Source organism: Pseudoliparis swirei, chromosome 21 (assembly GCF_029220125.1).
Source record: "Pseudoliparis swirei isolate HS2019 ecotype Mariana Trench chromosome 21, NWPU_hadal_v1, whole genome shotgun sequence".
NCBI classification, from domain to species: domain Eukaryota; kingdom Metazoa; phylum Chordata; class Actinopteri; order Perciformes; family Liparidae; genus Pseudoliparis; species Pseudoliparis swirei.
This window is the reverse complement of record NC_079408.1, coordinates 15,878,413-15,950,501: the sequence shown is the minus strand read 5'-3', so window position 1 is coordinate 15,950,501 and position 72,089 is coordinate 15,878,413. Positions and strand designations below refer to the sequence as shown.

The following is a 72,089-nucleotide window of genomic DNA, read 5'->3' as shown; positions in this document are numbered from 1 at the left end:
ACAATTTGTTTGCAAAATTTTTCTACTAATATTATTTATGATTAACCTTTGTTGAGTTCAAAAATATTTTGCTGGTTGGCTAACTTTTTAGGAAGGCCACACCAACACTGAAAACCAGATAGATTGATGCAAATGCTCTGCCATATTCCAATTACTATTCATCACAGTTTGTCTTCAAACTATTTTGTTCTGTGCTGTTCTTGAATATCTCTTACTTGGGCACTCCTCCCACAATGCATTGTGATTCCTTTGCAACAACCTGTTGTATGGATAATATGTATTGTACGCAGCGCCGCCGCTCCCATAACGCGCACTACGCGCTGTGCGTAGGGCACCAAGTCCTGAGGGGGCACCAACAAATAATTATAATGCCGATATTATTTCAGTCTAGAAATATAAGGCACCTTTTAGGCATGTCTATCACAAAACAGGCAGAACAAGAGATATATTTAACTGCTACGATGGTTTGTGTTAGTGCTCCATGTGAACGGCTTTTACAGGGAATATGTCCCAAGAGGTTTTTAAAGTCGTCATTGTCAACTGTCGTTTTGTGCTGTTTTTTAAAAAGTATCGGTTCAGGCATCGTTTAGGCACCGGTAACGTTTTAAAAGTACCGGTTTACCACCGGTATCGGAAAACCCCCAAACAATACCCATCGAAATAATAAGTACTTTTCTTCTCACTTCGATAACATCCATGCAAGACCTATACTTGTCATCAAGTATTTTAAAACTGTGGTATTGCTTCTTTTACTTCAGTTAAGGATCTGAATATGAATAACTAGCTTTTGATTATGTTTTTTAAACATGACGAAATACAAAAAAAAGTTTCAGATATGCAGTATATCTGTGTGTATTGACCCCATCTTGGCACCTTCTCATGTCCTTTTTCTCTCCACTAACTGCTTGTCTTTCAGCTGTTATGGACTTAATTGGGGAAGGGGGCTTTGGCAAAGTCTTCAAATGTGTAAATTTAATCACCTCACGGGAATTAGCCATGAAGATCATACAACAGGACTACAGTGAGGTATGTTCATTTCATTCTTTTTGATGATTCTCCTTTTTTGGGACTAATTTTCTAACTCGGATGCAATGAAATCCGCTGCTGTTCCCATGCTGAAAGTTATTGTTCTTCTTTTCGCCACAGATCGAAATACTTAAAAGAGTGAGCGGTCTTTACCCAGTCAAGACCAGGGCTGGATAGGCCATCTGGCATACCGGGCAAATGCCCGCTGGGCCGCGGTAGTTTTGGGCCGAGCCGGCCGGCCGGTCCCAAAAAGAACAAAACTTTTTCTTTTTTTTGTTGGACCGGCCGGCCCGAAAATATCGCGGCCCGGCCGAAAGCTACCATCGAATGGCCCATAAATCGGGGACAGCGGCCCATTGGTCCATTTTCTATACAGACACAGGGCTGGCCCAATCAACAGAGAGAGAGGTTGGGGGGGGGGGGTTTACGCACGAGACCTCTGTCTGACTTTCGGTGCTGCTGAGCCTGGATACTTGAGAGATGGAGGGGAAAAAAAGCACACAAAAACGGAAGGGAGGCTGGGAAAAAATTATAGAGAAAAAGAAAAAGAGACTCGAGGCAGATGCTGCCAAATGTGTCAACATTAGGGACATGTTTGCTGCTGCTGCTCCCACAAGTTTAATGTTAACGTTACCACAGCAGCAACAGGTTGAAGAGGAGGCTGGCAGAGAGGAGCAGGAGCAGCAGGGTACAGATACAGAGGAAGCAGGGCCGAGTCAGCCTCTAACTTTAGTTGATCCGGTAAGGAAAATATAGCTACAGACTAGGTACAGCTGGCTGACGTTACCCCATGGCCACCACCGCCAGTCAAGAGTGAGTGAGTACACTGGTCTATTTGCACTGGTACCATTGCTTACTGCATGTAGTCATCTTTGTAGTGGTTTGGGGGAATACTGTATATATATGACTGTACAGCACGGTATATAAGACGAGTATATAAGGCGAGTATTTTTGTGCTGGTGGGTGTGGTCCGACCGATTGGGGTGGGCCTGTCTGGGCCAAAAATGCCAGGGCCTAATTGTTGTCCCAGTCCAGCCCTGGTCAAGACCAACGTGGTTAAATTCTTTGGTGAAATGAAATACAATGGAAAAACCTGTCTGATGTTTGAGATGCTCGACAGGAATCTTCGTCAACTGTCAGAGGACAGACACAATAAGCCACTGTCTCTCAGTGAGATACGGCCGATGGCACAGCAGGTAAAGCCTTTGTGACTCTGTAATGGCAGAGAGATATTAAAAACAGCATGATGCACATGCTAACATACTGCACTGGAATGTATTTCTCCCGTATAAACGTTTGCATTTTTTCATTTGTCTCTGCAGTTGCTGATTGCCTTAGAAGCACTGAAAGTCATCGGTGTGGTTCACGCCGACCTGAAGAGAGAGAATATAATGCTGGTAGACCACGCCAGTCAGCCCTTCAGGGTGAAAATCGTAGACTTCGGCCTGTCCTTCCTCAAATCCAGTGGGCCAAACTGGAGAAGACATATCCAAATTATTGGTTACAGGGCGCCCGAGGTCAACCTGGGTCTTCACGTCACCGCGGCCATTGGCATGTTTGGTCTCGGCTGTGTGCTCTTGTGCATGTACCTCAGTGAACACTCGTTTAATATAGGCAGCGACTTCCTTGCTGTGAGTACCCACATGTATCAGAATTTAAATGCACAGACTGTTTCATATTATCCCACACACATTTGATGTAGGATACTGATGTGGAGTGATTTCTTATCCTTTGTCCAGTTGAAAGACATTGTCGAGACTACTTCAGTGACGGCACACACACTTACACTTACTTTGACAATGAAAATTATATTTGGAAAGAACCAAGATTTATACTAAGGGTATTTTAAACTATCTTCTACCAATTACACTACATCTCTTTTTAATTGGTAAACACACAGTATTTGACTTTTATATTTTGTTCCTGCAGGAAGTGCCGCAGTTACCCTTGTATGGCTCTGACAATCCATCTTCGCATCTAAAACATATGAGGCGCCGTCCTTTTGAGAGCCTGGATGAGCTGATCACAGTTAGTGCTTAATTTCATGAGGAAATCATTCATTACCTTCGCATTGAAAATGTGGAAGTTTATGTTTTGATTGCCGCGTATTTATTTGTATGCGTGTTATTCGCCTAACTCAAAAAGTATTAAACCGAATCGCATGAAATTTGGTGGGATGATTGGTTATTATCCGGGGACCATTTGATTAGATTTTGGGATCGATCGGGTCAAAGGTCAAAGGTCAAGGTCATGAAAAAGGTCAAAATCTTCTTGAATCGCATGGAATTTGGTGGGATGATTGGTTATTATCCGGGGACCATTTGATTAGATTTTGGGATTGATCGAGTCAAAGGTCAAGGTCAAGGTCATGAAAAGGTACAAATCTTCTTGAATCGCATGCAATTTGGTGGGATGTTTGGTTATTATCCGGAGACCATTTGATTAGATTTTGGGATCAATCGGGTCAAAGGTCAAGGTCATGGAAAGGTCAAAATATTCTTTTTACCATAGCACGGTCAATTCTTATCCAATTGGCATGCAACTAATGCCAAAATGTTCATAATGCAATGCCCAATCTTGTGATATGCGAAGGTATGCGCTCTACCGAGTGCCCGTTCTAGTTAATAATATTTTGTGTCTCTAAGAGTAAACATATACACAGAATACTTTGTTTCAAATCCAGCTAGATGCAGAGACGGAGAAAACCATTGAGCTGGAGGACCAAAGAGAGTTTGTGAGATTCCTGAAATCCCTTCTCCAAACGAACCATAACCACAGGATCATTCCTGAGCAGGCTCTCCAGATGCCCTTCGTTACAATGACCCACTTGAAGGTGGACACCAGCTTGTAGTAAGTCACTGTGTCCTGTAGTTACGTGGTTGGATAGATGTGCACTCTGTAGGACGGATTCATATCCATGCGTATACGAAGCGGCACATTTGCCCTGCGCTCCGCAAAAAACATACTTTCAACAGAAAATCCGCGTTTATTGTACCACAGCCTTGTCCATCCGCACCTATTGTATTGTAATATGCTCTGGGGATCCGCAGCTAAAACTCAGGTTAAATGTATAGAGATTTTACAAAAACGAGCTGTGCGGATCATCTGCAATGTAAAGTATAACGAACACACTGAGCCGCTTTTTAAGCGATTGGGCATTCTGAGATTTAACGATCTACATTTGTGTCAGACGGGAATTTTTATGTACAAATTTATGAACAATAATCTGCCCCACAATCTGATACGTTTGTTCACAAGGAACACAAATGTTCACAATCATAACACGCGCCTGCATGGTGGCATACATATTGAGAAACATATCGTTGACATTGTATTTAAAAGCTTTATTCATAGAGGTCCAAAGTTCAGGAGCCAAATTCCTTATGATGTCAAATCAGCATCCACCACCAAGGCATTTGGTTCATGCCTTAAACGGCATCTCACTTCACTTTAAAAGTTATTATTATTGATATACAGCCTGGCGGCACAGTACACTAAAGGAAAGACATTTAAATTAAATTATACAGTGGTGGGCCGTCAGGGCCAGCAAGGCCTTCTCTGCTGGCTGAAACATCATCAGAATATAAATTTTTTAAAAATATATTTTCCCACAAATATGTATTCAATTATTCCCCAGAGTAAGTTATTCTCTTAATTTCATAGTGTTCCTCTTGGTTGCACTGCTTCCAGCCCCAGCTTGAGATTTGGAGGGCTGGTCTTTATGTTAGATCTTTTATCCAATCATATTCAGCCATCGTGTGTTGCCAGGGGTCTAAAATCTGCCCTCAGGCCTTCAGAATCAACATTGCGGGCGCTGGTAGCTTTAAGTGAATGGAAATGAAAATTGTGTGTCAATTCAATCAGCTTTAGAGTTGGCTCCTGTAGGACTGCTAGCTGGCCCCGGAACCGGCACAGGAGCCAGCTAGCAGGCATAGTGCGTGCACGTCTTTTGATTGGATTACCAATATTGAGAGGCGGGGCCTATGGGCAGGTATATGCAGAACCTCAGAACGGAAACTGAATTTGATAAACAAATTAATTTGCGTCCTACGAAGCTGTTTTTTCAACCCACAATGGCGGAAGGAGGAGAAGATATCGATTTGGTCAAGGATATAATTATAACGCCATTCTCAAGACTAACTTTAAGACCGACGCCGACGCTACAAAGCCCGACACAGGCGGGGAAGAGGTTCGTTCGCCACTTTCAAAGTTCCAACTCCGAGCGCTACCAATGGCTCACAGGCTCCGAGAAGCTCTGCACACAGGACTGCTGGGAATGCCTATTATTTGCAAGTGATCGATTTGGTGTTTGGAGCCACACTGGCTTTGCAAACTTGAGTTGTCTAACCAAGGCAAAAACGAGACACCAAAGTACGGCTCGGCGCGAACAAGCAACGGTGCTTTGAAAACTTCTGGGGACACCCGAGCGGAACTACAGATCAACGAACAAGCGCGCAGGGCAACGGAGCTGCACAATGAAAAGGTGAAGAAAAATAGGGAAATATTGTGTCATGTTTTTGGGTAAACAGGAACTTTCATCTTCATCATCACGGTGAAACTGCTCTGGGTGACAATGCGCTGTTTTGTGAACACACTGTAAAAAAAGTTGGACTTAAAGTTAAAAGTTTATGGACCAGAAATGGATAGAAGAAGAATATTAATATAACTCTGTTGCACTCGACTATGTTCTTGCCTATTAGTTGAACTGTATTGTACTCTTCCCCTGCAATTCTCTGAATAAAAATGTCAATTTCAAGGTGACGCAATGTCTGGTTATACTGCGTCTCTGTCTAACTGTATAGTGTCTGGCATCATAATGATGGTAATAAGAGGTGGATTAATTCGGGTGGGACTGTGTAGGACCTCACTGGGGCGGGGCCGTCTAACTCCTCATCTCAGAGGAGCCTACAGACCTCGGTCTTTGGACGGTCCTCCATTCGTACGTTTTTTTGTCAATGCCTGTCACTATGTATACGTTATGTATGTACCTATGGAAAATGAAATTACTTACTTGCTTACTATCCATTGATTGTCTTTTTTCAGACAGTGTCGACGAGTGCTTTGAAAAAATGCTGTTTTGCTCAACGGAGGAGTCGGGAAATGAACTTGTTTCTGGCAACACGTCTCCAGCCCCCGGTGTCCCGTCGCTGGCTCCAGCCCCCGGTGTCCCGCCCCCGGTGTCCCGCCCCCGGTGTCCCGTCGCCGGCTCATGTTCCCAGTGTCCCTGTCCAGTCTACAGCTCCCGGTGTGTCGGCGCCGGCTCCAGCCCCCGGCTCCAGCCCCCGGTGACAAACATGGGCCCAGCGTGTCCCATGTTTGTCTGCAAGAACAGGTTCACTTCATGCCAGTATGGTGGTCGCTTGGCGGGCAAGGACCATAAGGAAGTTTTTCATGTAACAGCAACCTATGGGTTTTTTCGTCCTTATATGAAAGTGAACCTTTAATATTGCATGATGTATTTGAAATGCTCATTAAAACAGTCCCGCTGGGTTGCTTCATCAAACCATTGTTTTCATAATTGGAGCCCAACATGGGGCTCAACAAATATAAAGCAGAACTAGTGGTTAGTTATTCTGGTGGATGAAGGAGATGATAACGGTCTTTACGGAGACGAGACACGGAGATAAGCCCCGCCCCTCGCGCAGCGTCACGACGCTCATGGCGAGAACACGGTGAATGATCGAGCGAGTAAACTCACGCGTTTTGGGCGACGCGAAAAATAGTTTCGCTTTTGGTGTGAACGCACCTTTACGTGTGTGTGTGCGCGTGCGCGATGGGCGTGGCTTCCGGACTCATCTCCACCCCTCCACACTACGAGAAATAGGGCCCTGTTTGTTCCCTGTTACGACGTTATGATGTTTAAGGACTATGCTGCTCTAGTTCACAACTCTTGCACAGACCCAAACAACATGCTCCACCTAAGAACTCAACACCACATCTTGCACTATATTAAACACCTCTGCAAGTTACTGAACACCAGCTCATCTTTAAACACCAGCCCCGAAAAACTGCAAGAGCGGCAGGAACTCTGGCACGTTTTGACAAAGGGCAGCGAGACGATCGGCTGCCAGTTGTAACGATGCCTGTTACAGTCGTGAACCCACCGCCACCTAGTCAGACCCTCACTAAAGCCTTCATTGAGCAAATTGTGCAAAACAACAGCATCAGCAGCAACAACAACAACCAGTGGCTAAAAAAGAAGCAGACAAAAACGTGCCTTTCCTGTGGTCAGCAAAAGTCCAGGTATGAGAATGATGGTTCCTCCAGAACACTTTGAGGAACTCCTAAATCCGGCCAACATGTCCCCACTAGAGGGGGCAGTGCCTGTAGACTTGGGGGGGGGGGGGTCGCACCAATATCCCTGGCAGAGGCCACTAAGGTTGTTAAAAAGCTCCTTGGTGGCAAGGCGCTGGGGGTGGATGAGATCCGCCCTGAGATGCTGAAGGCGCTGGACATTGTTGGGCTGTCTTGGCTGACACGCCTCTTCAATGTCGCGTGGGGGTCAGGAACAGTGCCCTTGGACTGGCAGACCGGGGTGGTGGTTCCCATTTTCAAAAAGGGGGACCGGAGAGTGTGCTCGAACTATCGTGGGATCACACTTCTCAGCCTCCCTGGGAAAGTTTATGCCAGGGTACTGGAAAGGAGGCTCCGACCGCTGGTCGAACCTCAGATTCAAGACCAGCAGTGCGGATTCCGTCCCGGTCGTGGAACTGTGGACCAGCTCTTCACCCTCGCAAGGGTCCTCGAGGGGTCCTGGGAGTTTGCCCAACCAGTCTTCATGTGCTTTGTAGACTTGGAGAAGGCTTTCGACCGGGTCCCTCGGGAATTGTTGTGGGGGGTGCTGCGGGGGTATGGGGTTCCGGACCCGTTGCTACGGTCTCTGTACGCCTGCAGTAGGAGCTGTGTCCGCATCCTCGGCAGTAAGTCAGACACGTTCCCGGTGGGTGTTGGTCTCCGCCAGGGCTGCCCTTTATCACCGGTCCTGTTTGTGATTTTCATGGACAGGATATCTAGGCGCAGCCTGGGGGTGGAGCAGGTCAGGTTTGGGGGTCTCGGGATCGCCTCTCTTCTGTTTGCAGATGATGTGGTCCTGTTAGCATCCTCAGACCATGACCTCCGGCACTCACTGGGGCGTTTTGCTGCCGAGTGTGAAGCGGCAGGGATGAGAGTCAGCACCGCCAAATCTAAGGCCATGGTGCTCTGCCAGAAACCGGTGGATTGCTCCCTCCAGGTGGGGACAGAGTGCCTGCCCCAAGCGAATGAGTTCAAGTATCTCGGGGTCTTGTTCACGAGTGAGGGTAAGATGGAGCGGGAGATCGACAGGCGGATCGGTGCAGCTGCAGCAGTAAAACAGGCGCTGTACCGGTCCGTCTTGGTGAAGAGAGAGCTGAGCCGGAAGGCGAAGCTCTCAATTTACTGGTCGGTCTTCGTTCCAATCCTCACCTATGGTCACGAACTTTGGGTAATGACCGAAAGAACGAGGTCGCGAATACAAGCGGCCGAAATGAGTTTCCTCCGTAGGGTGGCCGGGCTCAGCCTTAGAGACAGGGTAAGGAGCTCGGACATCAGGAGGGAGCTTGGAGTCGAGCCGCTACTCCTTCGCATCGAAAGGAGTCAGCTGAGGTGGTTCGGGCATCTGATTCGGACGCCTCCTGGACACCTCCCGTTAGAGGTTTTCCAGGCACGTCCTACTGGGAGGAGACCCCGGGGAAGACCCAGGACACGCTGGAGAGACTACATCTCCCGGCTGGCCTGGGAACGCCTCGGGATCCCCCAAAATGAGCTGGAAAGTGTTGCGGGCGAGAGGGAAGTCTGGGTCAACCTGCTGGGTCTGCTGCCCCCGCGACCCGACCCTGGAATAAGTGGATGAAAATGGATGGATGGATGGATGGTTCCTCCATCCACTTCTTTTACCAGCAGGACCCCGTCAGATACTTTTACTGCTCCACTAAAGTGTTTAAAGCTTACGGTGCTGAGGGTCTGACAAACCCAAAAATGCCGTTTAATGACTTTACAGAAACAGTTCTTTCAGCAGGAACTGTCTGCCACGAAGAAAAGGGTGGAGGAGAGAGGCTAGCAGAAGAGGAAGAGGACTGAATCCCAGCACACGAAACCCCAGAACACTGGTCCAAGGTGTCGCTTCTGTGGGATGGGACTGAAGCAGGGCCCAAACAGTCCTCACATTCACACCGGGTTCCCTGGGGTAGCAGGGAAGTACGTTTATTGTCCTGCCAAAGTATTTTCCCTGTACAGAGACCAGTGCATGGAGAAGGAGATGACATGGAGAGAGTTTCAGGCGTCTCCCTTTTATGAGACGGAAAAAAACACATGGGCTGTTGACAAGAGAAAATAAGAGAAATGGGCAGTGTTTTGTCATGTATATATCTTTTCTTATTTTAATAATTACATTCTTTTATTATTTTAATTATATTTGTTTTACTGTTTTTATTGTTTTTATTGTTTGTGTGACCTTGCACTATGGGCTGCGTGTTCAATATTTTCCGTCCCTGTTGTGAATAAATAATAAATATATTTCATGGACTAATGTGAATTATTATAGTGAACAGTAAAGACATATTTAATTTAAGTAATTGAAATTCAAATGTTCATGAGAAGAAAACTGTAATATAATACATATAGGTTATAAATAAAGGGAAAATAGCAAAGTAGGAAACACTTTTCTTGATAAAAAGCTCTTCATCATTGATGTGTGGCTTTGGCCCAACTGAGTCTCGAACCCACATCCAAACGTGGCTTTTGAGGACATTGGACAACGTTGATAATACTGCAATTTCATTGGCTGTCAGTGAGTTCCCACTATCCACGTCTGGCCCCCGGGGAGCAACTGGGGGTTCAGTGACTTGCTCATGGACACTTCGACTTGCAACTAATGGGAAGAGCGGGGATCGAACCAATGACCTTGGGGTTGCAGGACGACCCCCTTACCCGACTGACCTACAGCTGCCCCGAGATGATAAGAGGTGTGCAACTAACCATAGGTATTAGTGCAATGTCCAAACCTGAGCATTGTGAATCAAGCCATGTCCCTTTTCTGTAAATAGCACCACCACAACTCATTAAAGGGAACTTGAATATGGGAGTGTGTGGAGACAGCCCATGCATGTTTTTTTCTAAAATGTAGCAAATATACTCAAGTTAATATGTTTTATAAGAAATGATCAGAGGGTTGATTGTTGGCTTGTGGTGTTCCTCGAGAACCACTCCCGTTCTGGAGTTCGGCAATTTTTACAACCAGAGGAGGCGCCCCCTGGTGGTTAGTAGAGATAATGCACGTTTTAAGAGACTTCCACATCGGCTTCATTTGACAAAACCGGAGGTTGCAGCCTTAATTGTCCTCTAACAATCCTACATGTTGGATTCAAGAGTTCACACAAATATGTTATGGTCTCAATGGAGTAAAATCCCCGTGAATTGCGTCAGGATAAGCTCCAGATTGATTTACCGCAATAGTGCAAATTGTGGTTGTAAAGTTCCCCGGTGCAAACGGGCACACTGCGTCCCGAGAATGTGGCAGGGGCCTGCGGTCAAGGGAGGGAGGTTAGGCAGAGCCTCACCTGTCATCATGAGTAAAAAAAGTAAAAATTAAAATAAAAAAATAAATAATGATAACATCAAATATATATTAATATTTGTCCACCGATCTTTATGTATGACTAATTTCGAACATTTTATAGTCAAAATCGATGAATTTGCCTATTTCCTGTTCAAACACAGGATGAAACGAGAGTTGAGGAGTCGAGCCTCACCTCTGATTGCGCAATCCATCACAAACTGGGTTGATGCGATTGGCCCGTGCGGGTTGCCGTATCTCTGCATGTCGCCAATATAATGTTTGCAGATATGTTTATTTGCCCTGATTTCCCACAGTCTGGCTAAGGTCTTTAACCATTACAGTTTAATGTTTGTAAGTGACATATTTAGTTTTGCTGATGGGAAATAAAACCGCAGTGAAAAGGCGCAGGGTGAGGCAGATAATACTCTGCCGCCCTGCAGGGGGCGCTAGTGAGCCAACGGGTACTTGTTGCTGCTTCTTCTACGCAGAGGCGCCAGGCGAGTCAAGTCCATTTGTTTTTGTATTTTGCTACGTCAGACTGCCAACATGGAAGAGGATTATATATCTAAGCTTAAAAATGTATCAAAACTGGACTTTCAGTCAAAAGTGGACGTGATTAACACAGGTAGACCAACGCCGGAGCTAAAAGGTTTGCTTCAAACATTCTCTTACCTTTACGTATCTGTAATATGTACTGTGTGCGTGTGTGCGCGTGTGTGTTGTGTGGAGAATGTTGATGAGACACGAAATAACCAGTAGCCAATTGAATAAGCTACCCTTTTGGGTTTATATATTTGTACATCTGACACTAAAGGAGTCAGTGCCTCACCAACCATGAACCTCACCGCACGTCACTGGAATGTGGATATGTTTTATAAATACATTATGAATATCCGACCCTCCTGCAAGTACACAAATGTGAATAGAACCAATGTAAACTGGATAGAGGACAAGACAAAACAAACATCATGTTGCATTATGCAAACGACAGACACAAAACAAACAACATGTTGCATTATGCAAACGACAGACACAAAACAAACATCATGTTGCATTATGCAAACGACAGACACAAAACAAACATCATGTTGCATTATGCAAATGACAGGCATCTTTGTAAGTTTATAGTAATTACACTATTATTTGTGATCTGTCAAACAACCAACACACTCCTGCCAGGTCTTGCACCTGGAATCTTCCACCCAATGGATGGATGTGTTGCTCTTACACCACAAGAGTTGTTTTTTATTGTTTTTTTAGAACACAAATACAACGATAAAACACCTCATTATATTAGCCTAAAAAACATACAGAACTATTTACAGATGGAGTTTAAAGGCTTCATGTAACAGGGTGTTACAGGGGGGCAGCTAAATCACTTAAAGCTGCCACAGTTTGAACAATGTTGTGACATTATTTTTTCCAATAAAAAAATAAGCATTTGATGAGAAAAAGCAGCCAGATTTGAATTTAGGGAGTATAGTTGAGTCCAGGGTTTTTCTGTCAATGCTACCATTTATGCAAATCTGCCACCTCGTTCAACCGCTCATTTTGAAAGAAGTCTGTTGTGCAGAAGGCAACACATTGCAACACAGACATAAGGCAGGACCTGATTGGTCTTATACCTTGACCAATTGCAGCTTCCATTGTGCTGGTCGAAGTTTCAAAGTAGCGTTGTTGGAGTTTGGACAGCGACACACCACCTGGACGGTACTCACTGGAAGAAAACAGCAGTAGACTTTTACGTTACATTTATTAGCGTTTTATTCAAAAATCAGGATACAAGTAGACATCATGCATGGACCCCCCTCCGGCTGGTACCTAGAGTATTCAGACCAGAGAGAGGCGCCTTAGCAGAGGGCGCAACGGTTTAAATAATCATCATGACCAGTTCTGATTGGTTCAGCGAAGAGAGGGCGGTGTCTTCTCATTGGTTCTTCATCTCTCTGCCTCCATCGCTGTCGCTCATTCATTGGTTCTTCGTGGCCCGCCAATGAGAGCACATGTTGTGAAAAGGTGTGGGAATAGAAGAGAGTTCACATATAGCTTCCTTTGTCTGAGCTCGGGAGTTTCCTAAGATAATCTTATCTCTTCCGAGGTGGGATGTGCTGGAGGTCGTTTGTCAAAAGGGGCCCTTCACATGTGTGTGTGTGTGTGGGTCGGAGAAAGGCCATGTGTGGGTGTGGGTCAGTGAGTGGCCATTGAGGGCCCCAAGTGTCTAAAGGAGAATAATGCCCACATCTGGACCCTTCCTTATCTATAGGCCCGGTGAGGTAAATGCCTTCCCCTGCTCTGAGAGTATAGAGAGCTCTTTGTATGTGATCACCTCCGGAATGTGTGGATGCGGAGGAGGGGGGCTCACAAAACCTCACCAAGTGTCACTGTTATCTTTCTTTAGATCAGTCAGGCGCCAGAGTGCTCTGCTGGAGATTTTAACTTCCATTCAGTGTTTTCCATCTTACACATAATATTTATGCAAACAATACTAGGCTGTGCTAAGCTAAAATATATATTCTTTACAAATCCCTCTTTTCACATCCGCTGGATGTGAACCCTTACTCCGGGAATATTTATTTCCCTCTTTATGCCAGATCTTGTCATGGCCTGGCCTGCCTGAGTGGCTGTGTGTCCTGGTCTCCTCGTCCTGTCTTAGCTCTGCCATTTGACGTGAATGAGTCTCCTGAAATATGATCTCTCGTTGCCTAGATTAAGGTCCCATAAGACCTGTAAGATACCTATTTCTCGGGGAGAGAGTCTCTCTCTGTTAGGGATGGAAATAGGGGCGTGGTTTCTGTCATGTGGTACCCCGATCCACCCTCTTAGATCTTCCATCCTAGGGAAGTCAGTCGGTGTGTGTGCGTTAAATCTGTAATGTGCAGGTGTAGAAGGAGAGAGATGAAATTGAGAGTGGTCAGGCAGGCCTGGGTCTTGCATCCTAGCGGCTGGTGAGTAGCAGGTTGGCATCCTGATAACCAGTTGACAATCCGGTCCCCGCTGCAACTCATCTGCTTCAACCCTGGCTGGGTCAGCGTCATCTGCTTCATCCTGGTACTCGTCTGCGACCTGTGGGTCTGGTCTCCTCTGCAACTCGTCTGCTTCAACCCGGTCTGGGTCTGGTCTCCTCTGTATCGTCCTTCTGGTCCTTCTGGTCCTCTGGTCCTTCTGGTCCTTCTGGTCCTCTGGGTCCTCATCCGGTGGTCTCGAATTTGATTTCGTCTGGATCGTCCTGGTCAGGCTTGTTGTTCTTCTTCCACTGGTGTCGCATGGGCCCTGGATACGACATGACTCCCATGGGCAGCATCGTGGGTGGTAGATCGTGCTCTTCATTGGCTCCCGGCTCCTCTGCTTCCTCAGCCTTCCAGCATCGAGATATCTGTTGATGAGACCCCGCTATCTCTAATCCCCAGAGTCTTAGACTCAAAATCAGCCAATCCTCACTCAAAGGTGAGTCCAGCTTTTAACACCTAGTGATTAGTTCAAAGTTCCGCTAGAACAATGGAGGGGTCAAATGTCACTAACCCACGGTCAAAACATCACTTCCGGTCAAGTCGCTAACCAAGTATTTTCACAATAAGAGTCTCGTCTTTGTTATTGTCCGCATTAAAATCATTTTCACAATAAAAGTCCTGTCCTTGTTATTGTCCGCATTAAAGTCATTTTCATCATAAAAGTCCTGTCTTTGTTATTCTAAGTCACTTCACGTAATTCAACTGGCTTCGTCAATCTATAATACTAACATACAGTCGCTCTCATGCAACATACATTAAAAACAATATTCTCCCTAATCTTTTCTATTATAATGTCTTTTTTTGGCAGGTTCTTCTCTAAACCTCACATGACTAATCCTACGATAATGGCAAGAGTCAGTCCCATGACTATTAGAACAGTTTGTCTGACTTCCAGCTGTTCCTATAGTGGTTTGCGGGGGGACCTTCTAGCGGAGCCATCAGGCTCCCCGCAACACCTACGGAACGACCTCTGTGGCATCAACATCTTTAGATCCGATTGTGTTTCTGTCAATGTCCTTATTGGACAGGTGGCTGGGGCACAATGTGTCAGGTGGTGTCAAGGTGCCTCTGCCTTACCCTTGACCTGGACCGAGTGTGAAGTAACCTCCTTCACTTCGTACAGACCAGTCCACCTAGGCTCAGTCCACTTTTCTTGTGAACGCTGACCCTGACCCAGTCACCTACTTTTATTTTGGTTGCTCTGCTGCCTCCTGATCGATCGTCTGGGCTCGAACAACCTGGTTTGAAAGAGCTTTGGTGAGAGAGAAATTAGAGCTTTTATGTATTCTGACATTTCAATTTTGCAGACATCCAGACATCAATATGACCTCCATCTCTGGGTGGCTCTGACATTCTTCTTCCTGTTAACAACTCACTTGGTGACGTCTTCCCCCCTGGTAATGCTCTCATGGTCATCAGTACCAGTGGAAGCGCCTTCGCACATTATCCTCTTAATAATTTGATTGGCTCTCTCGACCAATCCTTGAGACTGAGGGTGATATATGGACCCAAACTTGTGGGTTATGCCCAGTGCATATCAACTTTCCCCAGCAGTTTGTTGTTAAAATGTGTTCCGTTGTCGGACCTGATGCATCTTGTAACTCTGTACCTTGAGTGTGTGCATGTGTGCACTATATGGGATGTGATCAAACACTAGCAAGTTATGTGTACAGGAGTGGCGGCTCTTCTTCGAATCTGTCGACGTTGAACCCCATCTACTATCACCACAACTATGGAAGGAACACAAATATGATTACATCTTTTCATTTATCAAGCATATTATGATTTCAAAAAATTATTTTTTATGGTTCTCTGGGGGCACTCATTCTAAACCTGCTGCTATCTGATCTATTAGTCTGTACTTGTCTGGCCCTCTTCTTCCTACTCTGTCCTCAACATAGATTGTTGTGTGCTTCTATCCCTCTTTTGAAATAGGATGGAATTCCTAAATCCGTCCTTTTCAATAATAATAATCTTAATAAACAGTCAACCTCTAGAAGAAAAGAGAGAAATAAAATTAAAAATGTTGTTGAATTAGATAATTTACTAAAGCAATATGTAAATTAGGATTTACTAATGTACCATAACTTCATACATGTTGTTATAGAATGTGTGTTATTGTTTAATAATTTACAATATTGTTTAGTGAGTGTCTGTGTATTATTGTTTAATGCATTGCTGTAACACACTGGTGAAGACGAATCTCTTTGTGTTCCAAGAAAACAGATCAGTGGCAGAAAGGAATCCCCTCCCCCTCCCCGGCATGGAAAGAGCCCCTGAAGGAAACCACATTCCTGCAGTGGACCGCATGTCAGAGGGCAAATGGTGGCCGGAGTGATGACGTCATGTGGATATGCAAATCTACCAACAGCCAGACGGCTCGGCCAATGAGCGAATTGGGGAAAGATGTTACCAAGACAATGTATCCAATGAGAAGTGGATATTTCCCCTGGGCGACGCCGGAAATATAAAATGAACTTTCGGAGGCTGCGAGACTTCTTTTAGGTGAAGCAAGAGACAGCTAACTACAAATGGTTTAGCCAGGAGTGGTCTGTGGATTGTGAAGCCTTAGAAGTCCTCGGCCGAGAATTTATACTCTGTATCTGAACAGTTATTAGTTATTATCAACGATTGATAATACTTTTTATTAAATACATTTTATTATAGCTTTTCGACTCCGGACATTTTCTTCGGTTCAGCACCAGGGGATTTCTGAATACTTAACAGTTTGGTGACTGCCCGACGTGATTCCTTGGTGTTTTGGATCGAGGAGGAACCGAGTTGAACATCTGGAAGGATCACTCTCCCCCACTCACACGAGGCCTCACAACAAGGGTAAGCAGAACCCATTGTTTTAAACTGAATTCTGCATAGTTTATCATAGACAACATTAGGTGTGAGTGGAGAAGTGTAAAACTAAGCATAGATCTTGAAATAACTGTTGATGATCGGAGTATAAACTGTTGTATGTTGCATGCTGTGAGTCCTTCTAAAGAGGATCATTTGGATACGGTTACGGGCAGGGCCAAAGAGCCCTGTGCCAAGGAGTTGCGTCGGCGACGGACTCAAGGATTAAACAGGGCCGTTAAGCCCCTGGTTTTGCTGAGCGGGTGTAACATAAAGCTTGGGTAGTCTGTGCGGGGAAGAGTTACGTTTTTTAAGACGACGGTCTGACTTATAGTCTCCTTAGAATCTGCATGGATGAGAACAAGATAAAAACCACAAACCGAAGGAGCTGAGCTAGCATTAGTTGGCAAGACGCTATTGAAGGATCAGAGGAGACAACAGCGCTCCTCGCTGGGAAAGAACATATAGTATTTAAAATTAAAATAAAAAATAAAAATAAAAAAAATGGCGTAAAACAGGAAGTAGGACCGAGCGGTCGAGAGAGTACAGCACCAATAGGAAATAGCGCCCCTGAGTGGTAGGGAGTACGTATTACAACTTACCCCCAGTGGGCTGAGAGAGTACTGCAGGGACTAACCCTCTATAGCACCATCGTGTGTCCACATTTTGAATTACAACTAGAGCGATAATTTGCACCACTGGGTCCAATTTAGGTATTGCAACTTACCAGACTGTACTCAACTGTTTTTGCCATAGCTGACACACACACACACTTTAGCAACTAAACTGATGCTTACATACACCATCACATAAGCAGAGCAAGTTTGTTTGCATAGGCACATTTTAAGGTGCTTCACTTAAAACCATTGAAGGTAGAGAACATTCATTTAAATAGGATTGTAACTTAATAGTTTGAATCATTTTTTATTGTTGAGTTTGAATTGATGGATGATTTTTGATTGAGTTGAATGAATGAATGGAAGCATGTGCATGAATTTGTTTTTGTTTGTTTCATGTGACTATAGTTTTATGTCCTTGTGAGTCGCACGTACTTTGAATGGGGTTACCCTGGTAAAGAGTGTGCTATAGTTTTTTAATGTGTGTTTGTACTTTGTGAATGTCACTAACTGGAAAACTGAAAATGACTGAGAAAAATGGATGGAACTTTTTCCCTCTAAAGCAGGGGATATAATTTTAACAAGGGCTTTTTGAAGAAGCTAAGATAAGAGTGGGGTTTTATGAGAGTGACCAGAAAGGGGAGGTCAGGATACAGCTCTCTCTCCCCCCCCCTTCCCTCTCCCAACCCCCTCGCGGCCCACATGCCACCAAGATTCCTTGACTGATAAGAGTAAGGAAAGAGTGAGAAAGTGGACCCTATGTTTTAGACAAAGGACTCCCAACACTTACTTATACGATGTGGGGGAAGGTCTCAATGACTGTAAGATTCTCTCTCTTCCCACCCCCACCCCCACCCACCGTCTCAACACACACATTGTATGGCGATTATGTACTACGTTTAAGAGCAGGTACGAGTTTGAGATTGAGGAGGATACTGAGAAACAAAGAGGTAACTCCGCTTAACACGCGAAAATACAAGAGCAGAAAGGAGGGGGGACAAGCAGAGAGCTGCTGCGCGTCCCCATGAGGGCACGCCTTCACAGAACAGAGTAGCCCCTTCCCCACATAGCTGCGCGCGCGTTTTACACCCTGCAGGCACACAGAGCGAGAGAATAACAGAACAAGGACGGAAGAATTCCTTTTGAAGATAACTATTAATTAGTAGAGTGTGCGACCATCTTTTACTTTTGAAATGATGCTTTAAAGAAATGCATTGTTTTGCCAAAGTTTTAATTTTTCTTTAAATTAACTGATCAATTGCCCGGCTAGCTCAGTCGGTAGAGAATGAGAATTCTAATTCAAAGGTTGTAGGTTATTCAGTTTTAAATTGATCCCCTTTATTATTTTATATAGTCATCTATTTTATATTCCTCAGTCTCTCTTAAAGATTTGACCCCTTTCAAGCATAACTGAAGTTTTCCAGCCACAAGGCACCTCTCTTAGCAGTTCAGATAAAAATAATAAAAGAAAAACTGAGAAAAAGGTTGATGTTTCTAAGATAATGATGATGCCACCATTGGATGGTGAGGGAGGAGCAGCTTATTTAGGTAGAATCAGAGAGTTGTAGAACGACAACCTAGGGAAAGATTTCCTTGAAGATAGCATGACTGAACAGTTTTTAGGTTATCAATAGAATCATCAGTGACTGTGACCATACAGACCGAACTGAAAGGAGTAGGACTAAAGTACATGAACTTCTATGACTTGGAAGCTCAGGTCAGACGCCAAACAGATAAAAATAAACAGAGCAGAGAAAAGATGACCTGACCAAAGCAGAAGCAAATGGCACAAGCCACAGTGCAGCAGACAGCAGCACAACATGGACCTTAAGTCCCGTATAGTCCGTATCCAGCCCCTCCTCCAAATCCATAAGCACTGATCTATCAACAGCCACAGCAAGCCACGTTTGCACCGCTTCAAGCTTAGTTCCCTCAAACCTTATGTCCCGCAACAGGTGGGTCAGCAGCCCATAAATGGGGCCCAACAACAGAGATAATATGCATAAAAGAAGCCCGTTCAGGAGTAAGAGGAGTAACAACTGGGGCAACGGAGGCTTTAGGCAGTATTAATAAATTTTAATTATAGTCAGGCTGGACATTGGGCTAATTTTGTCCTTATCCACCACAGGGTTAGCAGTCTCAGTCAGAATGGCTTCAGTACTCCCATAATGTCTACCCCGCCATAACAAGCACCCAACACATAGCCACAGCCACAAGGCAACAGTGATCCACGGCACCAGGCCTGGACCAGAGACACAAAATTAGGCGTGCCCAGATCCAACAGCTGACAGCGAACTGTACTCACTGAACAGAAATGTGCCACGCCCACTAGTCACCCAATGATTCAACTGGAGACTAAAGAGACACTGAACAGGAAGCAAAGCGTCCGGTGGGACAGAGTAGATGATGATGACATCACACCTCTGCATGACAACAGCCAGCAGTGGAGACTTTGGTTCAAAGTCCTGCATCCCTACTCGCCACCAGGGGACCAAAGACATTGTGCCCTTAACTCCTCCTTGATACAAGATGAGATCTGAATTCCTGAGGGACTGCCTGCAACACGAGATTGAAGTTCGTGAAGACCCAGCTGAGGAGGCTTGGAGATCGATGCAGAGAAGCAAGGAGTAGCAGCGGCTCGTGAATGAACACCAGAGTTGCAGATTGTATGCAGTCGTTGACACCGCAGCTCCACATCACAGTGTTGGTCCAGAGTGGAGGCAAAGAGAAGAACAATGGTGAAAGCAGAGGTTGAGGCTACGGACTGGGTGCACAAACAAAATGAATACTTGCATTACTCCACATTTGAGAACATGTAAAGAACTGCACACACATCGGAGGTCCAGTTAGTATTAGAGACACATGCTTAGACACATGCTTAGCCGCACACATAGTAGAGAGAACACTGATCATGGGGACACTGACAACATGCGTACCTTATTTCCAGACACTTTTAGGACTAAAGGGTGAACTGATGTGTGACTGATTCCGATAGCTCCCGTAGAGATAGAGTTAAAAACCGCGTACGATTCCAATTTAATCGTCACCAGCATCCCTTAAGGATGGAACAGACTAGATATATTTTTTTAAATCATAGAATGGTTGTTATAGGCAAGTGTACTGGAGAGGACGAGGGCTCCCTGGGATACATTAATTAATTTCCTAAAACCTGGAAAATGGACCTTGATTTGGGGCCAATAAATACATTTGTAACCCGCTCTTTACTAATTAGGCCGACTTATTATGACATTCCTTACCCAAGCACAATGATGACGCTGTGAGTTCAGACAAGACATGGTTCTCCTGCATTGATTTGACAGACGCATGCATTTTTAATTTTATTTCTCTCTTTTCTTGAGAGGTTGACTGTTTATTAAGATTATTATTATTGAAAAGGACGGATTTGGGAATTCCATCCTATTTCAAAGGAGGAGTAGAACTGAGATGCTGATATGCTGTTAAAAGGAGAATCAGATCTGACAATGGCACACATTTTGCAAACCAACACCTACAAGAAGTTGAGAAATATTTCTAGAGAGCACATTCACACGGTGCAGTCTATTGCCCAATCACAGGTGATAGTCGCTGGAGCTAATCAACAATTGAAGCAATTGAGACAATGATGGCTATATTATCCTCAAAGGAGGAGAACATTTCTCCCATGAGTTATTGACATGAAGACCCATGCGGGGTCTACAGAGAGTTAGGAGACAGTCCTAGACTTGACATATTTCAGAGAATATTCTGGGAAAAAATAACTGACCAGATCTAAGTTTTTCTCCAAGTAGGTTGCTGAAGCCCACTAGGAGCCAGCTGATGAGTCATCAGTGGAACCAGGTGACTGGGTAAGACTCGAGGTTCACATGGGAAGTGGACTGAGCCCAGGTGGACAGGGTGTTTTGAAGTCATTGCAAGGACTTCACAGCGCCCTCCAGGTGAGAGGCTTCACCAAGAGAGGAGCACCGTATAACACATTGTACATTTGCAGATCAGCCGGCCGAAGAATCACAACCAGCCGCTGAATAGTTGCCTCATCAGGGTAATTCTGACTAACAGATGTGAGGTCACTTCCACACATTTCTGCCTAGGCGCAGGAGCGAGAGTTAAGACTGCAACACAGAAAGTTGTCGCATACGACATCAACTCTCACTGTTCACTGTGTGAGACTTGCCATTAGCTGCACCACCAGGTGCGACTGTTTGTTTTCCCATGATGCTTTCAAGGGACGAAAGAGAAGATTGACGGACGAATACCTGCCTGCTATCAGATCCTAGTAGGATTTGAATATTTCTATGCCCTAGTCAAGGGCCATAGATAGGATCAATTACATTTATCATAACCAGTAAAGATAAATAAAGTTAGATTGGATTGGATAAGTAATTGAGACTCTGTTGGACGACGGATGGCCATTTAATAGATGATTCCTCCCACACGGGGTGAGAAGCTGTTCCTCCGACTCAGTTAAAGATTGTGAATTCAAGCCTAGAAAGTATTAGATACTTATTAAATATAGAAATTAAAATATAGACAATTTTTCATAGTCAAGTGTCACATTCTGTATAGAGCTGGCCTAGTGGCCGCTGTGTTGTGTTTTCTAATTCTCTTTCACAGCGACCTGCCTCTCCATTACCAACCTCCATCTGTACCTGCTGTGTTGGCCTCACCATCAGATGAGCTCCGCCCACACCGGAACAGGTAGTATGAACAAGATGCCATGCGACTAATAACTTGCTTGCCCTGATGTGTATTTCCAAGATAATTAAGGAACTGGAGACATGGAGGACGAGGACTGAGGAGAAGAACATTTTGGAAAGGAAAAGGACAAAGCAGAGACCGAAGCAGAAACTGGAGAAGGACACACACACACACACACACTGAGTTAATGCAGGACTGAAATCTGTTTTATAACTTGAAAAGTAGAAACATCTACCTCTGAGACTTTAGGATTGGAATTAAAACATTGAATTGAACCACAAAGAGAAAAATACTTCATTGTAATGATAAACAATAATTCACTTCATAAGATGTTTACACTATGGAATAGTGTAAAAGGAGGGATTGTTGAATTAGATAATTTACTAAAGCAATATGTAAATTAGGATTTACTAATGTACCATAACTTCATACATGTTGTTATAGAATGTGTGTTATTGTTTAATAATTTACAATATTGTTTAGTGAGTGTCTGTGTATTATTGTTTAATGCATTGCTGTAACACACTGGTGAAGACGAATCTCTTTGTGTTCCAAGAAAACAGATCAGTGGCAGAAAGGAATCCCCTCCCCCTCCCCGGCATGGAAAGAGCCCCTGAAGGAAACCACATTCCTGCAGTGGACCGCATGTCAGAGGGCAAATGGTGGCCGGAGTGATGACGTCATGTGGATATGCAAATCTACCAACAGCCAGACGGCTCGGCCAATGAGCGAATAGGGGAAAGATGTTACCAAGACAATGTATCCAATGAGAAGTGGATATTTCCCCTGGGGCGGGACGCCCGGGAAATATAAAATGAACTTTCGGAGGCTGCGAGAGACTTCTTTTAGGTGAAGCAAGAGACAGCTAACTACAAATGGTTTAGCCAGGAGTGGTCTGTGGATTGTGAAGCCTTAGAAGTCCTCGGCCGAGAATTTATACTCTGTATCTGAACAGTTATTAGTTATTATCAACGATTGATAATACTTTTTATTAAATACATTTTATTATAGCTTTTCGACTCCGGACATTTTCTTCGGTTCAGCACCAGGGGATTTCTGAATACTTAACAGTTATGCCCAGTGCATATCAACTTTCCCCAGCAGTTTGTTGTTAAAATGTGTTCCGTTGTCGGACCTGATGCATCTTGTAACTCTGTACCTTGAGTGTGTGCATGTGTGCACTATATGGGATGTGATCAAACACTAGCAAGTTATGTGTACAGGAGTGGCGGCTCTTCTTCGAATCTGTCGACGTTGAACCCCATCTACTATCACCACAACTATGGAAGGAACACAAATATGATTACATCTTTTCATTTATCAAGCATATTATGATTTCAAAAAATTATTTTTTATGGTTCTCTGGGGGCACTGATTCTAAACCTGCTGCTATCTGATCTATTAGTCTGTACTTGTCTGGCCCTCTTCTTCCTACTCTGTCCTCAACATAGATTGTTGTGTGCTTCTATCCCTCTTTTGAAATAGGATGGAATTACTAAATCCGTCCTTTTCAATAATAATAATCTTAATAAACAGTCAACCTCTAGAAGAAAAGAGAGAAATAAAATAAAAAATGCATGCGTCTGTCAAATCAATGCAGGAGAACCATGTCTTGTCTGAACTCACAGCGTCATCATTGTGCTTGGGTTAGGAATGTCATAATAAGTCGGCCTAATTAGTAAAGAGCGGGTTACAAATTTATTTATTGGCCCCAAATCAAGGCCCATTTTCCAGGTTTTAGGAAATTAATTAATTAATGTATCCCAGGGAGCCCTCGTCCTCTCCAGTACACCTGCCTATAACAACCATTCTATGATTTAAAAAATATATCTACAGTCTGTTCCATCCTTAAGGGATGCTGGTGACGATTTAATTGGAATCGTACGCGTGTTTAACTCTATCTCTATGGGAGCTATCGGAATCAGTCACACATCAGTTCACCCTTCAGTCCTAAAAGTGTCTGGAAATAAGCTACGCATGTTGTCAGTGTCCCCATGATCAGTGTTCTCTCTACTATGTGTGTGGCTAAGCATGTGTCTCTAATATTAACTGGACCTCCGAAGTGTGTGCAATTCTGTACATGTTCTCAAATGTGGAGTAATGCAAGTGTTAATTTTGTGTGTGCACTCAGTCCGTAGCCTCAACCTCTGCTTTCACCATTGTTCTTCTCTGTGCCTCCACTCTGGACAAACACTGTGATTTGGAGCTGCGGTGTCAACGACTGCATACAATCTGCAGCTCTGGTGTTCATTCAACAGCCGCTGCTACTCCTTGCTTCTCTGCATAGATCTCCAAGCCTCCACAGTTGGGTTTTCATGAACCTCAATCTCGTGTTGCAGGCAGTCCCTCAGGATCTCAGATCTCATCTTGTATCAAGGTGTAGTTCAGGGCACAATGTCTTTGGTCCCCTGGTGGCGAGTCGGGATGCAGGACTTTGAACCAAAGTCTCTACTGCTGGCTGTTGTCATGCAGAGGTGTGATGTCATCATCATCTACTCTGTCCCACCGGACCCTTTGCTTCCTGTTCAGTGTCTCTTTAGTCTCCAGTTGAATCATTGGCTGACTAGTGGGTGTGGCACATTTCTGTTCAGTGAATACAGTTCGCTGTCAGCTGTTGGATCTGGGCACGCCTAATTTTGTGTCTCTGGTCCGGGCCTGGTGCCGTGGATCACTATTGCCTTGTGGCTGTGGCTATGTGTTGGGTGCTTGTTATGGCGGGGTTAGACATTATGGGAGTACTGAAGCGGTCCTGACTGAGACTGCTAACCCTGTGGTGGATAAGGACAAAAATTAGCCCAATGTCCAGCCTGACTATAATACAAAAATTATTAATACTCGTCTAAAGCCTCCGTTGCCCCAGTTGTTACTCCTCTTACTCCTGAACGGGCTTCTTTTATGCATTTTATCTCTCTGTTGTGGGGCCCCATTGCAGGACATAAGGTTTGAGGGAACTAAGCTTGAAGCGCTGCAAACGTGGCGTGCTGTGGCTGTTGATAGATCAGTGCTTATGGATTTGGAGGAGGAGCTGGATACGGACTATACAGGACTTAAGGTCCATGTAGTTGTGCTGCAGTCTGCTGCACCGTGGCTTGTGCCATTTACTTCTGCTTTGGTCAGGTTCATCTTTTCTCTGCTCTGTTTATTTTTATCTATTTGGCGTCTGACCTGAGCTTCCTAGTCATAGAAGTTCATGTACTTTAGTCCTACTATCCCTTTCAGCTCAGTCTTTATGGTCACAGTCACAGATGATTCTATTGATAACCTAAAAACTGTTCAGTCATGCTATCTTCAAGGAAATGTTTCCCTAGTTTGTCATTCTACAACTCTCTGATTCTACCTAAATAGGCTGCTCCTCCCTCACCACCCAGTGGTGGCATCATCATTATCTTAGAAACATCAACCTTTTTCTTAGTTTTTCTTTTTATCTGAACTGCTAAGAGAGGTGCCTTGTGGCTGGAAAAACTGCAGTTATGCTTGAAAGGGGTCAAACCTTTAAGAGAGACTGAGGAAAAATTATAATAAAAATATAAAATATAAAATAATAAAGGGGATCAATTTAAAACTGAATAACCTACAACCTTTGAATTAGAAGTCTCATTCTCTACCGACTGAGCTAGCCGGGCAATTGATCAGTTAATTTAAAGAAAAATTAAAAATTTGGCAAAACAATGCATTTCTTTAAAACATCATTTCAAAAAGTAAAAGATGGTCGCACACTCTACTTATTAATAGTTATCTTCAAAAGGAATTCTTCCGTTACTGTTCTGGCTTCGTTCCGTTCTCTCTGTTCTGCTCTGAGACGGACGCGCGCAGCGAAGTGGGTAGGGGAGGGGCTCTCTCTTCTGTGAAGGCGCGTGCCCTCAGCGGAGCCGCGCAGCAGCTCACCGCTGGTCTCTCCCTCGCAGTGTTTACGTTTCTGCTCTTGTATTTTTGCAGTATTAAGCTGAGTTACCACGTTGTTTCTCAGTATCCTCCTTAATCTCAAACTCGTAACTGCTCTTACACATAGTACATAATTGCCATACAATGTGTTCTTTACTTGGCAATGTGCCTTTCAGAACAATAAATCCTTATTTATCACTCGTGCAATTCAACAGACCAGAGCTTTCGTTGTCACCGTTAGGTTTCGACTTTGCTCCGTTGATTTCACTTTGACAACATTTATTCACCACCGGTATTCAACATTCATTCACAGTTTATACATACACATGTGTTTTGATGCGGGTCCGACCCGGCTTCTGTTCCTAACCGGCTCCCTTTGGAGTCTTCTACGTGCGAGTCCGACTCGTCTTCGGTTCCGAACCGGCTCCCTCTGGAGTCTTCTACGTGCGAGTCCGACTCGTCTTCGGTTCCGAACCGGCTCCCTCTGGAGTCTTCTACGTGTGAGTCCGACTCGTCTTCGGTTCCGAACCGGCCTCCTGTGAGGTCTTTTAATGCGAGTCCAACTCGTCTTTCTGTCAAACTGTATCGTGATTTCCCTTTTTATGCTTTATTTTATTATTTAAATCAAGTCAAAAATGTGGCAGTTTCAATACTCACTTCCAATACTCCTGATCAAATTTAGAGTGTTCAATTTGACTGATTTGAAAATAAACAGGTTCAGTCTTACCTTATTTTGACACCTGCGCAGGTTCGATCAGTTTCTCGGAGCGGGCCTTGAAAGCAGTGGTCCGTCCGGGGGTCTCAGGTGCTCGTCCTCCTCAGGTCTCTGGACCGGCTTTCACAACCATCGCTCTGCTACCATTTGTTGGAGTTTGGACAGCGACACACCACCTGGACGGTACTCACTGGAAGAAAACAGCAGTAGACTTTTACGTTACATTTATTAGCGTTTTATTCAAAAATCAGGATACAAGTAGACATCATGCATGGACCCCCCTCCGGCTGGTACCTAGAGTATTCAGACCAGAGAGAGGCGCCTTAGCAGAGGGCGCAACGGTTTAAATAATCATCATGACCAGTTCTGATTGGTTCAGCGAAGAGAGGGCGGTGTCTTCTCATTGGTTCTTCATCTCTCTGCCTCCATCGCTGTCGCTCATTCATTGGTTCTTCGTGGCCTGCCAATGAGAGCACATGTTGTGAAAAGGTGTGGGAATAGAAGAGAGTTCACATATAGCTTCCTTTGTCTGAGCTCGGGAGTTTCCTAAGATAATCTTATCTCTTCCGAGGTGGGATGTGCTGGAGGTCGTTTGTCAAAAGGGGCCCTTCACATGTGTGTGTGTGTGGGTCGGAGAAAGGCCATGTGTGGGTGTGGGTCAGTGAGTGGCCATTGAGGGGCCCCAAGTGTCTAAAGGAGAATAATGCCCACATCTGGACCCTTCCTTATCTATAGGCCCGGTGAGGTAAATGCCTTTTCCCTGCTCTGAGAGTATAGAGAGCTCTTTGTATGTGATCACCTCCGGAATGTGTGGATGCGGAGGAGGGGGGCTCACAAAACCTCACCAAGTGTCACTGTTATCTTTCTTTAGATCAGTCAGGCGCCAGAGTGCTCTGCTGGAGATTTTAACTTCCATTCAGTGTTTTCCATCTTACACATAATATTTATGCAAACAATACTAGGCTGTGCTAAGCTAAAATATATATTCTTTACAGCGTGATCGTCATTCCTACTTTCAGAGTTAAGCGATGGGGAGGCATGCCAGATGGGCAGAGGGTATCAAGGAACTCAGGCTGGTCACTCACATGGGGGCAGTCAGACTCGTCTGTTCCTTTCCTGGAAATGTTTTTGTCATGCAGTCGGACAAGCTCACAGAGCCACTTGCGCTCGGCAATGTGCATCTGGATGTCCTCATGCATCCAACTAACGATATCCTTGAGTCTTTCCCTGCATCGATTGACTATTCGCTCAGCTCAACAGCAAATCCTCCAATCCTCTGGAATCACAGGAATCTCGCCAAGGTCTAGCAGGAATTTGGGGAAGTCTTCTTCGTTCCGTTGCTCTCCAGCAGCCTTAGTGATCCTCCTTTTTTGGGGTATAGATGAAAAATCTCAACATTCCTCTGCCAGTATAAGTTCTTCAAGCATCTTCTTACAATCAAAGTGTGGCAACCCATGGTCAGTTTTCACCTGCAGTCCCTGTTGATGACCATTGTGATGCCACCAAATGGCTTTTTTGAACTGCAATACACATAGATTTGCAGTTCTCGAGATATTTAAAAGAATACAGACAGACAGACTGGATGAGATGCTAGGTGAATATAGTAGTAACAGCAACAGTGACAACAGAAAAAGGAGGAGCAGGAGCAATTTGCGTGGTGGCTCCCCTACAGTTTTTTCTGTCACAGCACCAAGATTGTTCTCAGCCTCCCTGTCTCCCAGCTCCATGAGTTGGCCACTCAAGCAGCCATCTGATTCTCTTCAGTATTTGCTACTTCCTGGATACATCTGCTTACTTTGGTCCCCCCTCAGAAATGAGAAATGGTTTCTGAGTTGTTGGAGATCGAGATAAATAAAGAATACGTACATTGGCCCATTTGAGTCCTCCATTACTCGTCGTTCGTAGGTCTAGGAGGCATAGCTACGAGAAAATATCTGCACATCATCATCATTATGCAACTAAAAATACCATTAAACTAATTCAACTGGATGGAAATATTCCCTTACCGTAGTCATTATAAAAGCCTAATCTTCTTCTTCTTAGCAACAGGTGAGACTCCAAATTTTACTTTTTGGGTGTGCCTGACATTTGGCGGCAGAACTTATTTTCCAACGTGCTTTGCTAAACAAAGTTGGGGATCCATCCTCTGTAGCTACGCCCTGAATCATACCCTGCTTTATCATTTATTTTACTTCCAATGGAACCGTAATATACTAAACTTTAAAGGAAATTCGTGCTACATTGAGGAAGCCTTGAAACTTGTGATTGAGACCACATACTCATGTTTACAATGTTTTACAAATCAAGTGAGAAGTACAGACATTTTCTTTTAGACTTCCCCCTGGTGGCCATTAGTAAGAATGCATCTTAAAGGCACTTACACACCGGCTCCATTTTTCAGACCTGGAGGTTGCTGCCTGGTAATGTAAGATGCTAGAAGATGTGTAGTGAATATATGGAGACAAATTAGTTTAAATACTAGTGAGTAAATTATTCATTGAAACTCGACTCATCCTATGGTTACACTATGAGCGTCAAGTGGTGTCAGTTGTGTAGCTTCACATCACTTTGATGCTCGTAGTGTAAACAGTTAGGCTACACTTTGAGATCAAAATCAAAATGCTAACATTCTGATGTTTGGCAGGTGTAATGTTTACCATCGTTGTGTAGTGTGTTAGCATGCTAACATTTGCTTATTAACAAATAAATAACAGCTGAGGCTGATGGGAATGTTGTTAGTTGTGCAGGTAGACTTCAGACTTGATGCTGGTACTAACGTTAGAGGGAAAAACACAAATCATCGGCATAACATTAATCTTCTAGCGTGGTTAGCAAATATATATGAACCTTTGTGGAGTTAAAATATGTGTCTTCCTAGCCACAAATACTGACCAAAATTAATTGGGAAATGTCACCCAAACGCATCACCACTTTAAGGGGAAGTGTATATGCACATAATGAGAATGAGAATAGCATTTGTGCCGTGCAGGACAGGATAGGAACAGTTTTCTCTGTGATTTATTGATATGCTTGGGAGAATACTTTCTATAAATACATATGTCACTGCACAACAATCCAAGAGTCGTACGACAAAAATACTTTCATATCAAACGATAATCATGAAAACTATGTTAGGCAGCCACAGAATGAATAAACAGTAGTGGGGAAAAGGACTTAGATCCTTTATTTAAGTAAAGCTCTCAGTACCACAATGGAATACTGCATTCAGAAGTAAAAAGTATCAAATGTAGTAAAATATCAGAGGTTCTCCTGAGTGTATTCACATTATTATATTACTGTTGTATTAGGACTAACCTGTTATTGTAAATCTCATTTTGCCACATACTGCTGGTGTCAAACCCTTCAAGGAATAGTTCAACATTTTTAAGGGACTCATCTACGTCTAACTTTTGATCAGAGACAGGCAAGCTCCCCCACCCCTCCCCCCCACACACACAGTAATGCTAAGCTAGGCTAAACCTGTCCTGACTCAAGGCCCTGTTAGGCCTACCTTAAAGAATAAATTCAACATTTTGGAAAAAAAGTTATTTACATTCTCTCAGTGAACTGCGATCCTCAGATTGATATCGATAAGAGTCAAGCACAGAGCTGTAGACAAGGTGTTGTTAGCCTAGCTTGCCACAAAAGAAGGAAATGGTGCCTGCCAACACCGCTAAAGATTAACATGTTGTATCTGAATTGTTTGAACTGAAATATCTAAAAGAAAATGTTTAGTTTTTCAAAGTAAGTCAGCCTACATGCTTGAAGTATTTCTTGTTAAAATAACCAGATGCAGTGAGTGTGCATAGCTATTTTCAGATAGGCCTCGTTGAGGTTGCCAGGTTTAGTATCATTGGGGCTAGCAGTTTCCTCCTGCCTCCAGTCTTTATGCTAAGCTACGCTAACCACTCCCCAAACACAACTCCATCTTAACACAAAGACTGATACCGATATCCATCTTCTCATGTAACTCTCTGGAAGAAAGCAAATATAAGTTGAACCATTTCTTACGTGATACTGATAGGCCTATACGTTCTCAGCTAACTCGTTGATAGAGAGCAAATAAGAGTGTTTCCAAAAAATGTTGAACGACTCCTATAAAAGGAGGAAAATAACGTGAAAGAAAACACAGACTCGTCACTTGTCTTTACTTAAAATACAACAAATGAGGAAGGTTTGTTCATGTTCCTCCTTCTGGAGGTCCAAGGCATTACCAATCAAGCCATGATAAAGCAATCACTACAAATTAAGCACATGGAAAGATTAAATGTACAGAGATAAAGATTTGCATCACCGAGTGCATATTAAAATAAAATCTTTGAAGCCTACACATTACTATCAACACACGGGCTAGTTTAATCTTTAGTTGTGCATCTTATTTATATTTTGCATGTAACAACATTGGTCTTTAAAGTAACTAGTTACTACAGCTGTCGGGTTAACGTAGTGGATTAAAAAAGACAATATTTCCCTCTGAAATGTAAAAGTATAAGGTTTCACAAAATGGAATCACTCACAGAAAGTACTTAAAAATTAGTATACTAAATGTACTTTGTTACTTTTTTTTGTCTCTTGGCTTAACTAACCTAAACCCATCAGAACACAGCCATTTCAACCTATCGTTGTGTTATTCTTTTCGTTGTTAAAATATAATCTTATTTTCAATGCCGCGGTATACTGATGTACAAACTGCTCTACATGTCATTTGACAAATGGTTCAGCTTTGGAGAAACATTGTCAAACCGACAGAGAAAGGCTCATCCCACATGGCACTGGATGATTGTTTCTGGACACCAAGAACATGGGTTTTTAAGTCAATGCTACTTTATAGGAGATGGGAGCTATATCTATTATTGCCAGAGACAACTAAAGTGCATGCCACTTTACCCACTAACTCAATGGCTTGTACAGTAAGTTATAAAACATATATTAATATAACACTTGACCCTATAATGCGTATAGGGTCTGCAGCACAATGTGTTAGCATTTTATTCACTTGTATACAACGTATACAATGATCACATTTTTCAAACAAAGTGCTATAAGTAACCCAAAAAACTAAGGAATTCAATTCAGCGTCACATTCAGCCATTAGTTGTATCACCTTGGATTCTTGTGTGTGTATGTGGCAGCTGTCCCCAATCTGGCCTCGGCTGCTGGCTGATTGTCAACCAGCCAGCAGCCGAGGCCAGATTGGGGACAGCTGCCACAGTGTACTATGGGGCTACGGGGGAAAAAGACAAACATTCAACCCAACTTTTCGACTAAAGCTCGTCTAGGCCAATACAAATTCTAGAAATTTGCTGCGTTTTCGTAAATATTCCTTAGCTAATTGACAAACATGGAAGTTTAGCAGTCGTGAAACTTGGCACTTCTTTGCGCTTCACTCAAGCACACAATGCATCCACATCCAGTGAAGAACGATTATGCATAAAATCCAGTTTACCGACTGAACATATTGTATATTTGTGCGCTATATTGTCAATATATAGAATCAGAATCAGAATCAGAATCAGAAACAGTTTTATTGCCAGGAATGTTTACACAAACGAGGAATTTTTTTTGGTGGAAGGTGCAACATTTGGACATGACAAACAAACAACAATCAACACGACAGAAAGACAACAAATAATGTGAAAGTGTTTGGGTGTGTGCTTCAAGTGGTGTGTTTTAGTTAAAAGTGTATGTTACGCGTGGCGTGTGTTTAAGTTAAAGTGCATGCAAATAAAGTGGCATGTGTGTGGAGGAGGCCTCAAGTTAAAGTGCATGTTAAAGTGACGTGTGTGGAGGAGGAGGAAGAAGAGGAGGAGGAGGAGTGGGAGGAAGAGGGAGGAGGAGGAAGAGGAAGGAGCGGGAAGAAGGAGGAGAGAGGAAGGTGGAAGAAGAGGTGGTAGTCCTGGGGGTGACAGTCAGTCAGTCCCGGGTTCCATTGATGAGCCCGACTGCCGACGGGAAAAAACTTTGTGTGGCGGGTGGTCTTTGTCATGATGGACGCAGCCTCCTCCCGAGGAGGGACTCGAACAGGCAGTGTCCAGGGTGGGAGGGGTCAGCGACAATCTTTCTGGCCCGCTTCAGTGACCTGGAAGTGAACAGGACCTGGAGGGAAGGCAGATTGCAGCCGATAACCCTCTCGGCCGAGCGGATGATGCTCTGCAGCCTGCACTTGTCTTTGGCTGTGGCTGCAGGGTGCCAGACGGTGATGGAGGAGCAGATGATGGACTCAACGATGGCCGTGTAGAATTGTACCATCATTCTCCCTGGCAGGTTGAATTTCCTCAGCTGCCTCAGGAAGAACATCCTCTGCTGGGCCTTCTTGGTGATGGAGCCGATGTTCAGCTCCCACTTGAGGTCCTGGGTGATGATGGAGCCCAGGAAGCGGACGGACTCCACAGCGTCGACGGGGGAGTCACACAGGATGAGAGGGGCGGGTGGGGCTGCATTCCTCCTGAAATCCACAACCATCTCCACTGTCTTTAGAGCGTTGAGCTCCAGGTTGTTCTGGCTGCACCAGGTCACCAGGTGGTCAGTCTCCCACCTGTAGGCGGTCTCGTCCCCACCTGAGATGAGCCCAATGAGGGTGGTGTCATCCGCAAACTTTAGGAGCTTGACGGACTGGTGACTGGAGGTGCAGCTGTTGGTGTACAGGGAGAACAGCAGAGGGGAAAGAACACAGCCTTGGGGGAACCAGCTAGCTCCAGTGTTCACCACAATATTCAACCTCTCCCTGGCTGAGTCCGTGGTCCCCGCCTGCTTCAAGAGATCCACTATTGTCCCTGTGCCCAAGAATGCTTCTCCAGCATGTATGAATGACTACCGACCGGTGGCCCTCACCTCGGTGGTCATGAAATGCTTTGAGAGGCTGATAAAGGACTACATCTGCGCCTTCCTCCCTTCCTCCATGGACCCGCTGCAGTTTGCTTATCGCCCAAACAGATCCACGGATGATGCTGTCTCCCAGGTACTGCACACCACACTCTCTCATCTGGACAGCCAGAGGGGGCTATGTGAGACTGCTGTTCATTGATTATAGTTCAGCTTTCAACACCATAGTCCCTCCAGACTGGCCGGCAAGCTGATTGAGCTGGGACTGAACACCCCTGTGTGCTTGGATCCTGGACTTCCTGACCGCCAGGCCACAGGTGGTCAGGGTGGGCAGACACACCTCCAAACCCCTCACCCTGAACACAGGATCCCCAGGGTTGCGTCCTCAGCCCCTACTGTACTCCCTGTACACACATGACTGTGTGGCCAGGTTCAGCTCAACACCATCATCAAGTTTGCGGATGACACAGTGGTGGTGGGCCTGATCTCCGACAACGACGAGAAGGCCTACCTGGAGGAAGTTGCTGATCTGTCACTCTGGTGCCGGGACAACAGCCTCATCATGAATGTCACCAAAACTAAGGAGCTGATTGTGGACTTTAGGAGGGTACAACAACAGAGGACGTACTCACCACTGGGGATTAACGGGACTACTGTGGAGAGGGTGAGCGGTATAAATACCTGGGAGTCCACATCACCGAGGATCTGACATGGTCAACGAACACAGACACTCTGGTGAGAAAGGCAAGGCAGCGCCTCTACCACCTCAGGCAGCTGAGGAAATTTAAAGTTTCCCAGAGGATCCTTCAGTCCTTCTACTCTGGAGCTGTAGAGGCGTCCTGACAGGAAGCATCACAGCCTGGTTTGGCAACTGCTCCGCTCAGGACAGGAAGGCTCTGCAGAGAGTAGTGCGTTCGGCTGAACGCACTATTGAAACTACACTCCCCACCCTGCAGGACTTGTACACCAGGAGGTGCAGAACCAGAGCCGGCAGGATCATGAAGGATCCTCACCACCCCAACAACAGACTGTTTCAGCTGCTGCGGTCAGGCAGGCGCCTCCGTAGTCACGCTGCAAGAACAGAGAGACTGAGACGGAGTTTCTTTCCTCAGGCCATCAGGACTGTGAACTCCGACCTCACCAGGACCCCCACATAGACCCACACAACTGCCCCTCTTAGGCACACACACACACACACACACACACTTACTGTAAATATTGTGTTGTTTTTTATTGTAAATAGTGTGTACTTGTTGCCCTTGCACATTCCTGCTGAGCATTGCCACTTTCATTTCACTGCACACCCTGTGTGTGTATGTGACAAATAAAACATCTTGAATCTTGAATCTTGAATCTTGAACCTGTGCTGGTGGTCCGGGAGCCTGAGACGTGTTTCCCCAGCCTCACGTGCTGCTTCCTGTCGGTCAGGAAGTCTGTGATCCACCTGCAGGTGGAGTCGGGCACGTGCAGCTGGGAGAGCTTGTCCTGCAGCAGGGACGGGATGATTGTATTGAAAGCAGAGCTGAAGTCCACAAACAGGATCCTGGCGTAGGTTCCTGGGGAGTCCAGATGCTGGAGGATGTAGTGAAGGGCCATGTTGACTGTGTCGTCTGCAGACCTGTTGGCTCTGTAGGCGAACTGCAGGGGTCCAGGAGTGGGTCGGTGATGGTCTTGAGGTGTGACAGGACCAAGCGTTCAAAGGACTTCATGACCACAGAGGTCAGGCGACGGGCCTGTAGTCATTGAGTCCTGTGATCTTGGGTTTCCTGGGGACGGGGATGATGGTGGAGGGCTTGAAGCAGGCTGGAACGTGGCTTGTCTCCAGGGAGCTGTTGAAGATGTCGGTGAACACGGAGACAGCTGGTCAGCACAGTGCTTCAGGGTGGAGGGGAGACGGAGTCCGGGCCCGCTGCTTTGCGGGGGCTCTGCTTTATGAACAGCCTGTTGACGGCTCTCTCCAGGATGGCGAGGGTCGTCGCTGAGTTGATGGAGGGTGCTCCAGAGGTGTGAGCCCCTGATGGGCTGGGGGAGGGTGGGCTGATGGTCTGTGGCTTGTTGATGGGGCTGTGGGGGATTGTCTCAGGACTGCTCCATTGTCTTTCAAAGCGGCAGTAGAACTCATTGAGCTCGTCTGCCAGAAGCACATTGTTCATGGAGTGGGGTGATTTGGGCTTGTAGTTGGTGATCTGCCTGAGCCCTCTCCAGACAGAAGCAGAGTCGTTTGCTGAGAGCTGCTGTTGCAGTTTCTCAGAGTACAGTCATTTAGCATCTCTCACCACCTTGCTAAACCTGTATTTTGACTCTGTGTACAGGTCCTTGTCCCCACTCCTGAATGCCTGGTCCTTCTGCAGTCTTAGCTTCCTGAGCTCCGCTGTGAACCAGGGTTTGTCGTTGTTATAACTCACCCTGGAGCTGGATGGAATACAGCTGTCCTCACAGAAGCTGATGTAGGAAGTTACAGCCTCTGTGTACTCATCCAGGCTGTTGGTAGCAGTCCTGAAGACATCCCAGTCAGTACAGTCCAAGCACGCCCGTAGATCCTCCAGAGCCTCACTGGTCCACTTCTTGAACTTCCTCACCACAGGTTTGCAGAGCTTTAGTCTCTGCCTGTATGAGGGAATCAGATGAACCATGACGTGGTCAGAGTTTCCCAGTGCAGCTCGAGGGACGGCGTGATAGGCCCTGCTGATTGTTGTGTAGCAGTGGTCCAGAATGCTCTTCTCTCTAGTAGGGCATTTAATTAACTGTCTATATTTAGGGAGTTCGTGGCTGAGGTTTCCTTTGTTAAAATCCCCGAGTACAATAACTAAAGAGTCCGGGAAGGTCCGCTCCACACACCGTATCTGTTTAGCGAGGGTCCGCTGTGCCTCGTGCACGTTTCCCTGCGGCAGCATGTAAACTCCGGCCAGGATGAATGAAGCGAACTCACGTGGGGAGTAGAAGGGTTTGCAGTGAATGATAAAAGATTCCAGGTCCGGCGAACAGTGCTGTAGAATCACCGTTACGTCGTTGCACCAGCCGTTGTTGAGGTAAAAGCAGATTCCTCCACCCTTTGTTTTTCCGGAGAGCTCCGTGACCCGGTCCGCTCGGAACAGCTGGAAGCCAGCGAGCTGGAGCGCAGAATCTGGTATCGATCCACTTAGCCATGATTCCGTAAAGCACAGGACGGAGGATGAGGAGAAGTCTCTGTCTCTCCCACCAGCAGCTGGAGTTCGTCCAGTTTGTTGCACAGTGAGCGGACGTTGGAGAGAAATATGCCCGGCAGCGCTGTACAAGATCCCCGTTTCCGTAGCCGTACAAGCGCCCCTGAGCGTTTCCCTCTCCGGCGGCGTCTCACCGCGTGGGCGAAGGTGAGCACACCTTTTACAAAAATGTCCAGTAACTCCACAGAAGTTAAAAACGTTGGAAATAAATCCGCTGGAGTTGTTCCCCTGATGAAGTAAGCATATGCATCCAGCACTCTGGAAACCCATCTGAGACTTCATGGTTGAAGATACTTTCCCTGATTAATGGGATTTGGTCGCACTACTGGGGTCTGTAACCAAGTTTTTGAGGTCTGTAACCAAGTTGTTGAACTCTTTTCATCTAAGTTATTTTCCTCATCATCAATCTACTGTGTGAGAATCCCTTACTTGTATATGCTGGTGATGCGAGACCCCACTAGCATAAACCCCTTATCAATGGTACTCTATTAGACAGTGTTGACCAGTGTCACTGATGCTTTGTTCATGGTTATAAAGAAGCAATAAAACATTTGTACAAAGGAAGTTTGGATTTTCATATTGTAAAAAAAACCTTAAGACTGTCGTGACTGCAGAAATTGTTCAAATGCCTAATACAACATTTACCTTTTGAGAACATCTATTGACCATGCACATCATGACTTCTCTATGTGAGCAATGGCAGCGGGAGCTTCAATTATTATTATTGTACAGTTTTTTCCAAAACCTGGATGGGTGGAGGTCATTGTAGAGGGCGGGGCACCAAAGTGTGCAGCTTCATTGCCCATTTCCTATCAAAACTTAAGTTTTCTTTGTTTGAAAAAGTAGTTGTTTTTTAACCCCACTGCAATATCTTCACCCTAACCAAGTCTCTGTGCCTCAATGTAACCAAACATCATTGATTTCTGCAGATCTAAGCAGAGAAGAGCACCACCGCTTCTGAAATGGAAAGGTAAAACACATTAAAATACCCCAAATCTGTCTAAAAGACAACCAAAGTCCAGATAAAGTGTGTTTCCGCCCTCAACTTCTAATGAAACCATCGAGTCTAATCCAGTTGCTCATAAAATGAGATTTAATACTCAGAATATACGTTGAGTGCTGTAGAGCTATTTCAAAATACTGCATATATTATGCCGACGGATAAACACCAAATGGGTTTTTCACAATCTTGTAGCCCAAATGTTGTCTTTAAAATTGACTTTAAAAGCATGACTACATTACTTAATTATTATTGACATTAATAAAACTATTAGTTTAAATGTTGTAAATGCTTTACAAAGTATGACTTTAAAAAATAAATCTCACGTTGACCTCTGTTGGCCTACGTGTTGTTCAGTCATACAAAACCCCACTGCAGGTATAAGTCCAGTTCCAAACCTCGCATCAAATCTGGATACAAATTATTCACTCCAATCATCTCATGAACTCCTCAGCCTTGGGTTGAATGAGCTCATCTTTGTGTGTTTAAGGTGTTCAAAATATCAATCACGGAAACTCATCAAACCACATCTGTTGGATTGATCTCAATCTGCAGAACTCAGTGGCAAAAAACTTGTTTCAATCCGGGAAACACTTTAAGAACTCAGGAGTTTGAAGGAGTCTCATCACCTTTGGCTCTGGTGTTAGAGGGAGTTATGTAAGCATGTGCTCTGAGGACTTGTAGATGACAATGAACAATTTGGAATATCAACAAGGCAAAGAAACACAGAAACGAAACTTCCAGCTTTTGCCAGATTCATTTCAAATTGTTTGGCATGTGAAAATGCTCTTGGTAAGCCGTAATAAAAGCATCCAAAAGATACTTTCTTTCACATGTGACGAAGACTGAGTCAACTGCTGGAATATGAGAACAATAGATCGATATTGAAGACTACAGTTAAAAAAATTGACAAAACTCAAAATGGCAGCACAAGTTGATTGAAACTGACCATGCCAATTTATTGAGATTGCCATGATCCGAGCAACTCAAGAGGTAAAAAGAAGTGTGTTGGTAGACAAAAACCTTCATGGATTTACAAGTCAACTGAACTTAAAGGCCTCAGTATGCTTTAAAGAAATTACTTTTCTAAGAGACCGGAAGCCCTTTTCTGTTGGGTGGACCAAGGCGGATGTCATTACATCCAGACTACAAAGACAAAAAGAAACAGAGTTATTGAAAAGAGATGCTATGGTGGCGGACTTTTTGGCCCTGGTAACAAGGTGTAAACGTATTTCTAGTACAACCTACTTTCTTTGAAGCATACTGAGGCCTTCAGATGGATGAAAGCTTTACAAGGCATTGTTGATTTGTAGATGGGGAAGAAAGCCTAGAAGCAATTACCCTCCCCCACCCAATCAATTACGAAGAGAAAGGACAGAAATCTGAAGACCTGAACCACCAGGTTGGTGTTGAAATGGCAGATCTCTCGTGTCTCAAGATTCAAGATTCAAGATGTTTTATTTGTCACATACACACACAGGGTGTGCAGTGAAATGAAAGTGGCAATGCTCAGCAGGAATGTGCAAGGCAACAAGTACACACTATTTACAATAAAAAACAACACAATATTTACAGTAAGTGTGTGTGTGTGTGTGTGTGTGTGTGTGTGTGTGTGTGTGCCTAAGAGGGGCAGTTGTGTGGGTCTATGTGGGGGTCCTGGTGAGGTCGGAGTTCACAGTCCTGATGGCCTGAGGAAAGAAACTCCGTCTCAGTCTCTCTGTTCTTGCAGCGTGACTACGGAGGCGCCTGCCTGACCGCAGCAGCTGAAACAGTCTGTTGTTGGGGTGGTGAGGATCCTTCATGATCCTGCCGGCTCTGGTTCTGCACCTCCTGGTGTACAAGTCCTGCAGGGTGGGAGTGTAGTTCCAATAGTGCGTTCAGCCGAACGCACTACTCTCTGCAGAGCCTTCCTGTCCTGAGCGGAGCAGTTGCCAAACCAGGCTGTGATGCTTCCTGTCAGGACGCTCTCTACAGCTCCAGAGTAGAAGGACTGAAGGATCCTCTGGGAAACTTTAAATTTCCTCAGCTGCCTGAGGTGGTAGAGGCGCTGCCTTGCCTTTCTCACCAGAGTGTCTGTGTTTGTTGACCATGTCAGATCCTCGGTGATGTGGACTCCCAGGTATTTATACCCGCTCACCCTCTCCACAGTAGTCCCGTTAATCCCCAGTGGTGAGTACGTCCTCTGTTGTTGTACCCTCCTAAAGTCCACAATCAGCTCCTTAGTTTTGGTGACATTCATGATGAGGCTGTTGTCCTGGCACCAGAGTGACAGATCAGCAACTTCCTCCAGGTAGGCCTTCTCGTCGTTGTCGGAGATCAGGCCCACCACCACTGTGTCATCCGCAAACTTGATGATGGTGTTGGAGCTGAACCTGGCCACACAGTCATGTGTGTACAGGGAGTACAGTAGGGGGCTGAGGACGCAACCCTGGGGGGATCCTGTGTTCAGGGTGAGGGATTTGGAGGTGTGTCTGCCCACCCTGACCACCTGTGGCCTGGCGGTCAGGAAGTCCAGGATCCAAGCACACAGGGGTGTTCAGTCCCAGCTCAATCAGCTTGCCGGCCAGTCTGGAGGGGACTATGGTGTTGAAAGCTGAACTATAATCAATGAACAGCAGTCTCACATAGCCCCCCTTCTGGCTGTCCAGATGAGAGAGTGTGGTGTGCAGTACCTGGGAGACAGCATCATCTGTGGATCTGTTTGGGCGATAAGCAAACTGCAGCGGGTCCATGGAGGAAGGGAGGAAGGCGCAGATGTAGTCCTTTATCAGCCTCTCAAAGCATTTCATGACCACCGAGGTGAGGGCCACCGGTCGGTAGTCATTCATACATGCTGGAGAAGCATTCTTGGGCACAGGGACAATAGTGGATCTCTTGAAGCAGGCGGGGACCTTTAGCCTGCTGTGAGCTGATACGAGCAGGACTCGAGAGCACAGCATGCTGAAGTGGTGTTCATTGTGAAGTGGCAGCAGGGCTCACTGAGTGAACATTGAAAATAGAACATTTTATTTCTATAAAAAGTGAGATGATAATTGATGACAGGTTCTCAGAGATAAAATCACGAGCGGCCGCTATTTGTTTTCCTCTGAATGAGGCCGTCAAACGCTTTTTCTTTTACCATTAAGTCTTCATTCTTGCATCTCACAAGCTCCAGTGGCTTTCCAGCAAAAATTCCAGGATTTACATGTATTACATATTATTATGACAAGACAGCAAAAAATAATGTAATGAGGCAATGCAATGTTTTGAGGATCCTCCTACTTGTTATGTTAGGGTTAGGGTTATGTGCAATTTAACAGAGGAAGTATTTGACTGTGAGGAAGGTATCTAGCTAATTCTATATTCTAACTATACTAACGGATAGTATGTGCGTGTGTGTGTGTGTGTGTGTGTGTAGGTGGGGGGCCTTGCGGGGACATAAGTCTGTTACACAGTGACATATTGTGGGTACTCGTCTTCCTTGTGCACGTCACTGTAACGTTAATTATTACATGCGATGCTGCGTTCACACCAAAAGCGTTGTAGAGTAGATCCCATCAGCAAAGTCATACACAGACGCGAATGTTTGCGATTGACGCAAAATGTTCACCACATGGCGCGAATGACTTGAATTGAGGGAAGCGAAAAATTTGCCTTGTTCGAAATATTTCAATTTTGGCAACACTTTTGTTGTGACGCAGCATAAGGATTAGGCAAAAGTAAGGTTTAGCTCACAGTTAAAATAAGGGATTAGGATTAAACTGGCTGCGATTATGGTGAGGGTAAATTAATACAAGTCAATGAAATGTCCTCAAAAGTCATAAAAACATGTTTGTGTGTGTTTAGAGAAGGGCTGCATATGTACATTTCTCCATCTTCGTACAGTAGCGCACATGGTTTAAGATGATTGTTGTTTTGTTTCTTGCGATCACAAGAAACGGATCAAAATGAACAAGCTTTGTTTTTTCGTGACAACTAAATTTACAAAACCTACCAAACTGACTTCTCATGATCATTTCGAAGAACAAAAATTGAGGAAATTCAGGTATGATTAGCACCAAAGTCCAATGACCTCATGGTATTCTACTGGAAAATGGTGGATTGCTCACTCCGGGTTGGGAATGATGCCAACAAGAACATTTAGTATTTTCGGGTCTTGTTTAAAAGTGAGTGATAGATGGATTTAGCTAACTGTCTTGGTGCAGAGGGACATAAGAAAGCACTGGTTTTAACGGGTCATCTACATTCCAGCCTTCACCTTATGGTTCTGGGTTACATTCTTTACCGGAATGTCATGGTTTAGGCAAAGCTCTTCAATTACCGAATAGTCTACTTCCTAAACCTAAACCTTCAATAATCGGCAGTGATCCAAAGAATGAGATCGCCAATTTAAGCGGACAAGTTTTCTGTCCTCAACTGTAAAGAAAGGGTGAGGAACTCAGACGTCTGGAAGGAACTTGGACTCACTGCTCGTTCATATCAACAGCTGGGAGATATTGCTAATGAATGTACGTTTGGGCTACCTTGCTGGATGAATAGGAACGATCTGTGACACAAAGTCATGATACTGTAAACCGTTTCCTGACATCTTACCACTAATACTATTAGGAATATTATAGTAGAACATTTGTTGTTAAACTACATATTTATGCCCATGGTACACTATCAAACAAATATCATGGAGATATTATAGGGAAGATATTGTAAATTAATTCTGGTCGGGAACTTCAGAATATGAGCTCCAAAAGCAGAATATCAGTTGACATGATCAGACAGTTTATTATCTAATCTTGAGGTTTCCGCCTTGAAGTGAGAACTCTAAAATCCAGTTAGACCTTTATACTTTCAGCTGCTATTATGGGGCCAGACATTAAATGTGTGCTTCATCAAATTACAACACCAAAACTGGGGCCTTGACTTAGTCCAGTATAGGGAAAGGGACAGGGGGCCAGTTGGGGCTCAGCTGTACATTTTTGTCCCAAATCATATCTGAATCCGAATCATGAGAACACAGTTCTGATTAAGTTATGCAAAGATCACCAAATATTGATTCTTTTGATCTCAATAAAACAAGAGATTTTTGTGTAAATAGATTACAAAATATATTCTGCGATCATGAAAAAACTAGCTGTAAAAAGAATTACACCCATTGCCTTTCTAATCTATTTTGTCTTCACTTTACTCCTGGCAGCAAATGATAGGGCATCAGTGGAGATGACTGGTGACTTTCTTTGGTTACAAACAATAGGGAGAAAAGATAGTTGTCATCCTATTTTGTTATGCTGCGTGGCAAATGTTGAAGATTATGACCAATCTAATAGGTCCCTTCTAAAATATTTATAATTTTTAGAAAAAAAGTTGAATCTGTTTAATCATTCTGTTCCTTTTTGTTAAACTTTGAAAGGATTTGACTCAAGATTTAGCATTCTTCAGAAAATAGACCCGGTCATACTTACACCTAGAAAATTGCATACCCGAAGAAGAAGGGGGTCAAGATACAAGCTGGTCAAGGCAACGGGGAGGTTAAATAGTTTTGTACAAACTGAGATGTTTTTCCAACAAGATATTTCTGTCTGGCTCAGACAAATGGTCTTGTGTCACACACTCTACATGGACATTTAAAGGGAGATTTAGAGTGTAACGGGTGTGTGTGTAGTGCTAGATATGCTCAACATGGTGTGCCAAATAAGCATTTAAAGTGTTTAAGACATGTTGAGCCCTGCACAGCGCTGATACAGCGGTTTCCACTGATATTGCCGTCCCTCGACCCACGGTGGCAGATGTCACGCCCACCTCCCCAGGTTATTGGTGTATGGTTTGTAGCTGCTGCAGTAATGGGCCAATAACACCTCTTAATAAATCAAAGAACGTTTGCGGTAATTGAATGCTAGAAAAACCATACAATTAGTACTAAAAAGTCTGACTCATTGCCGATACTACTTGGCACTGGGTTATTTCGGTACAGATTTAAAAGGTATCAAGTACCAGTCCACAGACTATGATGCCTCTAGTAGAGGTTAATATGGAGGTGATAATGGACTTCATGAAGGTGGAGGCCAAAGAGTATGGAGTAAAATATCGCTACTTTCACCAAATTCATTAGTTTGTAAATCACAACACATCAGTGTCTGGTATTGTGCTTGTACCACGGCCACTTAGCAAAAAAAATAAAAACTCTGCCACCAGGCTAGCAGCTTTGTACGGCTGTAGTAGCAACAAGCAAGTGTAATGTCTAGCGTGTTTGCCATCTGACATTAGCATATTAGCATGCTAAAATTGGAGCTAAGGCAAATGGGAATGTCATTAGTTTTGCAGGTCATCAACTAAAAAAAAAATGCTCAAATGGAAATGTAGACCTGATGATGGCGCTAGATGATGAAAGTTTAGATGATTACAATTTTATCCTGGGGGAAACATGTTGTGTGTACTAAATGTTGGACTAACTTGTGGGATATTCCGATTCATGTATGTTCGATATTTCGCTGGATAATTACAAACTGGTGGTGCTGTGAACAGTCAGGGGAATAACAGAGTCATTGGGATTCCATTCGTGTCGGTACCGCATTTCACGGCAATTTTGTTCTCGAAAAAAAGTGGTGGACCATTACACCAACCGGCGGTTGCAGCCATGCAGTTCGCATTTTTAAAAGACACTTGCCAGTTGGCCATGGTATAATCCACAATATCTGTTCAGGTCTGGACAATAAACTACTAAAGACATTAGTTCACTCTAACATGGCCCAAAAAGCTTGTATAGTCAAAGGGAACACTATTTTCAGAAGATTTTTGCCAGATAATATTAGTGATGGTTAAAACAAGAATATTTCGGTTAATTTCTTCCTTCTACTCCTTCTCTCTGCGTGAGCTGAAGACAGCTCAGTAAACTGCACAGTAGTCATTTTTCAAGCATTAGCATTTTGTTTGGCATTTTGCTAGCAATCTACAAAAAGTAAGCCTAGATTTCACTTACAGCTTCAGAAGTTAATAATTTCTTTTAAAATCTTATTGCAGCATTTAAATGAAACAATTAAATTAGTAACATATATATACAGTAAAAGATTTGAAACAATAAAAAGACAAAAGCTAAGACATAAGCTTGACCATAACAACGGATAAATTGTCAGCCATTTTGTGACTGAGCATGTTCATTTCAATAACAGGCGTTGTTTGTAGTTTTTGCAGAGATTTGTTGTCAGGAAATACGAGTTAATAGATGCACCCATCAACAATAGAGGGATGGGATCTGTATATTACCCTTATTTGATTCTGAACTATTCCTTTTCATTCTAGCATTGACACAACCTGTCTGTAATTTTAATAAAGTGCCTTCAGAGTTGTGCAGATTTAGTAACCCAACTCAGCTCGTGTACATATTTAGAAGGTTCATATTTACAGAAAGAACAGAGGTGAAATGTTTGAGTTGCCCTCAGGGTACTTACATTTTTTTTCTTGAAAGAATAGTATTTGCATGTTGACTCTTTTTAGGTTTTAGGTTACATCACTGCTACCGGTGTGAGACAGCCTCCCCAACCTCATCACTCTTATTACACCTTCCTTTGTCATGCGACATACAGAGGGTGGACATAATGAGAAAGAACTCTGTAATCATTGTACTAAAACTTAAGATAATCTAATATGGTGATGTTTCAACTCGATACTCACTTTTCAGGCTATAGTTTGTAGAGGTGTTGCATTGGACTGGTCCAAAAACAATGATCCATTTTCTATTAAAATTGTGTCTAACTGCACTTGGATCATGATTGGGTCAAAAAAAAGATAGTTTCCATGGGTCTGTTTTGGATCCGTTACATAAGTGCTGACCTGTGAAGACCTCTACTAAACAATGTTCATGTTATTTAGTTCCCCTTCTTTAAGTACATTGGGGATAACAAATATTATGTACACCTTACAATTTTATTAAAATACCTATAAAGTTGTATCAACATCTCTAAAACCAATTGAATATTATGTTTTATGTATTTGTAACAGACCTATTGTAGATGATTACATTATGTTTTCAGAGTTTTATGTCCACTCCCTGTATTTAGTTATGTATTGGTAAGTCTTACTGCACTCTTGGAAGTTTTGTTTTGTAGAAACGACATTTAGTTTGCTTGGTCTCTATCTCCTCAGTACAGAGGGTGGTGTTTTTCTGATAAGTGTATTTGAGTTGTGTCCATTCCTTGTTGTCTAGACCCTTGTCTTCATTCCTTTCTGGCTCCTTCATCTTCTACTCATTTCCATCCACCCTCTGTAACTAGACGACGTCTGACTCCACCACGCACTGCTCGGTGTACTCCTTCACCAGTTCCACGTTCAAGATGTTGTGGCAGAATTCAGCCATGGTCTTCCAGAGCGGTGGGTCCAGGAACATCTGGCACATCACGTGACCCTTCAGGGTGGCAGTGTGGCACTGCAGGTGGCTCAAGAACTGCTGCCGTACCCGGTCCAGGTCTTTACCGAACATGTCAATGTTCAAGTAATACCTGGGTAAACAAAAGTTGTATATTGTAAATAATGTATTATTTTGAATAACTATTACATGTTATAAGCTATAAGTATCTTAAAGCCACTATGACCAGTAGCTAATACATGAACTTGGGCATCCCAATGGTACTATCAAAAGATGCTATGGCAGAAAGCAATGCACCCTACTTCATTATTGTCTCATGGACAGTTATGAATAAAATTATTAACATTTTAATTACCAGTCATCTCCAATGGGCACCCTGAAAGGGAAGGTACAGAGGCTGGCCACAGTAGGATTGGACACATCATCGACCATCCAGTCAATGTCCTTCTTCAGAAGGATAGCCATGTTACTGGGCAGAAGCTTAAATGGCTGCCAGTCTTGAATGATGGTAGCATTAGGAAGGACCTCCCTCATCAGGTCAGTGGTTAGATACAGCCGGTGGACAGCTGTATGGTCGAGACGCACCAAAGGACGATTGGAGGAGGTGGACCGAGAGGATTGGATGTCTCCACCCAGACCTAGCTCCGACAGACGCAGCTTGAGATCTTCAGCTCTAAAGCGTACCAACAGAATACCCTGCGAGAAAAAAGCAAATGTATGAGCTGACAAAGTATTAAAGAAGTAAACATACTGACTAAAAGTTACGCATTTTGCATTTATTAACCGTAGGCACAGACCAAAACACAGAAAGTCTTCTTTTGTTCTTGATACCTGCTTGGTTATGAGACGATACTTCTGGAAGTCCTTGGGTCCAAGCTGATCATCACGGGTCAAGCGGCTTACTTTGACATCAGGGTACTTGGATTTGACCAGCTCGCTGCAAAAGCGCAGCAGAACTCCTGCCACACCCTTTCCCCTTTCCTGAGGTGCAACACGAAGACCTTCCACCAGCATAGTGTCTCCATCATCAATCACACACACGGACTCCAGAGCAATCTGTCGAGTATCACACAAGAATGTGGACTCAAGAAAAACGATCACATCGACATGTCCTTTTTAGAACGTAACATCATTCCTGTCGCTGGACCACAGCAGCACGACCTGTTTATGAGATTTGGGAGACAAGAACATATTTATTTAAGCATGAAGCACTGTGTCTTTCTGTGGCAGCAGACAAAGCAACATAACTAAAGGACCACATCATCTGCAAAAAGTAGATGATGAGGTTCTGCTGTTTCCATCAGGTCGAGACCTCCAGTGACCAAAATAAAGGAGCCTCGGATTCAAATGACCAAAATGATTCTTCTTCGCAGGGTGGCTGGGCTCACCCTTGCGTAAGGCGGTGAGAGAAAAACCACTGCTTCTTTGTGTCAAAAGAATTCAGAGATGTTTCAGGCATCTGATTGGGATACTTCTTTGACACCTCCCTTTGGCTGTATTCTGGGCATTTTCAACTGGAAGGGTAACCCAGTGAAACTCAGAACAAGCTGGAGAGAATGAATATACCATCTGCCCTTGGAATACCTTAGGATACCCCAAGACAAGCTGGACATTTGGGCTACCTTACTGTACAACTTCCCTGTTTATGCATCCGCTAAACTTCCTTGTAGACCTTCAAACTGGAAGTCAGGAAATTCCTTATCATCACATTGAGACAAATATAGTTTTTTCATGCTATTTAATGAACTTACCACATTTCCCTGCTTGCGAGCCAGTATGACTGTGCGGTTGGTCTCCCGTAGCCAGTCGGTGTATCGAGTGGGCAGGTAATCAAGGCCACCATAGATGTACTGGCTCATGGCCATGATATCATCGAAATCCTCCTCTGTGACCACAGAGAACTGAAGGCCAGCCTGGGACAGTTCCTCTCGGAGCTGGAGCATAGTCAGGCTGGTATCGATCTTCATCTTGAAATAACTGATGAGATACAAAGTGGGGAAGAAGTTATAAGTTATTTTATTTCTTTTTCAGAATCCAGGATTTAAGAGAGTTCAAGTATGGTTCTAACCAAGGAATTCCTTAAAGGAGGCACATTATGGGTGCTGCAGAAACACAGAGTGCACATCTTTTGATTCAAAGCAATAAACAAGCTCAGAGAAATGTCACCCTGGACGGCAGTTTATTTTGTTAATCATATTGTGCTGCCCTCAGTATATGTGCTGTTATACACCTCGGCAGTTAGATGAACTCCTTCCTGACATCATGACTCTGAAGACCCTTGTCCGTTGTCCACAGGTTTATTGACATAGGAAAGTGTAAAACTAAAACACACAAAGAGCATAATGAATACAATGACTCGATGTGCATAAAACTTCTCAAAACTAAACAGTCACGAAAATAATCATCTGCAATCATGAGTAACAACAACACAAATCAATACGTACCAACGATGCTATCAAAAGGTACAAGATGTATGCAGATTCCACTGGATTACAAGACTAATGAAGACAGCGTCTCTGAGCCATGCTCTTGTTTACTTCCTGATTACAAGCTACCGGAAGTTACGGGACATTTCCTGTTTTCAAAATAAAACGTATTAACATGCTGGCTTAACAATTGTAACAAAACACTCCCCGCCTGGCGTGAATACACGCCACTCAATAGATCCTAGACAGTTCTCTTCACTGGGCCTCTGGGGGGAGAAGAAGCACCATCTCAGAAACAGGCCTAAGAAAAAGTTTAGTCACTCCTGTTCGTGTGACCTTGATCTCGACCTTTCGCACCTTCCCATCTACGCTGGGGAAGGTCTGCGTTACCAGTCCAAGTGGCCATTCATTTCTTGGTACTTGGCTATCCTTGAGGAGAACAACACTTCCTGGGTTGATGTTCGGATGAGTGGACTGCCACTTCTTGCGTGCCTGTAGTGTCGGGAGGAATTGCTTTCGCCATCTGTCCCAGAAGGTGTTGGACAGGTGTTGGACCTGCCGCCACTGGTGTTTGTAGAGGTCTGAAACTCCAAACTCTCCAGTAGGAGCAGAAAGGACATTCACTTTTTGAGTGAGAAGAGCAGCTGGAGTAAGTATAAATGAGTCGTCAACGTCAGTTGTCACTGGAACAAGAGGCCTGCCATTTATAATGGCTGTCACTTCTGCCATGAAAGTCACTAGCACCTCATGAGTAAGTTTGTCCTTCAGACGAAGGAACATGGAGTCCAAGATTCTCCTTGCAAGACCAATCATTCTTTCCCATGCACCGCCAAAATGGGAAGCGTGCGGAGGGTTAAAGGTCCAAGAACAACCTTGGCCTGACAGGTAAGTCTTTATCGTTGTGTCGTCAATGTTTGAAGGTATCTCCAACTGCTTGCAAGCACCAACAAAGTTGGTACCACGGTCTGAGCGGATGTGTTTGACAGGACCGCGCACAGCAAGAAAGCACCTTAGCGCGTTGATGAAGCTGGATGTGTCAAGGGATTCTATGACTTCAATATGAACCGCTCGTACGCTCATACACGTGAAGATCACGGCCCATCGTTTACTGTGGGAATGGCCTCCTCTTGTTCTACGTGAAGAGACATTCCAAGGGCCGAACACATCAAGCCCGACATTCGTAAAAGGCGGTTCCGTCGAGGCGATCCGCTGGAAGACTGGCCATCTTTTGAATTGTAAGTGGGGCTCTAAGCCTTCTGCAGGTTACACACTGATGGATGATGCTGCTCACTTTTCTTTTGCCACCAACTATCCAAAAGCCAGCTGTACGAACAGCCCCTTCTGTAAAGAGACGGCCTTGGTGATAGATTTGTTCGTGGTGATGCTTGATGAGTAAGGTTGCAACCTGATGTTTACCAGGAATAATCACCGGAGTCTTTTCACTCTGATCAAGGTTTGCATTGTAGAGGCGGCCTCCGACTCTCAGAAGGCAGTGCGTGTCAATGAAAGGATCCAGATTTTTGAGAGGACTACTTTTAGGGATCTGCTCATGTTTTTGGATACATTTGATCTCTTGACTGTAGACTTCCTCCCGTACTGCTTTAATGATGATGTGCGACGCTTGATCAGACTCCTCAACAGTGTATCCTGTTTTGCAATGATGCCAGCCCTTACAAGGGCTGTTCTTCAAAGTCATGTTGAAAAGACGGGCTATGTGTATGAGACGAATAATGGCCCGAGTTAGAGACTTCCAGGATGAGAACTTTGCGAATCGTTGAGAACCAAGCTGCTTGGATGTTGTTGTAGTACTCAAAGTGGACACCAGAGGGCGAATGTCTGGGTCTGAACCCGGATCTACAAGCTCGTAGGTGCTCTCTGCAGCACTTGTCTCCGGTGTGTACAGAGATTTGGGTCCACTCAGCCAGTTTGTGTCGTTCAAATGGCCTGCAGCAACAGAACGTGTAGCGTGGTCTGTAGGGTTCTGTTCTGTTGACACGTAGCGCCATTGATCTGGGTGAGAGGATCTTCGGATACGTAATACCCGGTTACTTACATATACATAAAAGCGCCTGATTTCATTAGAAATGTAGCCAAGGACTACCTTGCTGTCTGAGTGGAAGGTTGTAGCATCGAGCTGAAGGTCTAGTTCTGACGAGATTAAGTCTGCTAACTCCGCTCCAAGCACTGCTGCGCAAAGTTCCAGTCTCGGAATTGTTTGTTCCGGACGAGGGGTCAGCTTGGCTTTGCCCATTACAAATCCCACATGGTTGTTTCCAGCAGAGTCAGTTACTTTTAGATATGCCACAGCGGCGATAGCTTTCGTGGATGCGTCAGAAAAGACGCACAATTCCCGTCTGACAGCTGCTGTGGGTGAAGTTGTAGTGTAGGCTCTGGGAATAGGAAGCTGGGACAGATCTTTCAAAGATGATCTCCAAGATGTCCATGCTTCCTCCATTTCTTGGGGTAAAGGTGAGTCCCAGTCGCCGTTCTCAGTTGTGAGTTCTCTCAGAATAGCCTTGCCTTGTATTGTGACCGGCGCTGCGAACCCTAGAGGATCGTAGAGGCTGTTGATTGTGGACAAGACACCCCGTCGAGTGTAGGGTTTTATCTCATCAGAGACGCTGAAGTGGAAGCAGTCGGTCTGGAGGTCCCAATTGATTCCAAGACTACGCTGCATTGGCAGCGCATCTGCATTGAGGTCCAAGTCTTTAAGGTCTTTTGCACGATCTTCGGCTGGGAAGGCCTCCATGACCTCCTTGTTGTTTGCTGCGATTTTGTGCAGCCTTAAGTTTGATTTGGAGAGAACATTCTGTGTCTTTTCAGCAGGTTGACGGCAGCTTCGACTGTGGGCAGAGACTTCAACCCGTCGTCGACATAGAAGTTGCGCATCACAAAACGTTGGACGTCAGGGTCGATGTGGAGCTCACTACCCTGAACAGACTGGTGCAGTCCATGAATCGCTATTGCGGGGGAAGGACTATTTCCAAAGACGTGGACCGTCATTCGATACTCCACAATGTCTTTGGAGGGGTCGTTATCTTGGAACCATAGAAAACGTAGGAAGTTCCTATCGTCTTCCCTTACTGAAAAACAATAGAACATCTGTTCTATGTCCGTTGTAAAGGCAATTGCTTCCTTTCTAAAGCGTATCAGTACACCGAGCAGTGTGTTGTTCAGATCAGGCCCGGTCAACAGCACGTCGTTGAGCGACACACCGTTGTACTGGGCGCTGGAATCGAAGACCACTCGTATTTGGTTTGGTTTTCTTGGATGGTACACACCAAATATTGGCAAGTACCACTGTTCTTCATCCTCATTGCAGGGAGGGGCTAGCTCAGCGTGACCATTCTTGAACATCTTTTCCATGAAAATGAGAAAGTGGTCTCTCATTTCAGGCTTCCTATCAAAGTTGCGCCTGAGCGACTTGAGACGGTTTAAAGCTTGTGGCCTGTTATTGGGGAGCCGTTGACGTAGGCATTTAAAAGGTAATGGAGCTACCCAACTGTTATTTGCATCTTTTCTTAGCCCTTCTTCCATTATTTTCATGAAGGAGATGTCCTGGATAGATGGAGCCATGTTGTCGTCATCTTTGGTCTGCTTGAATATGTTATATCCTAGGCTATCAACTTCACAGTTTGATATCTCCTCAGGATGTGTTTGGAGGTGGTTTGTGACCTGGGTGTCACTGTATTTTTCTTTTACATTGAACACGTTAGGACACGGGTCAAAGAGTGTAGGGCGTCCCCGTTCCGTGGTGTTCGTGAAGAAGGTGCTGACTGTCTGTGGTTTGTGAACGCGGCCTAAACATACATTACCCACGATGACCCATCCCAGATCCAACTTCTGAGCATAAGGTAGGTTGTGTGGGCCATTGACCTGTTTGCGGACTTTATGGACTCTGATAATATCCCGACCTAAGAGAAGCATAATTGGGGCCTGTGGGTCGATATCTGGGATGAGGTGTGCAACTGACTTTAGGTGCGTGTGATGAAAAGCTGCATTGGGAGTTGGAATCTCATCTCTGTTATTTGGAATGTCATCACATTCTATGAGGCTGGGTAGTGGGATGCTGACGGTCCTATCCAAAGATTCCACAATGTAACCACTGGCTCTTCTTCCTGTCTTCCTTTACTCCAGCACACGTTTTCAATGAGTAAGGAGCACTTGGACTTTGGTCATTGAAGACTTCGAAGAACTGTGAACGAACTAGTGATCTGTTGCTCTGTTCATCCAGAATCACGTACATCTTCACTGCTTTGTCAGCGTGGCCGGCTGGATACACTTTCACAAGGGATACTTTAGAGCAGGATCGGTCCGCCACGTCTCCGCCACAAACATCTGTACATTTGATGGTGACATGGGGTTGTGGAGAGCTATCCTCCTCCCCGCCATGCTCTGGAGCCAAGTCCGTGCCTTCAACCCAGGGTGCAGGTCCAGGGTGAAGCGCTGTGTGGTGCCTTTCACTTTTACATTCATAACATCGAACATTAAATGTGCAGTTCCTTGCAATGTGTGATGATGAAGCACAGCATTTGAAACAGATGTTATTCTCTTTTAAGAATGTCTTTCGGTCTTCGATATGCTTTTCTCTGAATGTACGGCATTTGCGTAGAGGGTGAGGTTTTTTATGGATTGGACACAGTTTGTCACATTCATCGAATTTCGTTGGAGGCTCTCTAGAATCAGAGATGGCTTTTGGGAATATCACTGTTTTGTTAACATAGACTTCTCGCTGTCTGTTTGGCTTCCAAGCTGTTTTTTCTGTCTTGGGAGACATGTCTGAGTGAGAGACAAAGCTGAAACTTGGGTCATTTTTGACGCTAGCTTCATTGCTAACAAAGTTCTGAAGCAGGCAAATGGGGGATATGAAACGTGATATTGCCGCTTGTAGGATGCCCCAACCGATGCCCACTTTTCCTGCAGATTGAAGGGGAGCTTCTGTACAATTGGGTTGACGCCTCTCGCTGTATCAAGGAAAGAGAGGCCGGGTAGATCTCCTTCAGCTTTGGCTGACTCTAGTTCCATTAAAAGATCACTCAGCTTTGTTAGTTTAGAATAATCTCGGTTTGTTATTTTTGGAAAGGCGTCGATACGTTTGAACAAAGCATCTTCTATAACTTCTGCGGAGCCGTAAGATTGTTCAAGTCTGTCCCATATCATAGCCAAACCTGCTGCTGGACGATTGATGTGTATCGCTCTTATGTGCTCGACGTGTTCTGCTGACTCTTTGCCGAGCCACTTAAACAGGAGATCCATTTCCTCGCTTGGTGTCAGGTCTAAACCTTTGATTGCGTTCTGAAAAGAACGTTTCCAGGCTCTGTAGTTCTGAGGTCTGTCATTGAAATGGAGTAGGCCTGTTGCCACAAGCTCACGACGAGCAAAGTATCTCACGAAGTCGCTAATGTTGGAATTGACATTATTGGTGTTTGAAAATGTGGCATAGGATTTAAGGGCAGGATGACCTTTGCCGTTTTGAGGTCCAAGACTCTGCTCAGGTGTGGCATTATGGTTGTCAAACCGCACATTGCGTTTCTTATCGACATTTTCATCTTCATAGATGTAAGGCTGCTGTGAGGTGAGGCGAGTTGGTTGAAAAGCTGCTTTGTCGCTATGCGTATGATGGGAAGCTATATTGGCTTGGGTTGGATGGAATGAGTTGGCTTCAGATTTGATAGATGCAGCTGGAGTTTCGTAGTTAGCGCTTGGGCCTCTTTCTGTTACAACACCATCATCAAACAGCTGAGCTTCTGTGTTTTGTGATTTGGCTTGGTCAATCACATATTGTTCTGTGCGTTGTGCAGCTTCCAAAGGACTGGAGTCCAAATTTAACATGGAATGTCTTTCGCTATTTGCATCTACCGCAGCTTCAAGGACTTCAGCCTCAGCTACGGCTGCGGCTGTCTCTTTCTTGTAATTGAGCATTTCTATTGAGGCTTCTAGCTTAGCTTTTCCTAGCTTTAGGTTCATTTCCTCTTCGGCGTAGGACATGCGTGCTTTTGCTGCCTCTGCTCTTGCTCTTGCCTTTGCTGCAGCAGACCCCATTGATGATGCACGTGAGTGTGAAGCGGAACATGTAGCGCGGGGCTGCGTCTTTAATGAACTTGCTTTCTCGGCCATGGCGTTGTCTGGTGACGTACCTCTGTTTAGAAACCGCTGTGATGGTCATCCACTGGCTGCGTGTGATGACGTTGTTCGTAGCGTCTGTCAGCTGGCTGCGTTATCTTGCCCGCTAGAAAGTCGTTGTTTTACTGTGCTGCCCTCAGTATATGTGCTGTTATACACCTCGGCAGTTAGATGAACTCCTTCCTGACATCATGACTCTGAAGACCCTTGTCCGTTGTCCACAGGTTTATTGACATAGGAAAGTGTAAAACTAAAACACACAAAGAGCATAATGAATACAATGACTCGATGTGCATAAAACTTCTCAAAACTAAACAGTCACGAAAATAATCATCTGCAATCATGAGTAACAACAACACAAATCAATACGTACCAACGATGCTATCAAAAGGTACAAGATGTATGCAGATTCCACTGGATTACAAGACTAATGAAGACAGCGTCTCTGAGCCATGCTCTTGTTTACTTCCTGATTACAAGCTACCGGAAGTTACGGGACATTTCCTGTTTTCAAAATAAAACGTATTAACATGCTGGCTTAACAATTGTAACAAAACACATATAATCACACCAACAAGCATATTAGTGTCTCTAGGTTCAAAGGAGAATACTTCAATCTCAAAGCAGCATAGTTGGATGCATAATCCCTGTTCATATCAATGGCACGATATGAATGAAACATACTGTAAGCAGTCGGTGAAAGCAGTGCAGTGGTAAAGCATAACAAGACTCTTTGTACAACATACATTTAGAAAGCCTTCTTTCACAAATTATAAAATACAGGCATCCAATAAAGAAGCTGAATCATTAATTTATAATATATACAGTCATAAACGATTGCCAATTGTAATTAGACCTTCTTTGGTTTTGGTTGAGAGATCTGTCAACGTTTACTTGGGACTGAAAAGGAAATAGGAGTGAAAGGAGGACAAAAACACTGCAGGTAACAACATGTTACCATGACCACCAAAATAGACGACCACCTCTTGAATCAATCCCAAAGAACTGACCAAAGGGGAGTTGATCACAGATGATTGCCAGGAGAGACTAAGATTAAGGGCGCTTTTCCAAATCAACATTTCGTCAATTGTATTGTAACTCTGGTTGCTTTGTTGGGCAGTTGTGAACGCAGTAATCTCACTCTGGTGCCAAGGTAACTGCTCCAAGACCGATTACGAGAGGAGGTCTTGGAGGATTTCCAAACAAACCCTCCTGTGGTTTGATTGCAGTGAGACTAGAATCTGACTCATTTGCATAAAGTGAACCAAAACGCAGGCTGCCGACATTTGTTAAGATGGATACAGATAAACATAAATTGGATAGGATTGACTTGGACTTCTGCAGAAGTCCAATGTTTGCTTGAGAGAACATACAGAATAGGCTAGATGAAGTCTCCAAAAACATTTGAGATAAACTGAATGAAGAATTTGTGTGCATCGCAGATTTATGCAGAGTCAAAGTGAAACAACTTTGGTAGCAATATTTAAAAGTCTGCGATTGCCAGTTCTTGTGATTTGGTTCGCTTTCATTTGTGAAACTGAATCAGACTAAATAGAAAACAATAGTATTGATTTCAATCAGATTCGGGCTAGCCAAACAGACTTGTGAGAGCGCCCTAAGGAATAGATAAGAAGTAAGCATTAGATAGGCAAAGGAAGCTGGATGAATGAACCAGCAGAGCAAAATAAATGCAAGACAGAGGGAAACAAACTAAATGAGAGAGGCTGAAGAGACAAACAAACAGATTAAAGACAACAGACACAAGAAGTGTAAGACTGTCACCTATCTTGATCCCTATGCCTTTACCTATAAATCCTGTAAATCCATACCCTCAGCCCCATAATCCATACACTAATACCGTCTGAACTCCACGACAAACAGATAAAATGGAGAACGTGAACACATGTTTCATATGCCCTGAAATCCTAATACCATAGCTTCATCCAGATAAGGTACCTCAGGGTACAGAAAATACTTTATATATTCGTTTGGTACTCAGATAAGGGGAGGATCACTGGAGTGGGTGGCCAAAATTCTGCAAGTGTAAGTGACCTCTACCCAAACAAACTAATATTGAACAAGAGTCTAAAGGTGCCAGGTGTTAGTACTCTGCACCAAGGAAAACGAAAACAAGATAGTTGCTCTCATGAAGATCTTTGCATTTAATTAAGTTTAGGTACAATGCACTAACACATAACGCAGTACAGTGTGATCAGATCAAATAAAAGAAGCTTGTGCCAAAATAAAACATGCAACATAACATAAGAAGCCATACAAAAAAAGAGAAGTGATACTATTTGATAACAATCTGCAAACATACAATAACATAGGTAGGGCTGGGTATGATGTCTCAATAGTTTTTAATAGGTTAACGTGATTCGGTTTCTTCTTAATATCTTTTCACCTGCCAATTGTGAATTGTATTGGGGGGAATAAAGCGTGGAAGGTTCACATTGTCCCAGTTCTGAACCCAGTGTGCAGGTGCTCCAACCAGCCAGGAGGAATGCATTGCACATTTTCCAATCGTATCCAGCTATTAGAGATGTCAATACAAGTATAATAAGGATGAGACTGCAAATTAAACTTGAAGTCCTTCTCAGAGTTCAGTAAGCTAGCTCAACTAACACAATTGGGTTTCCAGCTGCTAACCAGACTAACCATAAAAGCAGTGGCCGATGTCACAAAAGACGATGGCAAAGAAAGACCAGCATCCAACTTTAAATATATGTGTCAATACATAAAGGAAAACTGAACCTATTAACTGTAAGACCGAGCACACCAGTCTTGAGTGCTTGAATTGGCAACAAGTACGCTTTGAATTCAATGCAACTCTTGAATATCAGGTGGTCAATAGAGTACTGCAACACTGAATATAGAGAAGGAGCTGCATGTGAGAATGCAAATATCCACATCAGTGTTCGTCTTGAGCTCATATGAGGAAGTGGAATCGGATGTGCCCTTGTCTGAATCTCAACATCAGAGCCATCACAGCTGTGACCATAAAATGTGACCAATGTCACCGCCTTATCCAACAACGTATGCCCAATCAGTCACAGATACAGGATATCTGAAGCATCGAGAAATGTAAAGAACACTTATTTTCCAAAGGCACTAACAAATGGCACATACCGAGGCAGTGCCCTATTCTTTTCTGCTTTAGCTTCAACTTTCCCAGTTGGTTATTTTCAGTAGTGATTATGAATACAGGTTCAAGACTAGCAGTAGCCTCCATGGACCACGTGTGCTCAAGTGTGGTTGAAATGAGAGAGAGGATTACTCGGACTGAAGGGTTTGAGCTAACAGATGGCCACGCATACACGCAGGGCGGCTTTATCCTAAAGCATTTTACATCTTCAGAAAGACATAGGAAGAGTAGGACTGTAGTGAAGTGCCACACCAACTGCAAGATGTAGATCCAGGCCAGACATACCAGTCATTGTATATCCATTCTGTTTAGTAAGGTGCGACAACTCCAAACATCAAGTTATGGAAGCTTCTAACAAGGCAAGAAGGAAGGACTCCCAGGGAGACTGTGCAACCCCAGGAAAGAGAAGGGTAGGGCAAGACCACTAGCAAGACAAGTGTCCTGAGGTCCAGTTCTGACTACATCTAAGCAGTAGTAGGAGCTATGGAAAAGCAAGTTAAAGACGAGTTTAGGGTGTTCCATTGCCAAATAGTTGACGAAAGAGGATAAAGCTGGACTACCAAGTCACTAAAGATGGACAGGCTTTTTAACACCAGACAACAAGAAACAAAGTCCAGCAGCCTGGAAGGACCCAAAGTGCACACAGCACTCGGCAAACAGTGGCATGACCAAGGTGAAGAAATCATCACGTCGAAAAGGAATCATGTTGAAAACGCGAGTACTGAAATGCCAAGAGGGGAAGTTGTGGTAGGGTGATGAGAGAGGATATATTACAGGCTTTTAGTAAACTTAACGTAATAATGATACCAGTTTGTCCAAAAAAGTGACAAAATGATGAAAGGTTTTTAAAATGTACATGTATTTGCAGATCTAGCATCCTAACATTTTAGAACACAGGTGTAGCAGGCCTGCTGCCGCTACCCGTGGGTTTCCCCCATCAGCACCAAGGATCCGCCAGGTTGAAAGACATGCTTTTATTTCACAAAACACACCACCGAGCAGACCGCAAAACATGCGCCTCTGCTCACTCCTCCTCTCCCTCCAGCTCTGCTGCCCTTTTATACAAGCAGCATCGGCTGCTGACTGATTGTCAACCAGCCAGCAGCCGAGGCCAGATTGGGGACAGCTGCCACAACAGGTTTTACCTCATATTTGTGAATACATGAGACTCATCTACAACTCATGCTGGTAAGATCAATAACAATAGCATCTGGACGATGGCTGCTAAATGCTACAACAGCACCGATGCTGCAATGCTGATAACGTTCCTCAGCGATTCAACGTTTATTCAATATGGCAATCGACACCTACTATAGATATGGCAGGAGTAAAGGAGGAAGACAAGTCACAAAGTGTAAAGAGTGGTTATATCTGCATAAGGAGGGGGGGAGGGGTGTGTGGATGGTTGTGTCGAAACAAAACAGGGCTTTCACACAAAATCTGAAAACGTTCACCGTGAGACAGGTGTTCAGGTTACTTGTTACGCAAAAGTTATTGCATCGCAACGTAGCCTACTTAACTATGTTACGTAACTTTACCACATTGTGTAAAAGTGATGTAGTCTACTTAACTATGTTACGTAACTTTACCACATTGTGTAAAAGTGATGTAGCCTACTTAAAGGGTACCTGTAGCCCAAAACAACAACGTGCTACATCCATTAGGCGCATCAAATAAATCATATTTTCCCCGCCGCTATTGTCAACAAGTCACGCATAGCCCGAGGCTTTAAATTTCTTTGTCAACATTCCGAGTCCGTGAACGCTTCAGTGCGCAGACATATTGCCAGTTATTTACTCATGTCAAAGGTCACTATGACGTAGAGTCGTTGAAAGGAATTCAGCCAATCCGGAGCCACTTCTACACGCGTTGCTTCTTGGGATAGATCGGTGGCCTCAAACCAGTTCACGTCTGGAGTTCACGCCAAGATGGCACAGTGCAAGGCGTTCGGTTGTCTAAATAATAAACGGACTCACAAGACTAAAAAGTTATTTTGCGTGCCCAAACCTAGTACAGAGGAAAAGAAGGTGCTCGCGAAGAAGTGGCTGCACAATTTAGGAACCGGGCATACTTTAAAAACATTTACATTCAGCAGAAACTCCGTGGTATGTGAAGATCACTTCGATCCATATATTCAGAATATTAGTAATAATCACACCAACTCTGGTGATCGCAAATTAGCCTACATGAAACAACTGGCAAACTTACCGATTTGACAGTTCTCCCTCGGGTGCAGGCCCCCGAACATGTCGGCCGAACATTGCATCAATGAAAGACATCTCCAGCGCTGGCTTATGCGCGATGTAGCTATCAAGCTCACGCTTTTGTGTAAAGCAGATTAGGTCTAATGTCACTATATCATCGGACATAAGTTTGTGTTCTTTACAACAAATGCACTCTATGTCTGTTTTTTGTGGCACACATTTCCCACAACTGCACCAAACGTCCGCCGACTTGCGTGCACGGTCCGCACGGTGAAGCATCTGTACCGGCGGTCCTTCGGCATCAACTTCATCAGAATCATCGCTATCGCTGTCACAATTAACTAAATGGGAATAGTCTGCTTTTAATGGTTCATACAAGTATCCAGTTGCTGAATCTGACAATCTTTCATCGTCCATATTTCGCCCGTTTTCTTTATTATTATCAAGTTCTCAGCATTTGTTTGCGAGCGCTCGACGTTTTTTACATTGGTTTCTGAACACATCCGCTGTGGTTGGCTGTCGATCTATCAACGATGTGACGTCACACCACCGGCGCCATATTCAAGCACCAGTGCAATGAAGCTTGTCGGAGTTGAGGGACTTTGAACAGCCTAAACTACGTATTGTTATTGAATACTGGACCGTCAGTGCATGAATAACCTTTAGAAACACATTATCTTTTGATCTGGCTACATATTCGCGATCTCAACAGGTACCCTTTAACTATGTTGTGTAACTTTACCACATTGTTTAAAAGTGATTTATTCTACTTCACTATGTTAAGGAACTTTGCCACATTGTGTAAAAGTGATGTAGTCTACTTAACTATGTAACACACATATTTGAACCCTAAGAATTGACTTTAAAGAAAATAAAGAGATCATTTTGATTAATTTGAGCTCTGTGACCTAACCACGCCATTTTGTTGCACATGACTTTCACAGGAAACCAAAAGTCAACGTTGACTTATTTTAAAATGATATAACTTGAACAACACTTATGTAACTTTGCTCCCTCAATTACGTAAGTGTAATTATTACTGAGTGAAGGTAACTTCGACTGCTTATTTTTAATCCAAACCATCATCTTTTTCTTAAAGCTAAATTTGTGTAAAACAATATTTTCACGGACCGGAATGGGGATATGATGGTGTGGGTGGTATGATGTTAGAAATATGACGCAATAAAATGTTACGGCTGGTATAAAAACAAATATAAAGTAAATGAAATTACAACGTACCATTACGCAAAATTAGAGGGAGCCCTGAGCTTGTTTCTCTGGAACTAGCCGGTCCCATTTCAGGGTAATGAGAGACAATGACACCAAAAGTTTGTTGTTCATTTCCAGTCTGCTACATAAATTAGTTATGGTCACTTCAGATTAAAATCAAGGCAGAATATCCTGATATCAACAAAAAAGCACTGAAAACGTGCTCCATTTCAATATCTTACCTTTGTGAAGCAGGTTTTCAGTTCTTTTTTGTTGATATCAGGATATTCTGCCTTGATTTTTATCCAGAACACTGGCAGAGTTGTTGTCTGAAACGGACCTTTAAGGCCACCATCAGTCACTTGATTGTGAGTTTGACATTTGTCAAGAAGATCACAATAAAACATCTTTCCGATCTTGATAATCAATCAAATCTTTCTGTGCGACCCGATAGCAAAGGACCCACGGCCTGGTAGTTGGGGATCATTGCCTTAGGGGAGTTGTTGGTTTGTAGATGCTAAAATAGAAATGCAAGGCATGTTCCAATAATCTATCAATGGGCATGTGTAGTGAAAACACTGTCTGGTTCCAGCAGACACACACATACACACTGTGGACACTGGTATTTTTCCATCATGCTTTGATGCTTTGAGATGAGGTGTCAGGCCTGGCTAGATAGTCTGGTCCTGCCAATGAGAACAATGCTGTTTTGTTTTGTGTTTCTTTCTCTCATCAATTCACTCTTCTCCTTATCATTCTAATACTCTTGCCTCCTCCCCCTCTTCGGCTGGCAGTGTACTCCAAACATAATGGAATTTGGCACATTTGCAAAAAGACTGTTGAACTGCCATCGAATACGCCACTGCGGGCCATTCGCCAGTATGCTCATCGCAGATTGGACTCCGGTCATTTGGTGATGCCCATGCCAGACGGAGGAGCTTTGGAATTTCGTTGTGAAAAGACACAATTAGTTGAAGAGATCTGCTATCCAAAAGATGCACATTAAGAATCAAATCCCTTCCAGTGATTTTGTTGGTGAATCGACCAACATGCCTTGATCTCACCAGCTCAAGATCTACCAATTGTTCAATTTACGATTGATGATTGAGTTTCAGCAATGCCTGAAAAACTCCAATCCTAAGAGGTAGCATTATAGGAATTATGATGTAACTCAAAAGAGATTACTCATCTGATGACCTCAGCACGCCATGTGCCACTGGTGATCAACTGTGGCACACGATCCTCATGAAAAATGCCATTTTGTCTTTTTGAACTAACCAGATATGATTTAATTGAAGTACGCCGCCAGCTCTCCTCTACGTCTTCCCACACAGAATAGAAACATTCCAATGGTTACAGAACAGGTTTCTTGAGCACCTGAATAATACAAAACTCAAAGGAACACACCATGTCTTCGGTCGATTATCCTGCTGGTGTGATGACAACATGGACACCAAAATCATTCATGTCTCCTGGGCAGATCCTTGGCTCCAGGGCTTCGTGCCAGTAGGCTCCATGCTGACGCAAACACATAAGCAAACCGCTCTGTTGCGCGGTTGCAGGCTCCATGTCATTTTTCCCACGCAGCCCCGCCTATACATGGAACAAACCATTGACACACAGGCACCAGAAAATGATTAGTTGGGGAAATCTGTCAATCATGAGCTTGTTGCCATGAAAATGAGACAGCTGTGTGATATATGTTGACATTGTCACCTATGCTGGTGGTTGTGTTTAGGATAAGTCATGCAATGTCTTGAGAAAAATGTCCAAAACACTACTGTACTATCCTGATATTCTATAATGCATTCTCCTCTGGTTATAACTGAGGTAATAACAGCTTATCTCCCTCAACAGACAACCAAAACAGTTTTTTCAAGTATATTTGATGTATGTGTCACAAATGCTATAATAATAATTTGTTGTTCTTTTTTAAACAAAAAGATTATCGCTATAAAAAGAGTGACAGAGTGACTACGACAAGAGACCTATGACTTCTAACGTCTGTGTCCAGTAATGTTTTAAACAGGATTGGTCAAGTCGGGGAGCAAGACAGAAGCAATCGATCCCTAGCACTTGGACCTAGACGAACAGCGTTTATTATGCGTTCTTGTCTGTACATTCTAAATACTACTGTTGTTGAGTCACGGAATGTAATTTAAGGATGTTTTCAGCCGAGAAGTTAGTAGTTTAAGCATCAAATCTGTGGTCGGTTTATCGAGATTCAGCCTAATAAGGATATGCGACGGAGATTTGAGGTCCTGCTCGCGGGACCACTGAGCTCCAGGCGGTCAGCGCGCTGTGTGGCCGCCGAGAGCAGCCTGATCTCTCGGCAGGACTTTTTGAAATGCTCCGCTGGCTCTGACTTCTCCGTAGCGGCTAAACATGAGATATAATTAGGTTTTGGAGGATCTAAAGAGCACAAAGAGTTTATTATGTATTAAAAGATAACGATACGTCAATTTGACTGAGGGTTAAGATTCATAACTTCATATTGTAGCGACCCTGGATCAGGAAAGCTACGAGACGTTGTATAGTTATTACCGTTTATTCGGGAACAAGTACCAGGCTACTGTGGGCGGAGTATACGCCAAACGACAGTGAACACCGCAACACATTCTACTCCACTGTAAAGTATTTTACAGTGAATAATTGGAGTAAATTCATGAGCAAGAACAGTTGATGTGGTGACGTCACAAGACCAGAAAGACCGTCCTGCGTCCTCGAGAGTCCGGACTACCAAGACCAGACTCCAAGAAAACACTAGTCTGTACTCAGTGTACTTGGAATTGATAAACGGCTGAAGTAAAAAAGCTGTCTAGGCTAAATTCTGCTAACGGTTAGCTGAGCGAGCCAACTTCAGCATCATGTGCCAGGCAGAAGTAGTAGAGCACAACACACCAGGTGCATCACACTCCTGTGACCAATCATGCTTTAGAGGTTCGGACCGCCCCAGCTCATTTGAATATATGGACACGTAAATGTCACACATAAATAAATGAAGAAATACGTGTGGACACATAAATAGAGAAATAAATAAATGAAGAAATACAGAAATGTAGAAATATATTTATTTAATGATGTCCTGTTGATTTATAACTTATATTTATTCATTCCTGTATTTATTTATTTATACATTTATTTATTTATTTATTTATTTATTTATACATTTATTTAAGCATTTCTTTATTTATTCCTATATTTATTCATGCATTTATATATTTATTTATTTATACTTAAGTCATTTTGAGTCCTCCATAGTTGGGGAGTTCCAGCCAAACGAGAACGCACGACGCGGTGGGCCATAGTAAATAACACTGTATGTGTTTTGCGTTTGCATGGATCAAAGCTGCCGTTGCACCTAGAGGAAAGGGGGATAGAAAAGAAGTGCAAAAACAAGCCAGTTTGTGAAGACAACACCAACAAGAATAACGACAAGGACAATGTCGCTTGTTCCATGAGCCTTTGTGACAAAATGGGAGTTGGGAGAGCAGACATATTCGGCGGAGATTCCTCGTGGGGAAATATATGTCGCCGGTCCATCATGCAGTGTGAAAAACCCAACGACTTCAAGACTCCCGATTACAAGAGAGAAGGTAGTGTATCGCTTCCTGACTTGCAGGACCACACATTCTGTTATGTTTAGCATGTGACGACACATATATATCATTTTTTATTTCCAGGGTACAATATCCTGGATCTATCTTTTAAAATGACCTTGTGGAATGATCTATACAGCCATTCATTATGACTCGGGGACATTATGAAGACGGAGGTCACGGTTCATGGCAACCTTTAGATTTATTGCTATTGAACAAGTCCCGCCCTCTCCTGGAGTTGACCCCTATTGCAAATATATTTCTACATAAGGGAAGCTTATTTAATTTAATAAAATAGCATTTTTTAAAAATGTATCCATTCAATGTTTGGTGTTAATTATTTATCAATTCACTACTTATGCAATATTTGTGAATCCCTAAACTAAGATCATAAATATCTCGCTGCCCTTCCACCAAAATGATTTTCCTCATAAAACCCAGTGTCGATGCAACCAAATGTATTTCATATAAATCCGAATGACGATGACCATCTAAAAATCAATGCTTTCCATTTTGAGAGAGGCACGCCAACCGATACTCATTCTGCAGCTAGCTGTTTAATAGGTCACAAAGCTAAAATGAAATCACGTACACTCCTCAAATCAGTAACTGTGTTCACTTGGGTCGGAAAACTGAAATTATATATTTTAGAACTCCTAAATTATATTTTTGTTGGGGGGGGGGGGGCTTTACCTAAATTGAAAAAGAATTGTTGCATATTTATTTTGACCGAGACGTATGCTTGAATTAAGTAAAACATTTTATAGAACTTTGGTGCCATGTGGTCGTTGGCTACTTACAAGCGGTGTCATATACTAGAGATCGGCCTTGGGCTCGAGATCACTTTTTAAAGGTCTTGTCGGAATCAAACGCATCTTTACTTGGTCAACATGCACGCCAAGAAAACGAAGGAGACGAGAGAAGAAGCCAAGGCGGTCTGGGAAGAGATGTCAACCATATTTTCGATGATAAAATGTGGCTTCCTAAACCACAATGAGTTATTCTGCTAAATAGGGTCCCAAAGAACACGCACCAGCATTACAAGGACTCTACTGGTCCTGTCTTGGTCTTGACCTTGTCTTAGTCCCTGTACGCTCTGGTCAGTGGTCCCCAAACTACGGCCGGCGGGTCGGATACGGCCCCCTGAACAATACCAGAGACGCATTCTTATTTTTGATTTTGGCTTTCTGGAAAACAATATTTTTTTGTTTTGGGATGGGGGGGGGGGGGTCACCTGCAGTGGCGGCTGGTGAAATTTGGGGGGGGGGGGGGCGCAGTTGGGTGACGCGGTTTAAATAGCACTCAACAATGAGAAGAAAAGAGGTTTTGAGTAGAATATTGTAAAAAACAAAGCTTTATTTCAAGAAAACACCGTGCTCAACACTGTCCAATAACGACTATCAACACACTGTAACTTTGGGCATGAGAGGTTCAGAGCAGAATGCTTTAAGAAACATTGGGTTGGGTTTCAGAGGTTTGCAAAATAAAAGAGTTTCACCCTCACATGAAAGAGGTTCATAGCAGAATAGAGTCAGAAAGAGATGCAGCACATGTTACATTGGGTGTTTGACAGAGCAGACCCACTACTGTAAAGAAAAGTAGCCCTCCTCTCTTTAAAGTTGGCAAACTTCTCAATAACTCTCTGGTTAAAGTCAATCATATCTGTGACGAGCCTGTTTCCATTATTCTTGAGGGAATGTGTCTGTTTTTCAGAACTTCTTCGTTGTGTTTTCGATGCCAGTTCGGTCTCCTTCTCCGTGGAGCTCTCTGGGCTGAGGGAATGATACCGGTCTCTGATTGGCCGAATAGTCCAGTCACGTGAAATAAGAAACGATGTCATTGGCCAGGGCGCAAATTTTTGCGCCCCCAAGATTCACGTTTCATCCGCCAATGAGAAGCCGTCCTTGCCGAAACGACCGTGAAATGTTTGCTCGCTGCCGCGCACACACGTTGGGCCAGAGCCCCGAAAATGGGGAGGGGCTTCTCTCCATGATGATGAGTGGCGATATATTATTTATGTCACATTTAACTGAAGTGGTTGTTGACAGGGGCTTACTGTCTCCCACACACATTTAGCGCGTCAACACGGTATATTTGCTATTTAAAATGATTTGGTATATAATGTTTTTTGACAGGATATATTATATTTTTTTCTTCTTCTTTTTTTTTTCATCTCAAAATTTTAAGAGGGGCGGCGCCCTAGCGCCCTCTATGGACACACTGCCACTGGTCACCTGGCCCGCTGCCGTTGAGATTGCAGTGAGACGCGGAGAAAATGTGAAGTGGTGCTCTTCGCAATAAAACATCTTTGATGAGACGTGTCGCGTCTCGGCCAATCAGCGTTAAGATGTTGACAGCGTTTGGTGGTTTAGGTTAGCTTGAATGTTAGCCCGCTACATCTACTGCTGTCACGTTGCACGGTGTATCGATACAAACAAAGTACCTGTACGTTAAAAACGATAAGATTTTGCATATTTTTAGTATCGATACTTCATTAAAAGAGCGATCAGAGCGCACGCGCTGCTCCGCTCCGTAAAATGCTGTCTGCACGCACTGCGCAGCGCTCACAGCGAGTGAAGTGGCGGAGCTTTAGAGACCGTCTGCGGCTTTAAAAAAGAAGAAAAAAAAGATGCCAGAAGTGAAATGTTTAAGTACTTTTTCTACAATGCAGATGGTCTGTAAAGTTATGTAACTCTACAATTGATCGTATAGAAGTTATAATGTTAGTATCGTGACAACAGAGAGACAGAACAGACTTAAGGAAAAGTCCTTGAGGAATGTTCAGGCCACACAAAAAAGGAATTTGGTTCATGAATGACTTATATATTTGTTATTACTATCATTATAGGGCTTAGTCAGAGCGGAGGACCTTTAGTTCTTAAACTGTTTATTATCATTATTTAGATTTATGGTCAGAACAATAAAATGACCGTAGTTGTGGTTCTAAAAGCTTTGAGGCTTCATCAAACAACGTGGATGTGGTGTGGTGACAAAAAAGGAAAATCACCTGCACCTGCACCCCCGCCCCCCCCTCCCCCCGTTGTCACCTTTTTCACCCCTCATGAGTTTGCAGGTATGATTTAGGCACCCCTGCGATCGTCACACTTTTTCTGTTACAAACTGATCCCGGCCTCCATCAGAGAAGGGAAAAGTTATGTGGCCCTCACAGGAAAAAAATGTGGGGACCCCTGATCTAGGTTAAGGTGGCCTTGACTACAACATCGTTCTCAAACTCCCATTCCCCTGCTTCATCATCCCCACCACCTCCCACAAACACACACAAATATACAAAATCTAATCAAATGAGTTGGTTCGTAGTCAGACTACTAAATCAAACTATTTGACATCAAGTGGAAGACAATTAATTCCACGTTTAGGACACCACGTCCAAAGATTTCCTCTTCTCTAGTCTCCTAAACCAGGGGTCCCCAACCCCTGGGCCACGGCCCGGTACCGGTCCACGGCTTGGTTGGAACCGGGCCGCGGAAAAAAAGTGAATATAAAAAGTTGTAATTTTTTTTTTTTATCAGTCGGAAAAATATATTATTTTGAAGAAGGACCGGATACACCCGTGTGTACGTCTGAGCCGCGTTCAGGAGTCTTAAAGTTCGGGTTTATCGCTGCAGGCGAGTCTCACGCGCCGAACCCTCTGCTGGCGGCACATTTCAGTGACAAAGAATCTTAAAACATATTCAACCTGCTCAATGAATTCTGTCACTTCAGGGAAATGACTACTCTTTTCAAGTTGGCGGATAAAGTCGCTGCTGTGTGGGCGAGTGAACAGCGGAATATTCTACATGTTTCAGACGTTGACCGGGTGGAAGAGGCTTTTAAAAGAGTTTGAGCGGTACTCCAACCACAAAAGACCCGACTGCAAAAGAATAGACCTGCAACCCATTTGTAAACAAACCCGCCCGGTGAATCGAGCCCGTCCGAGCTAGAAGAAAATGTGTTGGAGATGCAAATGACGGTGGCCTTAAGGGACATTTCACACAACAACTCTGCCGGTGTTCTAATGACAGCGACCAGAACTCGGTTAGGAGCAGCGGACCAAACATACGTCTGTGTCGCCGTCTCCATTAGCGGCTCGTTGCAGGTAAACAAGCGCACGGCTCACACTCATTCGGCGTAATGATGAGTTGTAGTTTTGGCACTTTATGCCCTTCGTATAATTGTATGACGTCATATTTATTACGTCATTTATATTGCCGGTCCGTGAAAATAATTTCTGACACGGAACCGGTCCGTGGCTCAAAAAAGGTTGGGGACCGCTGTCCTAAACTACACACTGAGTTCCAAATCGCCGTAGTAGTAGACGTTCCAGATCCCAGAAGTTGATCTGCGGTAGATCGCGAAGGCTGTTAACCCTTGTGTTGCCTTAGGGTCATTTTGACCCGAATCAATATTACACCCTCCCCCCGCTTTAGGATTAATTTGACCCCATTCAATGTTTAATGTCGGTGTTCTTTCGGTAGTCAACAAACAAACATAAAGTGCCTCACACTTAAACTTGGAAAACAATATTAATTCTAATAATGTTCTGGAGGTTTTAATTGCTGGCGTCAAATTGAACCCAAAGGGTAAAATATGTTAGTAAATATAAAGGTAACAGGAGGGTGAAACATTGAATCGGGTCAAAATGACCCAAAGGCGGGGGGAGGGTGTAATATTGATTCGGGTCAAAATGACCCTAAGGCAACACAAGGGTTAAAGACGTCACGGCGATATCTGTCCGTCTTGACGGTCTGGTCCCAGCTTTAAATGGCTGCAGTAGGTGGGCAGAAGTGTGCGTCTTGAAAATCCAAAATGAACAACATGCTTCCCTTTGGTGTCAAACCGGCGTAACGCGACTTCAAGCGACCACGAGAAAGTTTCCGTGAACCTCAGATGCATAGTGCCAAATGTGGTGGAAGATAGATGATCTAAATCCAACCACAACTCTCAGATCCTCAGCGATATTTTCGCACATTTTAAGCCCACAATTGTATCCACTGATTGTGGCTTTTCCATTGGAATGGACTTGACCACATAATTGAGTAGTTTTAACATGTCTCAATGCCGTTGTGAAAGACTGACCCCGAGGTGCCACCTCCTCGATAACTGTGGATATCCCCAATTGCAATGGCCTCTTCTACATTTCCCAGGACCTCAACTGAACTGGGGGGGGGGGGGGGGGCATTTTTTTGCCGAGCATGCCTTGACACAGAGCTATGCAGAGGGGCATAGGTTCTATAGACTCCATGAAGTAATGCGGCAAGATATTTACCGTAATTTTGTTTATTTTGTTTATTTATTGGATCCCCATTAGCTGACGCCTTAGCGACCGCTAATCTTCCTGGGGTCCACAGAAAGGACAAAATACAATACATACAAAAACATACAAAACATATCGTGAAACCAACAGTTAAAAATAGTACAACAAAGTAAAAAAATAGTGCAGTCAGATGCTCAGTACAGTTGAAGGATTCAATTCAATTCAATTCAGTTTATTTGTATAGCCCAATTTCACAAATTACAAATTTGTCTCGGAGTGCTTTACAATCTGTACACATAGACATCCCTGCCCCAAAACCTCACATCGGACCAGGAAAAACTCCCAAATAACCCTTCAGGGGGAAAAAAAGGGAAGAAACCTGGAGGAGAGCAACAGAGGAGGATCCCTCTCCTAGGATGGACAGATGCAATAGATGTAATGTGTACAGAAGGACAGATTTAGAGTTAAAATACATTCAATGAATATGACAGAGTGTATGAATAGTTCATAGTAGGCATATTCCACGATGGAGACCTCCACGATCCATCAGGCAGATGGCGGTGGGGAGGAGGAGTGGGCGGAGTCTCAACAGGACAGTGGCGTAGTCATGAGCAGGAATTCCACGACCCAGACGATCCATCAGGCAGATAGGATCTATGCCATCTCATAGGGTCCGATGACCCCATGAGACGTAAAGTCAAAAGGACTTCCGGAGAAAGCAGAGTTAGTAACGTGTGATTGAGAGATGAAAATTCATCCTTAAGGAGAGAAAAAGAGGAGATAGGTACTCAGTGCATCCTAAAACGTCCCCGGCAGCTATAAGCCTATAGCAGCATATCAAGGGGCTGGACCAGGGCAAACCTGATTCAGCCCTAACTATAAGCTCTGTCAAAGAGGAAGGTCTTAAGTCTACTCTTAACGAGGTGACTGTGTCTGCCTCCCGGACTGAAATTGGAAGCTGGTTCCATAAAGAGGAGCTTGATAACTAAAGGCTCTGGCTCCCATTCTACTTTTTAAGACTCTAGGAACTACAAGTAGTCCCGCATTTAGTGAGCGTAGCTCTCTAGTGGGGCAATATGGTACGACAAGCTCCTTAAGATATGATGGAGCATCACCAATCAAGGCTTTGTAGGTTAAGAGAAGAATTTTAAAAGTGATTCTTGATTTTACTGGGAGCCAGTGCAGAGCAGCTAGTGCAGGAGTGATGTGATCTCTTTTCTTAGTTTTAGTGAGAACACGAGCTGCAGCATTCTGGATCAACTGGAGGGACCTAAGAGATTTATTAGAGCAGCCTGCTAATAAGGAGTTGCAGTAATCCAGTCTCAAGTAACGAAGCGTGAACCAATTTTTCTGCATCTTTTGAGACAAGATGTGCCTGATTTTGAAATATTACGTAGATGAAAGAATGCAGTCCTTGAGATTTGCTTTACGTGGGAGTTAAAGGACAAGTCCCGATCAAAGATAACGCCAAGATTCTTTACAGTGGTGTTGGATGCCAGGGCAATGCCGTCTACAGAATCCACATCACCAGATAATTGATCTCTGAGGTGCTCAGGGCCGATTAAAATTACTTGGGTTTTGTCTGAGTTTAACATCAAGAAGTTGCAGGTCATCCATGTTTTATGTCTTTAAGACATGCTTGAATTTTACAGAGTTGGTTGCTCTCCTCTGGTTTTATCGATAAATATAGTTGAGTGTCATCTGCATAACAATGAAAGTTAATGGAGTGTTTCCTGATAATATTGCCCAAAGGAAGCATGTATAAGGTAAATAAAATTGGTCCAAGCACAGAACCTTGTGGAACTCCGTGATTAACGTTGGTGGTTATCGGCGTCATCGTTTACAAATACAAACTGAGATCGATCTGATAAATAGGATTTAAACCAAATTAGTGCCGTGCCTGAAATGCCAATCGACTGCTCCAGTCTCTGTAACAGGATGTCATGGTCAATGGTGTCGAATGCAGCACTAAGGTCTAACAAGACCAGGACAGAGAGGAGTCCTTTATCTGCTGCCATTAAGAGGTCATTTGTAATTTTCACCAGTGCCGTCTCGGTGCTGTGGTGTTTTCTAAATCCTGATTGAAATTTCTCAAATAAACTATTATGATGTAGAAAGTCGCACAACTGATTTGCGACCACTTTCTCAAGGATCTTGGAGAGGAAGGGGAGGTTAGAGATCGGTCTGTAGTTAGCCAATACCTCTGGATCCAGAGTGGGCTTCTTCAGGAGAGGTTTAATAACAGCCACCTTGAAGGAGTGTGGTACGTGGCCTGTTAGCAGAGACACATTGATAATATCTAATAGAGAGCCGCCAATTAAAGGCAAAACGTCTTTAAGCAGCCTCGTCGGGATGGGGTCCAAGAGACAGGTAGGCGTGTTCGAAGTAGAAACCGTTGTAAATAATTG

The 72,089-nt window shown here is 44.0% G+C and overlaps 1 protein-coding gene and 2 long non-coding RNA genes across 3 annotated transcripts; all 3 read right to left on the bottom strand.

Annotated features, from left to right (window-relative positions):
* Positions 1-45,537: 45,537 nt before the first annotated feature.
* On the bottom strand, positions 45,538-47,688 carry nat16 (N-acetyltransferase 16). The gene is made up of 4 exons (XM_056443028.1): positions 47,473-47,688; positions 46,553-46,777; positions 46,077-46,417; positions 45,538-45,854 (listed from the first exon to the last, which is right to left on the bottom strand). Exons 1-4 carry the CDS (start codon positions 47,686-47,688, stop codon positions 45,626-45,628), a joined length of 1,011 nt encoding a protein of 336 aa, XP_056299003.1. The 3' UTR covers positions 45,538-45,625.
* A 311-nt stretch (positions 47,689-47,999) lies between these two features.
* Positions 48,000-48,494, bottom strand: LOC130211882 (uncharacterized). The gene is made up of 2 exons (XR_008835187.1): positions 48,166-48,494; positions 48,000-48,042 (listed from the first exon to the last, which is right to left on the bottom strand). It is a non-coding gene; the product is annotated as an uncharacterized LOC130211882 (long non-coding RNA).
* Positions 48,495-54,477: 5,983 nt separating this feature from the next.
* Positions 54,478-54,821, bottom strand: LOC130212064 (uncharacterized). The gene is made up of 2 exons (XR_008835225.1): positions 54,644-54,821; positions 54,478-54,520 (listed from the first exon to the last, which is right to left on the bottom strand). It is a non-coding gene; the product is annotated as an uncharacterized LOC130212064 (long non-coding RNA).
* Between the last annotated feature and the right edge of the window lie 17,268 nt (positions 54,822-72,089).

Bases quoted from the DNA above. Each gene is read 5' to 3' on its own strand.
- nat16 (XM_056443028.1), bottom strand. From the start codon at position 47,688: ATGAAGATCGATACCAGCCTGACTATGCTCCAGCTCCGAGAGGAACTG. The intron at 46,778-47,472 runs GTAAGTTCATTA...GATACTCGACAG, and splicing joins CTCGCAAGCAGGGAAATGTG to ATTGCTCTGGAGTCCGTGTG. The intron at 46,418-46,552 runs GTATCAAGAACA...TTTTTCTCGCAG, and splicing joins ATCGTCTCATAACCAAGCAG to GGTATTCTGTTGGTACGCTT.